The sequence below is a fragment of the Daucus carota genome, chromosome 2, assembly GCF_001625215.2.
Source record: "Daucus carota subsp. sativus chromosome 2, DH1 v3.0, whole genome shotgun sequence".
NCBI classification, from domain to species: Eukaryota; Viridiplantae; Streptophyta; class Magnoliopsida; order Apiales; family Apiaceae; genus Daucus; species Daucus carota.
Genome location: NC_030382.2, coordinates 38,038,957 through 38,094,675, shown reverse-complemented (window position 1 = coordinate 38,094,675; position 55,719 = coordinate 38,038,957). Strand labels below are relative to the sequence as shown.

The following is a 55,719-nucleotide window of genomic DNA, read 5'->3' as shown; positions in this document are numbered from 1 at the left end:
TGAAAGTTTTTCATATTTTCCTCCGTTTCGTTTTGTCAAGTACAAAACGTCGTGTCCTCCGCAATGCTCTCGATGCCTTTTTGCAGCAGAGGGCTTAGAACATGCAGAACAAATGTTCTCGATATCAAGGGTTTTGATGATTCACTAATATGTCAATGTTTAGTCTAACATAGTGACATCAACAGTTTTTTTTGCTGCTGCTCTGAATGGACATATTAATCGAGATAACCATGGTTACATATCTCAGCCCCAAGCAATTAGGAACCCGGCAGGTGAGAATCTTTATAATGTATGTTCATTCTTCGTCGTGTTTGATTTGCATCTCATACGCAGTGAAGATGCTCTCTCGGCTCATGATTACGCATTTTTTATATTTGGTATCATGGTAGACACACGAACTCTCTTATTCATCATAAACTGAAGTGTATGGTTTAATTTTTCAGCGAATCTCCCTGAAAATAATCAAGTCATAAATCAAACAGATTACAGTCTCAGGTTAATGGCATTCAATTTTATCAGACATCGGTGAATTGTCAATCTTTGTTTTATGATGGAAGATTTTTTTGTCATTTGTAGTACCTGAGACGTGATATGCTATTTTTGTGTTTTTTTGCTGTGCGAAGATGTTGTTTTCCTGTTTTAAGCTCTCAATTGAGCCTAACATTCTAAGCTGTTGAACCTTATTTTTTGCATTTGTAACTCCGTTGAGCTGCATTAAGATACAAGGCACCTTTACCACTTAAACCATGGAAGGAAGAGGCTGACGACATTCCTGTGCTGCAACTTGAAGTGATAAGTCTGCAATCGTTTTAAGCCTTATTTTGAGCGTTTCTTTAAGATTTTCTATGATTTTAAATATGTAAGTTGATATGCAGGTTCTAAGATGGATGATAACCCGGGTTCAAGTGAGTCGGGTTAGTTCTACATGGTTTTCTGAAAAATATCTAACTATGCAGCATCTCCTTTTCTTACCGTGTAAAAGTTTTCCATGGCCTGTAAACGATGTTGGACTATCATGTCAATCTAATGTGGTTTCTAATTGGCTAAACCTACATCATTTATCTTCTGTGTTATTTATTCACTATCAGATCACTTACCTAAAGCTCCTGGTACAGCTCTACATCAGTTTCTTAGCAATAGGACAGAGAGAATTCAAAGACAAAAAACTGATCAACAACCGCAGGATGCTCGGTCACAAGCTTCAATAAATAGCGGTATGGAATACAATGATCTTTTGGTTTATTAAGGACTACATGTGAGAGTGTATTGAAGTCACCTTTTTAGTACTTTTTGAGTGATAATCATAATTATCGAATGAAACCAGAGGTATGCGTGTGTCTTTTGATATAGCTTGACCAATCTCAACACCACCGCAAAAAAACTGTAAAAATTAGAGTTGGTAGATTATTCTTCTCCAGAACCTCTGCAACTAGCTTGGTTATAGCAATAATGATCAATGGTGTTGTGGGAGCACCTTTCCTGCAGACAGAATAAAGTGAATATCCTTAGTAGCTATTCATTTTTTGTTATGATAAGAAATTAGTTTGTTTAGGATTTTAGGATGGATTCTCAGAATTATTTATAAATTTTGAAGTTTAGGAATATTCTGTTTGATACAGGGCACCTTTCAATTACAAACCGAGCTATAACCATTTTCCACACAAGTAATCATAATGATACCCTCATTTATTTGTGTTTTTTTTTTTTTTTAGTATTGTAGTTGTAAAATTTTCAACTTCTGATATATGTAACTTAAAAGACAACATGGTTTATTAATCTGGTACACGGGATTGGATTGAAATTGTTCTAATTTTGTATACTATTGTGCTTGAACGTTTTGCTATCATTAATTTCTTCTGGCAGCATAGGGTAGATGTGAATGCTGCAGATCATACTGGACAAACAGTATTACACTGGAGTGCGGTGCGGGGAGCTGTTCAGGTTGCAGAGATCTTGCTCCAAGAGGGTGCCTGTGTTGGTGCTGCTTACATGTATGGATATCAGGTTGATATCTCATTGTATTAACATTATTTATTCTCAGAAGATATTTTCTATTACCGAGTCGAGTTTTATCCAAAGATTATAAACATTGACTTGCAATTACAAGTGTATATTTTTGTTAAAAGAAATTTATTAATAGAAAAGCAGCACTGGTATACATGACTATAAATAAATATTTATAGCTTTTATAATTTACCGTACATATGACTCATGCATCTGTGCTCTCATGATTGAAATTTGTATTCCAGCTCATGTGCTTGGCAGATTTGGAGCTTGATTCTATAAATCTGTAAGATTTAGCAGCGAGAATTAACAAGGTTGTTATGCTGGAGTTTCTATCTCATGGAAGTATATGTGTACTCAGTCTCTTATCTAGACATTGGTTCAGGCTCGATCCTTGCAACACTGTAAGTTCAGGCTTGATCCTGGTCAACATTTTTATGTTTGCAAAGTATATATTGTATTGTTCTCAAAATGAATGTTCTAAACTTTCAAAGTTTCTCATCGGGTCATTGACTGTGTTAAATGGTGCAAAGAGGTCACCAGAACTCCCTGGAGTGGATGCCTTTGTTCTTGACATTCATGACGTTGGGAGTTATTAAGCACCCTGACATCTCCTCAGTTCTTGGTGTTGTTTATATTTTTAGTCGTTATTTTTATTTCAAAGGATATTCCACTGGCGATCCTAAGAAGCGTCTATCTGTCGGGTAAGTCTAAATAACTTCAACATGTATAATAAGAGGATATATGCTTTGATTTGGTTCTTGATAACTTTATATTTAAATATATGTTTTGAAATATGTATACCTGAAATAATTATTTACCTAACATGCTAAACTATACAGCTTCACTAATGATAGTGTTAGGAATCTATGAGCCTTCGACGTGTATTATATCCATCTACTTTATATATCCCGTTGCCTCTATTTGTATAAAAAGTCCATGCTAAGTTTAATATGATCACTACTTTCTGAGGAACAACATTTTTTTGTGGTCAATTTTTGTGTTATCATAAGTTCACCTTGAGTGAAAAGATTTTAACTAATTATGTAGATTTTGTTCAGATTGCAGCGTGAACCTCATTTTACAGGATTTAATTAGCAGAACTTACATAGTGAAGCCACAATTTTTGCAGCCAGACATTTGACACTTTTTTGGGGGCGGACTGATGGTTGCTGGAAATAGGAAACGGTAATGGGAACGAACTCTTTTCAGTGGACAGTTGTTATGAATTGTTTTGAATCAAATACTGCATCACATTGTACAAAATTAAGCTCTACATTAGCCTTTATGTATTTCTATATTCACTACTTATATGGGTTGAGAAGGCACAGAGACTTGCAACTCATGTTTATCAGCTTATTGCACTCTGCAAGTTTCTGCAAGTTTTTTGGTTTGCAGAATTTCTCTGGGACACGATCTTTTTGATAGAAAATATCAAATGAAATGAATAAAAAATTGAAAAAAGATTACATCTAGACAAATACCAATCTTATCATATGTCAATTTACCAGGTGTACAAACGTTATTTTAAGCAACAGTTATAAAATTTTGTGAGTGCTTAATATTGACCCTAAACTTCCTCTGTTTGTCTTATTTTCTAAAGGTCCACGGGAGTGGACATTTTTTATTGAAAAATATTCGATCAAATAAAATAATGCTATGTATCTCAAATTTTTTTATCAAACAATATGTGGCATTCAAGTGGAAAATTCTGATGAGGTGATTGATGTATATACAAGAAGTCTCGGTATTATTGGAGTAAATATTAACAATCAGATTTTGACACCTCATTTGAGACAATATTTTAAGGCAACTAGCATTTTCCATAATACTAATAAATATCACCCTTATTTGTAAATAATTTTATCTTATTATTCAAAAATTTATGACAGCTTTTTTCAACTAAAAGTAGGAATAATATGAAAATCAATACTTATGTTAATGACCAAAACTTAACAATATTCTCTCCGTCCCTTTTTAGTTGTCACTTTTCAGTTTGTGCCGGTCAAATTGACCAAAATTTGACTGACATTTATTATTATTTTACCAAGTGAAGAAATAAAAAAAATCATCGGAAATAACTTTTGATCTATTTTAAGATGTAATTTTTAGTTTTTTAAAATGGTAAAAGAGTGGTTTATAATCTTTGGTAAAAAATTAGTCAATTCGACCAATAAAAATAGAAATGTGACAACTAAAAAGGGACGGAGAGAGTAATTATTACTTTACTTTTTCGAAGATCTTTTTTTATTATTTTATTTTCTTTTTCATACATTCTATTGCATTATGATCCTTTGAAAAATATGAGAATAATGAAGCTAATATATTTCTCTCTTTTTATTTCCGAATTATTCTGATATACTTCTTTTTCTAATAGTAATCAAATTTATGTTATTTTTCAGGGTCTCCGCACGCGAAGCGCGGGCATAATTCCCTAGTCTGAAGGAATTTGTGGAAACTGAGAAAACATTTGGCAATCTGGATTATTATTTGCTGAGGGACATGGGGAAGGGGAAGTTATAGACGGTTCGCCCCCAAGATTGGCCAAAACACCGAGGGTTGCCAATCCTAGGGGAGTTCATTTCAGGTCTCAGACTCGGAATATGTTTCTGGCTGCTAAGGATCAAGATGAAGATCCATGTTTTTTCCCCAGTAAGAACAAGAGGAAGCTAGCTCAGTTTTTGGCCGAGACTGTGCAGGTTCCTTGCCATGGTGTTTTGTTGGTTTGCAGTGGTAGCCTTTTGGAGCATTGTGAAATCCTTCTGGTCTTTGTAAGAATTTCCGAGACTTATAAAACTATAAAAGGCATTAAAATGTCGTAGTTAAAAATTAAAAAAAAAACTCTTGATGAAAATTTAAGTCGTTATTAATGAGTTGAAACACCATTTTTTCCATGGATGGAGGTATAAACCAAACAGATCCGAATATTGGAGTGGAACAAGTATAAACGAAAATGCTAATGGATATTACATACAACGTGGTGCACTTTAGTTCTGCTTTATTAAGAACCGTTCTCACTAAGAAGTAAGAATCCCAATTAATTAAGCGGTTTTACTAGTGTGTGCCATGACACATACTAGTAGGGGTGTTAACGAAACGAATTCGAAACGAATACTATAGTTTTTGTATTTGTATTCGGTTTAAATATACATATTCGGATTTGTATTCGTTTATTATCCGAATAGTTATTTGTATTCGTATTCGTATTCGGTTAAGTTCACGAACTATTCATATTCGTTTAAGGCACTCATTTAAAAGAAAATGAAAAAAATAACTAAACTGCTGACACGTGACAAAAGTTATAAACTCCCATACTTCACCAATTCAAGCAAACTATAAAAAGTACTAATAATACAGACTACAGTCATCCAACTCAAATAATATAAAAAAATTCAAATTACTGATTGAACAAACCTGGATAAACCAGAAGGTGTGACATTTTGTTTCTGATTTGTCGGTCTGTGGCTATAACTAGAAGAGCTCCCTTTACCTGTACATAATCTTATTAAATAAAAATATAATATTTTTCTATATAATATAAAATAATATATATATATATATATATAATTTAATTTCCGAATAATTAAGCGAATAGCGAATACGAATATTTATCTATTCGAATTTGTATTCGTTAACAAACCGAATATTTTTTAAGATTTGAATTCGTATTTGTATTTGCTAACAAACGAATACGAATAATGTTAAACGAATTCGAATACCGAATATTTCATTAAATATTCGTTTCGTTAACAGCCCTACATACTAGGCACTAAAATCCATAATTTTGGACTAAAATCCATAATTTTGGAGAGTTTTGATTGGCTTACCTTCTCTAATAATGATGGACTCTCTGCATTTACAACAAACACACCAATCAAAACCTTCCAATTTCAATGTTACACACTAGACAAACCCTTAATTAAGTTCCATTCGGCGGAAGCTGGGAATAGAGATAATTATATACAAAAAATACGAGACTTTATTGAATTACATGTAGCAAGACCTTAAAAGTACGTGAAACTGTGAAAGTTCCAACAATAATGTAACTACTCCCTCCATCCCAAATAAGATGAGCTAGTTGATTTTGGGCACGTAACTTAAGGCGCATTGACCGACTAACTCTGAATTTTATTTTTAAAAAATTTCTTTTGTATACGAAAATTTCATATTTGTATTTTTATTTGTAAAAATAATATTTTAAAAATAAGTAATGTACCTATACGGTCAATGGACTTTAAAGTGTGTGCCCGAAGTCAATGAACTCATCTAATTTGGGATGGAGGGACTTTAAAATGCGTGGCCGAAATCACCGAACTCATCTAATTGAGATGGAGGGAGTATAAAGTTTCCACTGACCTACAAAATTTGCGACTCTTGCATGATTAAAGACACTCTCGCATGATTAAAGACATACTCAGCTTCTTGAGCCTCAGCTGAATAATACGACTCGGTAAATTTTAACCATAAATGGCCAGAAATATAGTTAAGCTTGATGTAAATACCCAGATCATGTTCGTACACATGATAATTAAATTGTGTTAGAAATATTTTTATTTTATAGTAGTATTTGAGTATTCGGGTAATACATAATATACGGGTAAAAATTTCTCAACAGGGTATTTTGTAAACTATGAAAAACTTTCTTCCAAACTTAGTTAGGAAAATATCTTACAACATGTAATGGACGCGTACATTCATATGAAAGTTTAAGTTAACGGGCTAGGTAAAATTAAAATAAGATTTCTTATTTAAAATTAAAAAAATAAGTAAAAATTAGAAGTGAGTTAAGACTTATAAGAGTATCTCCAACAAGCTTATAATATTTAGAAAGTTTTTACATCATCTCCAAAAAGTTAGAAGTAACTTATAATATTTGAATAATTATGTAAAAAATTTACTCCCTCTGTTCCTAAATGTTAGTCGCTTTGACTCTGTGCACATAATTTGAGGTGTACACAAAACATACTTCTACAGATTATTTTTATTTTTTAATTTTTTTTTCAGAATAAAAGTTTAACATCTATATTTTTATTTAGAAAAAGAAACTTTGAAAAATAATATGTAAAAATACGTTTATATTGCATCTCAAAATGCGTGCAAAAAATCAAAGCGGCTAAACAAAATGGAAAGAGTATATTATAAAAATAATATTTTATATCCTGTTTTATGGAACGACAATTTTTTGAAATTCCAATTAACACTGCATGCAATTTTAAGAACATCAATGTCATTATCCCAAACCCGACCTTTAAATAAAATATTTAAGATGTTTCGAGGAACACTGCATGCAATTTTACTAAGAACATTAATATCATCCGAGCCCAACATTTAAGGCCATGACATGCGGTATTGATGTATCGGAGTTAATAAATACTATAAGTAGTGAGAAAATGAAAGAAAAATGGACTAAGAAGAGTGATTTATTAATTTTTAATACATAAAGTAGATAGCAGAATAAAAATAATGTAACGGGGAAGAAAAGTGGGGAAACAGCGCAAGTTTTGAAATATAAAAAATTGGCAAAGTATTTTAGCAAAAAAAAAAAGAAAGAAAGAATTGGCAAAGAAAATGATAAGAAAAGGACAAAATTTTGTACAAAATAACATGAGTGAGTTTTAATTCGATTGAGTCTCTTATTTACGCAACAACTCCGATTAAAACTTACCACATCAATTATCAGGTCAAAACTACTATTCCCTCCGTCCGGGTAAGTAGTATACGTATGGGGAGCGGCACGGAGGTTAAAAAAAGTGTAATTTAATGATGAAAAGTAAGAAAAGTGGGTGAATTGGTGAGACCGATTAATATTTGTGATGGGTAAAATGAGTGTAGTGTGAGTAAAATGATGGGACCTACTAATATTTAAGGTATAAAGTGGATGGAGTGGAAGATTATAGTGGGTGTAGTTAAGTTTTTATATTATAAAAATTTACTATTTTTGATATGTATACAATTGATAGGACGTCTCAAAAAGAAAACGGTATACAATTCGATGGACAGAGAGAGTATCAAATAATCTAAACACATGTATATCTCAGAAGAAAAATAAATTGATGTAACATATCAGCATAGAGACAAAACGATTTAAGACCGAAGGTCCCACTTAAGTCTCACCTTTGTCACTACAACCTTTCTTTCATGGTACCACCTTGACTCCTTTCAATTTCATACCATAACTACTTAACACAATCCAACATTCCAACTCCTACCACCCCATCTCCCACCCCATCAATATCATCACACACTTATACTATAACTTAACCTATGCATGTGGATACACACAATCTCCCACACACAATCATGTCCATCGCCCACAGAAAGCTGCTACAGAGAGATGAGAACGAAACTCTCACGAACTCGACAACTGGGAGAGACGAGAGTGAGTCTGTGGCATCGCCGTTCAACTCTTCTATGACGCTCACTGTTGTTGTTCTTTTGACGGCTCTTTTCTTCTTGGGCTTCTTCTCTGTGTACATCCGGCGGTTCTCCGACGAGCCTCCGCCCCTCCCTCGCCGCCGTTTCCGCCGTGCTCCGACCATAACTGCTTCATCTCCGGGTTCATCGCGTTTAAGCCACTCGAAAAGCGGGGCGGTGTCCTCAGCCGTCCGATCGTTGCCCATCGTGTCGTACTGTGGACCCGCGTCGCAGCAGATTGACTGTGCGATTTGTCTCGGCGAGTTTGAGGAGGGAGAGAAGGTGAAAATGATCCCGTGTTGCAAGCATGTGTTCCATCCGGGGTGTATTGACACGTGGCTGTCGGGGAACGTGACGTGTCCGCTTTGTAGGTCGACGAAGATGGACGTCATCGAAGAGGTGGAGAGGAGATGGACGGTGGATGAGAGGGACACGTGGAGGATGGAGGGGGTGGTGAATTTTAGGAGGACACGTAGCTTGTCCAGCTTAAGCACATGTGTCGCGTTGCAGAGGAGTAACAGCTTTTAGTTGCGATACATGTACATACTAACGGAGATACTTATATCAGAGGGAAGATGCAAGAGGATGTTGATATATACAGATGTGTGTTTGTGTTGATATATGTTTTGTATGGGAATGAAGGTTTGGTTTATAAGGTTATTCCCTTCCCGTGTCCCTCTTATTATTAGTTAAATTAAAATATTTAAATATTCACTCAATATAATCGGGTTGTATTTTAATTACATTTAAAATATGAACGATCAAATTATGAGTCACCAGTGCATTAGCACGAGTTATATGCTACTATATATGAATAAATGATCACACGGATACTAAAATTTAAAGTCAAATCAAATGAAGGTCGATAGAAATATTAGAATATGTTATTCGCTCGGAAGCTATAATAAAAACGAACAACCAACGACTTGTAGAATATATATAACTTCTAGAGAGGTGGGAAAAAAAAAGCAAAAATAATTTCATTATAAAACTTAAAAAATCTTGAAGTGCTTAAAATACAATGATCCACTGTAGAAGGAGGTTGAATACAGTGATGACAATCAATTCAAAAATCAAAACACAATTGAATCAAATAAATTTTTACATTGACTGATAAAAATTATACACATTGGACAACAACTACTCTCTGAAAGGATAAACAAATATCCTTAAAAGTTGCTATCTTGCACGAATAATAACTATGTAAATTAACACATATAGTGTAAGTCTAATATGTGCTTATATACCGCACATCTACCCTATCAATTATAGATATAATTTACATCGATTAAGCATTACAGTGCAGATGCTATAACTGATAGCTACTAATTATCAGAGTCCTGTAACCGACATATCTCTGCAGAATATATTTCTTTGATTAGAATCAATCAGCTGCCCAAAATCAGTTTTGACAAACTCTGAAAAATATTTTCTAACAATAAATTCTGATATAGTTTGTGTCTGTCATATACTGATTCCACAACAAACTCTAATCTTCATCTTCTGATGTTAAATGCTGATATCATCACATATATCCAACACAATATAATTTATAATTGTATGGTATATCTTATTTGATTGAAGTTACATGTGTTGATAAGAACTTAAGTGAAGATGTGAACTATGAGAATATTAAAATTAAAATTTCAAAAAAACAATTATATATATCTAATACTTAAATTATGTTATTAAAAACTAATATTATTCTATATTTGAAACTATTCAAAACTTACATTTTCTCTATATTTATAACTTTGTGTTATTAGGCTTTAGTTTTCACAGATGTTTATAAAATTCACAAAATTGTGTTTAATCTCCTTTTATACCCTTATTCATTATTATTCAATTATTAAACAGTGTGTTATAATTAAGTAATGTATTATGTATATACTTTTTTAATTTTAACAAAAGAATTATATTGTATTAGTTTTAATAGTGGATCTCGTTATATTTGAACGTGTTAATTTATTTTTGAATTAAACTAAAAAATATGTTGTTGATAGATTTACGTTATAACATGTGTACGATGATGCTGGAGTTTCGTGAAAGCGTAGGGAGGTACGTGTCTGAAGAATTGGTCTGTCGTCGAGTTACTGTGAGAGTAAATGATTGTGTTTGTGTATGGAATGAGGTTCACGACTATAAGATATAATAGGTTCCCAATGGCAGAAAACGAGAGGTTTCCGTCGTTACAGGTTTGAGTGGTTAATCTTTATGAAGGTTGGACTGAATTTGCAGGGTTCCTAGCTATATGGATGGAGTATGTGTCACTCAACCACCTAAATGGAATAAAACCAATATCTTTGGCATATCTCATAAGTATGCTTGTGTATATGCTCTATATAGCCTTTGAATATGCATCAAATCTGAATGTGATTTTTGGTTCAAGATGCCGTCAATTCATGCTTATAATCACATGTCAGGTTTTCCATATGTGTGTATGCTAATAGTTTAAGAGATGACAGGAGAAGTAGGTCTTTATAAAAACTTCGCTCGTCAATATGTCCTCACACTCAATCAGTACATGTTATGTTCGCTCATCAGTTTGTTAATACATCATTCAAATTGTTCTTATGTGTGATAATGATAATGTTTGATATAAATCATCAATATACATAATTGTCAATTTTCGTGTACCTGAATGACCATAGAGGGAACTATAAGGGAGGTTACCTTTTATCATGCATCTACACATACTCTATGCTCAAAGCGGTATTTCACTCAATTAGCTCGTTATTGGGCTTGTTCCTAAAGAACAAGAGGTGGAGTCACAAATAACAACAACTCCCGGTAGCGCTATCGTGCCTTTAACTTATTCTCGTTGATCTAAACTTATTTTTTTAGCCTATGATTATTGAAAGAGTTCATTATGTATTAAGAATACCTACTAAGATCGATCCCAAACATGATTACCTGACCTCTGGATCAAGTGATCACATTCATAAGTTATATCAGACTTCTCACAGGCTCTTAAGAACCTGAACATGTTTTTTAAGAACCTGGCCTCTTCTTAGAGACCTGGATCTAGAGACTTAGACTGTACATTCCTAATATTCCTTACATAAAGTCTATTAATACATTCAAATACCTATAAGCTGGTATCTAAGCTCAACTATATAGTTTCAAGGTGATAAACTTCATCTACATGTTATAAAACTAATATCAGATAGATTCACGAAGATCTTAAAACGATTCGAGACCTTGATATAACTTAACCCATTTATTTGAGCAAGTATATGGTTATATTATTATGAAGTAACCTTGATCAAAGCCTATATTACTTATATATTCTCAAGTTTAAGCATAGTGGGCCTATATCCCACTCTATGAAGATTTTAGGCACAACGATATGTGTGTGTACATAGGCTCTTACTCAAATGAAAATTTGTAAACTTAACAAATGGTGTAACTAACTCATGTCATTTATAATTTTGAATTTAAAACAAGGATTTTTGACTTTATGAAATGAAATTACAAAACACTTCATCTTCTAGTTGTTAAATTACAACAAAAATTATATGAGTTTTGTATAATTAGAATAAAAGCTAGTCAATTAAGTAAATAAATTTAATTATTTATTGTATCAATTTTATATCGGATGCATATATTTAGCACGATATGGTGGGCATATTTGTAAATTCAAATAAATGTGTGAGAATATTGCTCGAAAAGGAAAAAAGAAAGTAAATAGAGGTGAATGAAACGTGGCTCGTGGGTAATGTAACGTGGCACTTTCTCATGACAAGAAGAAATACACGCGGTTTGGTTTCGGTGGACAGTTTCTGCATGTAGATGAAAACAACTAGTATATAATTCAATCTTCTTGGCGATAAGTTCAACAAACACAGAGTTAGAAATAAGTGGTATATTGTTCATTCGTCTTTGCAATAAGTTGAAGAAGCCCAGAGTAAAAAGGTTGATGAATCTACAAATTCGAGTACAAATTATCTCAACATCCGTTTGTGCTTAATTACAAGTTTTGTTCTCGTTCAAAAGGTATCTTTTTTTCATCCAGATCTCTCACATACACACACTTGTACATATACGATCGAAAATAATATACAAAATTTGAAGTAAATTCCATATTTAAAATCTTGTAAAATATTACGATGACAAATTTGTAGATGCTTGTAAATATAAAATAAGATTTGTAGATTTTATTAAGTTGTGTTTTAATTAGATCACTTGTGTATGAGATTTAGTTTAAATTACCAATTGAATTAAGTCATAGATATAGATAGGGCCGAGCGATATTGAATCAGAAAATAAAAAAGAACTGTGTAAATTTTGTTCGGTTCGATCTAAGTCTTTTTGAATACTTGGTCATTCATTCGGGACCAAATAGATCTAATAAATAAATTTGTTTCGGTTCTTAAAATAATATTTCCGTTCAGACCTAATAGTTGGATTGATATAATATATAAGTTATTTATATTTATTATTATATATATAATATGTATTTAATATATATCTTATAAGCTGAAATATAATATATAATTCGTAAATTTGATTATATTTATGTTGGTGAAATTGTGATGATTAATTGATGATCTTATTTTTAATAAATAATGAATTTTTGTTTTATTGATAATATTAGTTATATTATAAAAAAACCCAACTCTTTTGGACTAGACTGAACAATATCATTTCAGTTTGTTTCATAATAAAAATTTGATTTAATTAAAAAAGGAAGAAGGATATTTCAATTTTAGAGTTGTTTAGTTCGGACTGATTTAGACTAAACCAATCAAGTGCTAATCCGAAATTAGGCCAACTATCAATTTGGTCGTAACTAAAAGCCGGTTTCAAAGTTTATAAGTTAAAAGTACTTATTTATACCTTGTGTAAAAATTTAAGAAGAATAGGAATGCTAGTTTTTGTTTCATAATTTCTGCAAGAATTATTTTAAGTCTTAACTTAAAATAAGTCTTAACTTACTTCTCATTTTTATTTCAATTCTTTATTTTAAGCAAGAATTACTTATTTTAAATTCAGCCAACGGCCCCAATGTATTCTAAATCCGCTATGTTATGTAACTTTTTTTTTATATTTTATAATATTTTGACATTTTGATAAATATATATTTAATTTTATTTAAATTTGTTTATGAATAATATTTCTAATTTTAACCAAGCTAAATAAAATCTAATAATATTTTTGTTACAATTCTAAAATTTTATCAAAACATTATTTATTTTTGATATTATTATATGAATTAAATAATTAATATAATTTTACATATTAAAATAACTGTATAAAATAATTTAGTACCAGACCCCCCAGATTTGTAAAGAATTTCTTTTTTTCCTCACTGCATATACTCTTATTTACTAGACCGCGCGAAGTTTCTAGTGTATACTCAGCTGAAAAGGTTATCTCTTTGTTTTTGTTAAAGAAAAATATATTTATTTGAAATTATAATGGTGGGTATATTTACGATACACGGAAGTGGGAAGTCAAGGAGGGTAATAGTGTAAATTCACGAAAACCCTTTTGTATTCTTTTCCATCATCACCTCTCTTTCTCTCTCTTATCTGTCCCCTATTCTCTCTCTCTCTCTCTGCATTTTCATTAATCCATCTCTCTCTCTCTCTGTGCGCTAGGGTTTTTTGAATACCAGAAACTCCACAGATCTGAATCAAATCTCAATTAGCAATGGATACCAACGGCTCAGATTCACCCAATCCCAAGGAGATTCGTCACGGCATGAAGCGTGAGTTCGCGATGATGATGAAGAACCAATCCCAATTCCTCTCCATCGGCCGCACGCGCTCTTCCAAATCCCCAATTCCTCCCGCCCCCGGCCTCGTCGGCGACAAGCGCGCGAGAGTCTCGGCGAATTTGTCGGAGGAGGAGAAGGTAGTGGCGGCAGCGGCGGTTAGGGGTGAGGTTCTGAGCGAGGAGGAGGAGCCGAAGAGTGGCATTGTTGATATGGTGAGTGATGATGACAAGAGGAGTGTGTTGGAGGAGGATTTCAAGGTCCCGAATGATGTTGAAGGGGATTCCGGTGAAGTGGTTTCGGATAATACGCATTCGTTGAGGCGTGTCACGAGGTCGTTGTCGAGACCGGGTGTCGAAAGTGTGGGGGAGGGAGTTGGGGAGAGTGGCGCTGTCAAAGAAGGATTGGGAGATAAGATAGGTGAGAAGAATGTGGTTGATAAGCAGAATGTAGGAGTCGAAAAGCGTCCGAAGAAGCTTAAGGAGTTGCTGGAGACTGGTTTGCTTGAAGGAGTGGGAGTGCGGTATTTACGGGGTTCTAAGGTGAAATTCTCGTGTTAATGTGGTCATGATTTTTGCTGAAATGTGCTGAATTGTTTGATGTTGACTTGGTGTTGTAAATGTGTCAGGTCAGGAAGGATAATGGGCTTAATGGAATTATAAAAGGCGATGGCATATTGTGCTTTTGTGATGTGTGCGGAGGAGCTGCTGTAAGTTTTATCGATAATGCTTTGATTGCTTTGAATGTTGATTGTTTGGATGAGTGATGATGTGTTTTTATGTAATGTGCTGTTTTTGAATGTAGGTTGTGAGTCCTAATCATTTTGAGCTACATGCTGGTAGTGCGAATAAGCGCCCCCCTGAATATCTATATTTAGAGAACGGGAGGACACTTCGTGATGTTCTGAATGCATGTAAAAATGCGCCACCGGAAGCTGTGACAGCAACCATCAAACATGCTATTGGTTCATCTGCGGAAAAACCCATACCTCTTAATTGTCGGAATTGCAGGGGTAGTTTATATAACACTGATTATTTTACGTGTTTCTATACCCTTTTCTGAAAACAAATTGTTCTAATACTGTTTTGCTGCTTTGTAGCGTCACTACCAAATTCTGGTGATTTTAGAAGGAAAGGGTTGTGTGTCTCCTGCATTGTCACAGAAGAACTTCAACCTAGATCGCCCGAGCAAAGTGATATGGGTGATAGGTGTGAATTCCTGTAATATCTAAGTTACTAAACTGTGTTGTTAAACTTATATGAATGTCATATGATCAGATGCAGATTTTAGTGGTCTCATAGTTTATCATTTGTTCGCAGTAACGTGTTTTTAGGTTTTTTTTCCTGTCAATATAAGCATTGGCTAACAAAAAAGTAATTCTATGAAGCTTAACTAATTCATCTAGGTGAGGACATGTGAAATATACAAGAGTTGCCTTTATAAATGACCTTACTGGAACTAACCAGGCCCCACACTCTGATCCCACAATAGAATACGAATGCCTTGTAAACAGAAATGATCTCTTAAACTTCTAATATACTTGTGGGTTTGCCAGGTAAGATATTAATGAGTAGGAGTATACTTTGCCATTATGTTGAACGTTGCTGATGTCATATAAAACTTAAAACTACATGTTTCATCAACAAATTGATTGCATCAGACATAAGCTGAAACAGCTATTATGTTTAGAGCTCTACTTATAAAACAAATATCGTTCCAGAATTCATGTGTCATCATATATGTAGTACTTGTATTTTATTGAAAATATATATAGGGTAACTGGTTAATAATCAAGCTTGCTGTCAGTCTTGACAAAAAACATATTGGATGCTGTGGGAAGACTGAATGAGAATTATATAGATATATATTTAGCAAGTTACAGAGTCCTGCTGACTTATATTACAATTTCTTTCCCGTGGTCTGCTGGTCAAAAGTGCTTAGGTTGCTCAGTACATAGGTATTCGTTCAAAGTATTACATAGCATTTGATTTTGTGCAAAATATCAGTGTCAGTGTCTTCGTGACATTATCCGAAAGTAAATTATTTTAATTAGATATTGAAGTAAGAAGGGCAATTATTGTATCACGTGGTTGATGTATTTAATATGAGTGTGAGATTGGTGATGTCATGCATTTTAGTATCATGTATTACATGCTGGTTTTCTTTGACTCGTATTTTGGACTTTTACGACTATCTTTTAGAAAATTCTGGAAGTTAAGCTGGATGGAAACTAGGGGTGGCAATCGTTTCGTTTCGTATACTTTCGTTTCGTGTATTTTCGTGTTTCGTGTATTCGAAGGTGAAACCCGTATCCGCCCGTTATTAATTTCGTGTACCTAATTTGAAACCCGTATCCGTTTCGAATCGTTTCGTGTATATTTCGTGTACTTTTCGTGTATATTATATATAAAAATATTAATATATTTTTTAATCAAAAAATAGATTTAATATATATTTTCCTTTATAAATTTATTAAATGTGAATGATATATATTATACTTGTATACAATTTTTTATAAATTTGTTAATGTATCTACAATATATATCCACACATACATATAAATATATACTTTATACTGAATTATATATTTAATATATCATTACATATATATAATAAATATAATCTACAAATATTTCGTGTACTTTCGTGTATTTCGTGTACCCCAAATGAAAACCCATATCCGACACGAAATCTATCGTGTAATTTCGTGTTCGTGTACTTTCGTGTTTCGTGTATTGAAAATCAAAACCCGTATCCATTTTTTTCGTGTCGTTTCGTTTCGTGTTAGCGTGTTACGTGTCAAATTGCCAGGTCTAATGGAAACGTTTCTCTCCTACTCTCTCTATTTAAGTTTTTTTTCCAAGTACTTGCTAATCAATTATCCTTTTGTTCTTTATCTTATGGTCTTTGTAAGTTATCTAGAGCTGATATATGCACAGTAGACACTTGCAGCCACTTAAATGCTCTGTGATATGGTTAGATGTTTTTTGGGAGGGTTGTATATGATTAGTTGTATAACAATAAATAATGAATTGCAATAAATGAACATGAAGTGTGCAGGCTGTAATTTTCTGTAGAGACCTGAACAACATAATTTGGCACTAGTACTTTCACTGGATTAAGTATATGAGTTTTTTATTTATTTATGAATTTTCAGGTCACCTCAATCTCCTTACGGTGATGGATCATCTGATCGGAACAGAAACGAAAGTTTGTCAAGGAGCAAGGGCAAGGGAAGATTGACCCGAAAGTTTGTACTCGCCCTCAGTTTTTTTTTTCTTTCCAGTATTAGTCAACTGCTGTATGGTCTTTCAACATTTTATATACTAAAGTTAACTAAGTGATTATTTGATCGGTTGTATCTATTTACAGAGATTTAATGATGCATAAAAAGGGATTTGAGGAACTGGCTGAGGGAGCTGAAGTAGCTTATTTTGCCAGTGGGAAGGTAATTGCTGGTTGTGTTGAGCAGAATTGCACTATGCTTTTTTTTTTTTTTGGCATTTAATTGCTTTGGTTAATTGCTGTCAGATGATAGAATCATCTAGCATTCTGTTTAGAATCTTCAAAAAGTATTTCTTTCACTTTTTAAATGCCTAAAACTCTTTACATTTTGAACAGAAAGTGTTGGACGGTTATAAATGCGGGTCTCAAATTTATTGTTTCCACTGTCACGATAAGGTTATTCTTTCACTTCTAGGTTTAATGGTTTGGTGATACTTTTTTATTATTTTTTGATATGTTGATGTTATATGCATTATGCACAGGTCAGCCCATCAGTGTTTGAAGCACATGCTGGTTATCCCCGACGCCGTAAACCGTATGTTCTCTTTAAATAAACTCAGAGATTTTAGAATAAGTTATTTTATTGCGACTGATGTGTCATGGCAATTCTTAGCAAAACACAATTTATTTCATAACGAACATTTTGTCATGCTTGACCAGTGCCAGTTGATCATACAGTGGAAGTAAGAAAGATAATCAATGTCTTAGTATTAGATTCCAGTGACCTACAAGTCTTGTTTTTCTACATTATTGTTCTTGCTGTTTGGATTTATTCCCAATAATTTATCCCTGGTTATATGGCAGATATCTACATATCTATACTTCCAATGGGGTTTCTCTTCATGAATGGGCAGTAAAAACATCACTAAAAAGAGAGATTTCTGCGGCTGAAAATGATGATCTCTGTTCAATCTGCGCAGATGGTGGGGATCTGTTGTGTTGTGATACTTGCCCTAGAGCTTTTCATCCTGGTAAGATTCTAGTGGTCTAATTGTTTTGCTTAGAACTTTTCTTTCTTAAGAGCATATTGTTGCAATTTCTGTTTAAAATATTTCCATTATTAGTCATGGCAGTAACTTCTAAAATATACCTACAGGAACCTGTACTTACGGTAATTCTTTTCTGGCATAAGTGATAATTATATGTTTCTCACTTCGATCATACTTTATTATTCCTCTTGATTGTTCCATATGTCATTTATGTATATAATTTCTTTTTCCAAATGCAGAATGTTTATCCATGCAAGTTATCCCGGAAGGTAAGTTTCACTGTAGATACTGCAAAAATACTTTTGAAAAAGAAAAATTTGTGGAGCACAATGCCAATGCTGTTGCTGCTGGACGTGTTTCTGGAGTGGATCCAATTGAAGAGATAACCAGGCGGTGCATTCGAATTGTTGAAACTATGGCAACTACTATTGATGGATGTGTGCTCTGCAGGTACCCTCCTTTTACCTTTAAGAAATATAAGTTTTTGGTTGTAAAAATTTATTGCCAATTTGTAAAAAGTATTGATTGCACTGTAAAAAGCTATAAAAGAGCTTATAAAACATATGAAACCATAAAAAGTGCCATTATGCTTTTTAAATTTGCTATATCCTTACTATCTCTATGTATATTATTATTATATAATAATCAAAGTTTTAAATAAACCCTCGAAACTTACTTTCTTTTCTGACAAAATAAACCAAGCCTTATTATGTATCACATCTCTTTATTGTATACAACAAAAGCTTTGTCTATATCATACATCTTTCGACGTGTATTTTATACATGTTGATGTCATTTTGTTGGTGTCTGTTCTGCTCCTTCGACCAAGTTCTGTGCATACTGTGCAGACCAAATATATCAGTTCAACTTTACACTCAAAGCACACGTTCAAAATGGAAAGATATTCATTTGACTATGTGCATTCTTTCTTATTAAGTAATGTATCTCGCTTGCTTTATATGCTAATTTATTATTTCTTGCAGAGGCCATGATTTTAGCAGCGGTGGATTTGGTGAGGGAACAGTGATCATTTGTGATCAGGTCTGCAACACTTTTGGCATTTTTGCTATTTCTGTTACTTTCAAGTTTTAAATGATTACACAAAATGATGTAATATGCTTTTTGTAGTGCGAAAAAGAATATCATGTCGGATGTTTAAAGGACCACAACATTGTTGACTTGAAGGTATTGAGACGTGTTCTGTCTACTTCCTGTTTTCAATTTCAAGCTTATGTTATTGGAGCTTTTGAGTTGCTGGGTAAATTATCACCTTTCTGCAGGAGTTGCCAACGGGTAAATGGTTTTGCTGCTCAGAGTGCAGCAACATTTACTCTGCTTTGGAAAGCAGGGTAGCTGTAGGTGACACAGAATTGTCTGATTCTCTGATGGACATGATTAAGAAAAAGCATGAGGAGAAAGGTTCACAGAGCTTTGGAGATCTTAATATTAGATGGAGGCTTTTGTGTGGGAGAACTGCTGCCGATGAAACTAGGGTTTTGCTCTCAAATGCCGTGGCTATCTTTCATGTAACTATTTATGTTTTTCTCTCTTATTTTCAAGATATTTTTGTCCTGATGATCATCGATGAGCCAATTTTCATATAATTGCCAATTCTGATAGTCTTTGGTTTGTAGGAACAATTTAAGCCCATTGCCAATTCAGGCACAAGGGAATTCGATTTTATCGCAAATATGGTTAATGGGTAAGCAAGCACTTTAGTAATTTTATATCTAAAACATCTGTGTTATGCTTGATCTGTTCTGTAAATTGGGTATAAATTTCTCTTCCACCATGGTGATTCTGTGCAGAAAGTGCTCTCCGGACCATGATTTTGGAAGGATGTATTGCGCAATATTGACGGTCAAGTGAGAATGATTTGTAACAAATATTTTATACTGTTTTTATTATAAATTAGTAATCTGATTTAACTCCATATGCGCAGTTCATCTGTTGTTTCTGCTGGGTTATTTCGAATATTTAACCAGGAAGTAGCTGAATTGCCTCTAGTTGCTACTGGTTCCAACTTCCAAGGACTGGTAAGCCTTTAAGAGGGTTCTTACCAACCTAATGTATCTATGTGGTTGCTCATTACAGAAATATATAACCTACTGCTTAGAATTACTTGAGATTTCCTCAAGCAAGTGTGATGTTTTTATCTGGGGATATAGCCTTTCTGACTGAAAATATGTTTTAGGGTTATTTCCAGTCGCTTTTTTCTTGCATCGAAAGCCTTCTTCAATCAGTGAATGTGAAGGACTTGGTTCTCCCATCTGCCGATGAATCAAAATCTATATGGACCAAGAAGTTTGGTTTTGGAACGATTGATAAGAAGCAGGTTTGTCAATTTTCACAAAGATTTCTTCAGGTCCTTTAGGGGTGTGTGCTTGTGTACATCTGTTATATAATGAGAGTACATAATTTTCTTTTCAGCTGAATGCATATAGGAAATTGCATCGTATGATGGTATTCCAAGGAACATCAATGCTGCACAAGCCAGTCTGCCAGATTTCGCATTGAGTTGTTTCAAGGATATGTTGATAGTTTATTTACAGAGATATATGATCCGAGATGCAATTTTTTGGATGAAGATATACAGGGCTACAGGTGTACCTTTCGTTATGTTAGATTCTCCAGCTTGCTAGATGTTAATATCTTTTGGTAGCAACAAGAGAAAGATGTGAAGTTTTTAAATAGATGCTCTTCGCTGGATAGCACATATAGATTAGAACATATAGATGGGTCTTTGCAACTGATAAGGTAAATGAAGTGAAAGCATCAAATTTTGTTCAGATGGCTGGGTTGTCATAATATCAATTGAATTTCTCGTGAACTCTGAATTTATAATTGCAATTGGCCTGGAATCTAATACTTTTGTATGTCTACTTTTGACACAAAATTTGATTGCCAGTTTTGCACAAGTAATGTTCCGATACGCAAAATTTGATTGCTAGTGGTGCTCAAGTCATGTTTTGATTTTGATTGGATTTTACAATTCTTAGATCCAGCCATCCTGGCACAATCTAGTTTGAAAAATGGAAAAGTGAACTCCGAATCATAATAACATAATTTAAGTAAAAACTTAGATGCAAACATTTTATAAAACCACCATTTGGTTTATAGCCAGATCACCATCTGGAAACATAATACAATTCCACCTCTCTCTAGATAACACAAACCATAACAACTTTGTCAACTTAGCAACAGCATGGAGACAGCATGCTCCGCCAACTCTCCCCGTACTGCAGCCTGAACCTCCCTCAACGTAAGCGGAGCTAGCCAAATTGAAAGCCTCACCTGGAAATTCCTTGAAAATGTCATTGAAGTCGAATAACAAAGTGATTGAAATATACACATATACAAGGATAGAGAGACCGGAACTATTTATTTAATTACACTGGTATTTCGCGCAGGTGACTGTGCTGCTGCAGATAGTTTTCTCTTGCCACATTCAAGTGTTTAATGGCAACACTGATGTCGATGCGTTCTCTTGGCATTTCTTTCGAACATAATATCCCCACTTCAAATATTGAAGTCAAGCATACCTCCTCTATGCTTGCCCTGCTGTGTGTTTGACGTGCATGCAAACCGCGGTCTTCTTGATCTAGTACGATCGTCGGGTCAACAATGTCTATTACATTTTGCGGAAGTGCCTTCTTCACATAATTGTGAAGATTATCACAGTTGTCCATTGTTATGCTACTACTTGTTGGCCGTTTCCCTGTAAACATTTCTAGCAAAAGAATTCCATAGCTATACACATCCCCCTTTATGGATATCTCCCCTCCCACTCCGTACTCTGCACAATTAGAGAGTCAAAAAAATTGGAAAAATATGATATTCTGCAATATATTATAGGGTTCTTAATTTGAACATATTCGTTGGTTAAGATCTTCAAGTAGAATATATTAACCGTGCAAGTTATCATTTAGGACAGTGCTAAACATTGACAAACAGTATTATGCAATTACCTGGCGGGACATATCCAACTGTTCCACATGCACTATTTGAACTCATTAGTCCATTCACATCATCTCTAGCAGGAAAGGAGAATCTCGCCAAACCAAAATCACCAACATGAGCAACAAATTCCTCATCAAGAAGAATATTACTCGGCTTTATGTCGCAGTGAATGATACTTGAGTGACTGTGGTGGTGCAAGTAATCCACCCCCTGTGCAACATCAATGGATATATTTAGTCTCTGGAGTAGAGTCAAGTTTCTACCATTCCCTTGGCCGGAAGGACTTGGGTGTAACCAGTTGTCTAAGTTTCCATTTGTCATGAACTCAAAGACCAGTGCCTTGAAGTCATTGCCATTAAAATCAGTGCTGGAGCATGCTGTGATGATCTTGATGAGATTCCGGTGACGAATGTTTCTCAGTGTTTCACACTCTGCCAAAAAACTCTTCGCTGCACCACGTACTTCAATGTTGAGTACCTTCACAGCAACACTGTGTTCTAAAGATTCAACAACTCCTTTGTAAACCGAACCATATCTTCCTGCACCTAGCAAATTGTCTTGGGAAAAATTATTTGTGGCTTGCAGAAGATCTTGGTATGAAAGCCTGAGGTATAGGCTTTCTTGCAATACCGGGACATGAACATTCATTTGTTTGGATCTTCGTTGTCGATATAGAATGAAGGCAAGACATGTTAACAAGACAACAACAGGGAGAAGAACTATAAGGAATAATGTCCTCAGGGGATATCTACTTTTCTTGCTCTTTGATACTGTTTCAGGACAAGAAGGCAATTGTAATGCTCGAATACCTCCACAAAGCTGTAAATTTCCAATGACCGAAAAGGCACTGACGTTCGAAAACACACCTTCTTTCGGCACTTCACCTTCAAGCTTGTTGTGTGATAAATTGAGGAATTGGAATAAATGAAACCCATCAAAAAAGTCTGGAATACGTCCGGAGATACTATTGTTTGAAAGATCTAGAAGAACAAGGCTTTTTAAAGCTTTGAAAGAATATGGAATCCTACCTTCGAAAAGGTTTCCTTCCATAGAAAGCTCCTCCAGCATCACACAATCACCCAAAGTTGCTGGTATATGCGTGGTCAATCTGTTGTTCGACACATCTAGATTAACTAACTGTTTCATGGTTCCTATGCTGGAAGGTAGTGGTCCTGTGAACAGATTGTTGTTCAAATAAAGGAAAACACACCGGGAAGAAATTCCTGCAATTTGCTCAGGTATTACACCTTCGAGTTCATTGTTAGCAAGGTACAGTTGCTCTAAAGTTGAGATATTAAACAATTCAGTAGGTATGCTTCCTTGAAACTTATTGGTATCTAAATAAAGAACACTCAATTGAGTGATGTTGGAAATGGAAATAGGAATACCTCCAGAGATATTATTTTCACCCAAAAATAGTTTGCCTAACTTCGACAACTCTCCAATTGATTTTGGAATGGTCCCTGTCAAGAAGTTGGTATACATACTAAACATTCTCAAGTTCACAAGGTTTCCAATCCCATACGGTATCATTCCGTGTATGTGGTTTTCGCTTAAAACTAGTATCTCTATACTGGTAGAGAGATTTACAATTGCATTTGGGAATTCTCCACTTAAACCAGATCGGAGGAAGGACAATAGTTTGAGATGGGTACAATTGACCAAAGAGTTGAAGAAACTCAAACCATTGAGTGATTGATTATCTCCAAGTGGATTGTCACCTAGATTTAATATTTCAAGATGAGACAGGCTTCCAAAATTCATTGGTAAAGGGCCAGTTATATGGTTATGTGAAATGGCAAGATCAACAAGATTTGACGCATTAACTATTGACAGTGGAAAAGGCCCCCAAAATCTATTACCTCCAACGTAGAATCGTTGCAGGTTGGGAAGGGTCGAGCCCAAATCTGCTGGAAGCGTTCCTCGTAGCCCGCCATTTTGGTTTAGACCAACCTCCTCAAGGGATGAAATGTTATAAATTGGTGAGGGAACCATACCCGATAAATTGTTTGTTGCCAATTCAAGCACCTCTAAGTTTGCAAGATGAGCAATTTCTAATGGTATGCCCCCCTCTAGATTGTTACTGCGGAGATCAAGAGTACGGAGAGATGAGAAATTTCCTATTGAAGGTGGAATTGACCCGGTAAAATGATTGTTTCCAAGATCAAGGTGATTAAGCTTAGGCAAAGATGCTAGCTCGGTTGGTACATTTCCTTGCAGAGCGTTGTGAAACCCATTAATGAATTCCAGATTTACACAATGACTCATATTCACGGGAAATTCACCTTGAAAAGAATTGTTTCCAAAAGAAAGGCTTTGTAGTCGAAATAGTCTACCAATTTCACTTGGGATTGAGCCATGAAAGTCGTTTTGATAGATGTAAAGTACTCTGAGAAAGGAGAGGTTTCCGATATGAGGAGACAATGTACCCCCCAGTTGATGATTGGGAAGGACTAATGCGGTTACCCTCTGTCGTCTACGGCTGCATGTAATGCCCTCCCACCGGCAGAAGTGGACGGAGTTATTCCATGATTTCAGCACACCCAATGTGTCAGCTGCAGTTTTAAAAGAAAGCAAAGATTGTTGATCAGTAACATTGCTTGAGAATGAATCTGCAAATATTGTTGAGGTTCCTAGTACAAATATCAAGGGACTGATGAATCGAAGAAAGGAAATAACCATAGCGGTAAAAGTATCTTAAAAGAGAAACAAAAATATATGGTGAACATAAATTAAATTGCGATCTTTATTATTAACCTTCAGAATGCCTTCGGTATCCATCAAAACAACTTCAGAGAGTTTGGCCCTCAACTGATTCACAAGTCAAGCAAAGTTTTGGAGATGGGGTCCAAGGTATCAAAAATTTATTGACTGGGGTTGTATATTCCAGCAACTAAATAAAGTACTTAGCATTTTATTCAAAGAATGACATAATTTCTTCACAGTCTGGACCCATGGAAGTACCATATACGCTGTAGTTACAAAAGAATTTTCTAACGATGACTTTACTGAGGTGCCGACAGCTGACCCGTGAGGTACCTCAGTTTACTCATTAGTCATTGGTGTTGGTAGAATAATCGGCTGATGGAGATGGAATTTTTATTACACCAAAATTCTGCAAAAATAATTTAAAGTAATTCTTTTTAGGCATAATATTATCATTTTTTTTAAATATATCTCGCTTCAATTTTTGGACGGTTTGGTAAAAGATTATTAGCGAAATTATTACCAAATACAGCAAAACATGAAGGATGACAACAATAATATATATTAGTATCCTTCCTACTTACTTTGGAACAAAATTGATAATTAGATACATGTATTTTGAAAAGAACTTACTGTAATTTAAAGTAGGCACAAAATGCGGTCTGTCAAATGAATGAGTCGATCGCAATCGTATGTTATGCTGACTCAATGAATAACAGTAATGCAGAATAAACGTATGACAGAATAATAAGCAAGAACACCAAGAATTTTCACTTGGTTCGGCCCCTATCAGTTCTATAGCCTACATCCAAGTCCCCGTACCAACTAGTAGGGGTGTAAATGAGTCGAGTCGAGCCGAGCCAAACTTTAGAGTGCTCGTGTGTCGTTTATTAAAAAATTATCGAACTCTAACTCGAGTTTGGATCGAGCCAAATATATTGTTTGAGGATCGACTCATTAAGGAATAATTCTGTTCACAAACGGCTCGCGAACCGCTCACGAACATGTCTCACGAGCTTTTACTTAAGAACCGCTCATTAACTTACGCTCATGAACATATCACACGAATTTTTTCTCACCAACCGCTCATTATTCTGTTCACGAACTAACTTATGTTCATAGGGGCCGTTTGGCTGAGTTTAAAAGAAGTAACTTATATCTTAAAGTAAAGAAGGTAGATTATAAGTGAAAAGTTGGTTCGGACTTATAAGTTATTAAAAGTGTTTGGATACCGTAACTTATAATTTATTTAGTGTTTGAATAACTTGACTTATAAGCTAGTATAGTTTGGGAATTTTGTAATATAATATTGTTCCATTTAAAAACTAAATCATAATACGATATCTTATATTATTAATAGATGAAATATTTTACAAATTTAGAATATAAAAACTCATTTAAAATAAAAAGAAATAAAATCATATCAGAACAAAAGAAAGGAAGCTACAGAAAATTACAGACATAACTGAATGGTCAATTTACTTCTAAATGATTGGCATGGGGCATTAATGTATCCCTTAATGTATCTCAGTATTATCAATCTAGTGCTTATTTGCATTCCTATAATGTTGTTATCTAATGGTTCACAAGGAAAAAAGCTACGTTTGCTAACTTCTTTTGTGGGCTTCTCACAGCACAATATAAGCGTTTCCACCATTTTGCCAAACGGCAATGAAATAATAGAAGCCCAACTTTTATTTCAAATAAGCTGAGAAGTTTAGTTCCCAAACACCCAAATAAATTTATTTACGAGCTTGTTTGTTATTTAATTTAATTAAAAAAATAAATTAAAATTCTAACAATATTTTAATTTATGCTTTAAGGAATCATAAATTTATAATAAACCATGTTCATGAGCTAGTACACGAACTACGCTCACGAGCCAAATTCACGAACCATGTTCACGAACTCATAATTCGAACTTATTGCGAACTATCGAGTCGAACTCTGTTGTGCTCAAGTTCAGCTCGTTTATAAAACGAATCTTAAGATTGTGCTCAAGATCGACTCGTTTATAAATCGAACCGAGCTCGAATCAAGCTTTTTTCGAACCGAACACCGAGCGGTTATCGAGCGCATCAACTCATTTACAGCCCTACCAACTAGTACATAGATTATATTATAACAATAATATAAAGCTTACAATTTTGCCGACTACAAATTACAAAGCCACCGGAAGAACCCTTCCCTTAACACCACTGTCACCTAGCACCTGCTAACTAGCCCACTGGCTACTTTGATTCTAATTTGTAATCCTATCTAATTGCCACAACCCGGCACAAGTGATTAAGATAAGAAGAATACAACTCAAATAATATATCTTCTAATTCTGAAGCAACGTGATTGTGTGAAAGCTCTGAGTTTGCAAGTAGAACATATAATTCTGAAGCAACGTGATTGTGTGAAAGCTCTGAGTTTGCAAGTAGAACGAAGATATTGAAAGCTCTTGTGTCTTGAGTTGAAGAACAAGCTATGGATTTATAACCTGTAAAAATATATAGTTGTTGAATATTCAAAAATATGACTGTTAGAACAACAAACCAACTCAGCTATTTTTGAGAAATATAACAAATAGGATTGAATATAACGTTAGAGAATGAATCTGTTATAAACAAGCTGTTAGAAAATCAAACTGTTAAAATATGAACATTGAGACTTAACAGTTTAAACATAATTGAACTTGATAAACATTTAGAGAGAATAAGATATAACAAAGAAATAAAGTTTGTTGAAACAAATTTTATCTACTCCTTACTCCTGAAGAATAGAATATCACAGTTGAATCAGAATTATACAAATAAACTTATTTGATGTTCAAAGTAATCATCATTAAAATCTAAGGTCCTGCTCCTGAGTTTTTTTAGGAGAGAAAGCAAGTGAATGTAAGTGAAATAAAGTGTGCTTTCACTTTCATCCCACTTTTGGAGTGAAAATATGCTATACAGTTAAGCCTCTTTAAAATAATAACGTTGGGACCAACGAAAAAAATTACTTTATCGAGTTTATTACTTTACTGAGAGTAAAAATACACTATTTATATTATGTTGGGAATAGAGAGAAATATTACTTTAGTGAGGATATTACTTAATCGATTATTACTTAATCGAGGTTCAACTGTATTTGTACTCACTTTCACTTGCTTTCGTCCCTTTAAAGAACTCGGAAGCAAAGTTGGATAAATTTACTTCCTCTTCACTTGCTTTCCTCCCTATTTAAAACTCGGAAGCAGCGTGTAAAGGCTAACACTTTTAAAATTTTGTATATCTTGTACATCTCATACAAATTATGTGTCTATATAATGTGTTTTCAAGAAAAGTAATTCCTCGATTTTTAATTCAATTTATGGTTATCCCAATAATGTAACCATTAGATTCTTGAAGTCAATCACACATTATCTTTGACTTTTATTTTCTCACCTCATTTAAATTTAAAATATTTAAATGTATGAAAAGAATTTACAAATTTTATTTTATTTTATTTGTTCTATAAAACGAAATTCCAACAACAAGTGATGTTGTTATACAACTGTCAAGAATATATTATTATTTTTACGACTGATTACTACCGACGACATTCTTTATCTAATTTGATCATAGATAAATTATTATTTAAAACATTTATTTTGTTTGAATATATACCGTTAAAATTATGTATTAATACTGTGGTATATAATCTGCGGCACCATTGTTTTATCTTTTATGTTTAGTGGCTGCATTTTGAAAGTGAGAATTGAAATGGTAGAAATGCTTGAAAAACAACAGCTCAATGCAATTAACGGTGCGTTACTTTTCTGCTCTGGTCGTTCTGTTTTAGCTGATAAAAATTATGCGCAAAATCAGCCTTGTAATTCCATCAACTGTTTGTGGTTGCAGTATTAATTTAACGGGCATTGAATAGAAACTTTTGCTGCTATCTTTGCCTTTTATGTGCTTATTAGATGAAGTTTATAACATGTTCTTAGAAGAATTATGAGATAATTTTGCCGAACTGCATAAAGCAATTCCGAACTACAGAACAGCCTTGAGTCGGAAGATGCCTATGCGGGTCTTAGAATTTTTTTGTTCATGTTAGTATCTAACAGAAAATATATATCATTCGTTACTCAAAAATTATTATCTCGCATTTTTCTAGCAAAATGATCAATCAAGTTTTCGAAATTAGAATTTGTATTGTTAGACAATCGAGGATGATAAGAGTTTGCAAAGTGCCTACCAATATCATGGTGAGGATAATCTCATCTTAAATTTCTTCTTTTGTTAGACCTTTCTCTATTATAAAATATCAAAATATACTTCCAAAAGTCCCAAACCGTAGGATCATTGATGCTTAGAGGTCTAAATTTTAAATAAAATTTTTATTTTTTTACTTTTTTCTAAATTATTCTATTTTTTTCTAAAACAATTCTATAAAAAAAATTGTCCCCCTAAATATTGATTACCCCATTTTATTCCTTCAGCCAAGCCGCGGGACTATGTTTCCCAATATCCTGAAAAGGGAAGGGGGACTAAGCATTGCAGAGAGGGACTAAAACTTCAGTTTTTTTTTTCAGTAGAGAGCATATTTGAATACTTTAAAGCAGACTCTGCCTCGACCACTATTAATAAGCACAGTTCAGGATTCACAAACGCAAACTCTTTTCTTGGTTAGATTCTAACATGCACCAACTGGGTTGAATTTACCACAATTATAAGGAGTAAGGAGTAAAGAGGTACGTTAACTCCTGTAGGGTCGCACTCAAAAGAGAACCAATCCTTAAAATAGAACCATAGAACCACTGCGGAACCCTAAATTTTAAATAGATTTTTAGGATCTAAATCTAAATATATGTTTTTTTCATATTTTTTCATCGTTGTGGGTGTTCAAAAATAATTTTAAAATATAATACATAGATATTGACATTTTTTTGCATGTAAAGTTCTGCTGCAGAACCCTAACTAATACTTAGGTTCTATTGCACAACACTACTTAATAAGGTAAGATTTCTATGGTTGTTTCACTCAGTGGCGGAACCAGGAGATCAAATCACCCGGGGCTCAAAAAATATTGGGGGCTCAAATATTTAACAACATTTGATTGAAGGAAAAATATCAGTTAATACAAAGATTTTTGAAACTTACCCGGGGCTCAAAAAAATTCATTATATCATTTTTAGAGAACATTCGGGGCTGGAACAATGTGACTGAAATATACACATATAAATATACAGGGATATAAAGCCTGGAACAATTTATTTATACGGGTATTTTACGCAAGTGATATGCTGCAGATAATTTTCTCTTGCCACATTTAACCGTTTAATAGCAGTACTCATGTCAATGCGTTCTCGGGGTATTTCTTTTGAACATAATATCCCCACTTCAAATATTGAAGTCAAGCATACTTCCTCTGCGGTTACCCTGTTGTATGATTGACTTGCAGTTAAACCACGGTCTTCTTGATCTAGTACGATTTTTGGATCAACAATGTCTATAACCCTTTGCGGATGTGCCTTCTTCACGTAGTTGTGAAGATTATCACAGTTGTCCATTATTATGCTACTACATGTAGGGCGTTTTCCGGTGAATATTTCCAGCAAAAGGATTCCATAGCTATACACATCTCCCTTTATGGATAACTTCCCACCTGCTCCATATTCTGCATAATTCAAAAAAAATAAGAAATTGAAAAGATATTACGTTCTACCATATAATATAGCTCTCTTAACTCAAGCATATCTGTTGATTATAAGATCTTTAAGTATAATATAGTAACCGTGCAAGTTATAATTTAGGGCAATACTAAACATTGACAAACTATGTAATTACCTGGCGGGACATATCCAACTGTTCCACAGACACTATTGGAACTATTGGAACTCATTAGTTCTTTAACATCATCTCTTGCAGGAAAAGAGAATCTCGCCAAACCAAAATCACCAACACGAGCAACAAATTCCTCATCAAGAAGAATATTACTTGGCTTTATGTCGCAATGAATGATACTTGAGTGGCTGTGGTGATGCAAGTAATCCAACCCCTGTGCAACATCGATGGATATATTTAGTCTCTGGAGTAGGGTCAAGTTTCTACCATTTCCTTGGCCAGAAGGACTTAGGTGTAACCAGTTGTCTAAATTCCCATTTGTCATGAACTCAAAGACCAGTGCCTTGAAGTCATTGCCATTAAAATCAGTGCTGGAGCATGCTGTGATGATCTTGATGAGATTTCGGTGACGAATGTTTCTCAGTGTTTCACACTCTGCCAAAAAACTCTTTGTGGCGCCACGTACTTCAATGTTCAGTACCTTCACAGCAACAGTATGTTCTAAAGATTCAAAAACTCCTTTGTAAACCGAACCATATCTTCCTACACCAAGCAAATTATTTGGGGAGAAATTATTTGTGGCTTGCAGAAGATCTTGGTATGAAAGCCTGAGGTATAGGCTTTCTTGTAATACCGGGACATGAACATTCATTTGTTTGGATCTTCGTTGTCGATATCGAATGAAGGCAAGACATGTTAACAAGACAACAACAGGGAGAAGAACTATAAGGAATAATGTCCTCAGGGGATATCTCCTTTTCTTGCTCTTTGATACTATTTCAGGACAAGCAGGCAATTGTAATGCCCGAATACCTCCACAAAGCCGTGAATTTCCAATGACCGAAAAGGCACTGACATTTGAAAACACACCTTCTTTTGGCACTTCACCTTCAAGCTTGTTGTGTGATAAATTGACGAATTGAATTAAATGAAACCCTTCAAAAAAGTCTGGAATACGTCCAGAGATACTATTGTTTGAAAGGTCCAGAAGAGCAAGGCTTCTTAAAGGTTTGAAAGAATATGGAATCCCACCTTCAAAAAGGTTTCCTCCCATATATAGCTCTTCCAGCATCACACAATCACCCAAAGTAGCTGGTATATCCCTAATCAATCTGTTGTTGGACACATCTAGATAAACCAACTGTTTCATGGTTCCTATGCTGGACGGTAGTGGTCCTGTGAACAGATTGTCGTTCAAGTCAAGGTGATTACACCGGGAAGAAATTCCAACAATTTGCTCAGGTATTACACCTTCAAGGTCATTCTTAGCAAGGTACAGTTGCTCTAAAGTTGAAATATTAAACAATTCAGTAGGTATGCTTCCTCGAAACAAATTATTCTCTAAATGGAGAATACTCAATTGACTGACGTTGGAAAAGGAAATCGGAATCACTCCTGAAATATTATTTTCACCCAAAAATAGTCTGCCTAACTTGGACAACTCTCCAATTGATTCTGGAATGGTCCCTGATAAGGAGTTGTATTCCAATGAAAGTGTTATCATGTTCACAAGGTTTCCGATTCCAGAGGGTATCATTCCGTACATGTGGTTTTCTTCTAAAACCAGTATCTCTGTACTTCTGGAGAGATTTACAATGGAACTTGGGATTTCACCTCTTAAACCATTTTGGAATAACATCAATGCATAAAGATTGGTACAATTGACCAAAGAGTTGATGAAACTCAGTGGTTGATTATCTCCAAGTGGATTGCCGCCAAGATTTATTATTTTAAGATGAGACAGGCTTCCGAAATTCATTGGTAAAGGGCCAGTTATATGGTTATATGACATGTCAAAGATAAAAAGATTTGACGCATTAGTTATTGACAGTGGAAACGATCCCCAAAATCTATTAAGTCCAATGTAGAATTCTTGGAGGTTGGGAAGGGTGGAGCCCAGGTCTGCGGGAAGCTTTCCTCCAAAATTATTATCATCTAGATCAAACCTGCGGAGGGATGAAATGTTATAGATTGGTAGGGGAACCATACCCGATAAATTGTTTGATCCCAATAAAAGATCCTCCAAGTTTGCAAGATGAGCAACTTCCAAAGGTATGAACCCCTCTAAATTGTTTTTGCGTAGGTCAAGATAACGGAGAGATGATATATTCTCTATTGAAGGTGGAATTGAGCCAGTAAACTGATTATCTGGAAGAAAAAGGCGATTAAGCTTAAGCTTAGACCAAGATGCTAGCACTGCAGGTAAATTTCCTTTTAGATGGTTCTTTGTCGCACTTATGGATTCCAAATCTACACAATGACTCATATTCGCAGGAAATTCACCTTGAAAAGAATTGTCTGTAATAAAAAGATTTTGTAGGCGAAAAAGTTTACCAATTTCATTTGGAATTGTGCCATGAAAGTCGTTGTGAGAGAGGTTAAGAACTCTGAGAAAGGAGAAGTTACCGATATGAGGAGACAATGTACCCCCCAGTTGATAATTGGGAAGGACTAATGCCGTTACCCTCTGTCGTCTCCGGCTGCATGCAATGCCTTCCCAGTGGCAGAAGTGGATGGAGTCATTCCATGATTTCAGCACACCCACTGGATCAGCTGCAGTTTTAAAAGAAAGCAAAGATTGGTGATCAGTAACATTGTTTGAGAATGAATATGCAAATATTGCTGAGGTTTCTAGTACCAAAATCAAGGGACCGATGAATCGAAGAAAAACATTAATCATGGTGGTAAAAGTATATGGTAGGGGGATGAAATATTTGGTGTGATTATACATAATAACACGATCTTTATATATAGAATTAACCAGCAAACGACTTCAGAGAGTTTGGCCCTGAGCTAAATTTACCAGGGAAGCAAAGTTGGGGAGATGGGGATAAGGGGTGTCAAAATTTGAATGGTCCTAATTTAGTGCTTGCTCTTAAACCAAAGGACACCAAAGTGTAAAAATCAGAGAGGTCCGTTTCATTTTATTAAAAGAATCACATAATTTCTCAACAATCTGGACCCATTGAGGAACCATACGTCCTGTAGTTCCAGGTCTTAACATGTATCATGATTATATCAAGACAGGGATCTTGGGCGTTTAATTTGTCTTCTGTGAGTCTGTAGTTTTTTGTAGTGTAAAAATAAAAACAAACCATTTTGAAATAACCACTTGATTCATAAACTTGTAACCAAATTACAATCTACAAACATAACACCAATTCATCTCTTTACATAACACAAACCATAACAACCTAACCGCTAGTAAACTTAGTAACCGCCTTAGTCCCCTCAGAAACCGCATGCTTCGCCAATTCCCCGGGCAACACCAATCTCACAGCGGTCTGAATTTCCCTCGATGTGATCGTCGGCTTCTTATTGTACCTGGCCAATTTGGAGGCCTCACCAGCCAATTTCTCAAAAATGTCATTGATAAAGCTGTTCATGATCCCCATTGCCTTGCTCGATATCCCGATATCAGGATGAACTTGCTTCAGCACCTTGAAGATGTAGATCTTGTAGGTCTCCACGCTCTTCTTGCTCCGCTTCTTCTTCTTGTCGGCTCCGCTGGCAGCCGCGTCTTTCGGGAGCTTCTTTCCGGCTTTCGGCTTCTTCTCTGCCGGGGTTTTGGCGGCCTCAGCGGGCTTCTTCTCTGCTGGCTTCTTCTCTCCCTTGGGTGCCATCTCAAAATGTGTTTGATTATTTGTTTTTGTGTTGAGAAATGATGAGTGGAGATGAGGGATTGTGTGTTTTTTTTATATAGAGTGTGGGGGTGATTCCGATTGGTGGGAATGTGTGGGTGCGGATTGTGGTAATGGGCCGTTGGATGGGGAGGGATCGGACGGTGGAGATGGGAGTTTGGTGAATGGAGAGTGGATTGTGATTGGTTGGTTTGTGGTGCCGTGGATCGAGGGGTTGATTAGTTGAGATGGACGGTCTTTGATGTGTTTATGAACCGCGGGCATGGATATACTTATTATTTTCGTCGAAATTTCAAAAGTTCGCAGCAAATTATTTTGAATTTTAAATTGAGCGCCACTGAGTCATAATGGATCAATCAGAGTCATACGGGCCGGTAGTTTCATCTTTTTAATAAACTAGTTGAGGAACCGCGCGGCGGCCTATAAAAATTATATTAATAATTTAATATTAATATTTGTAGAGTACAATAATTTGGTGGCTGTCTATAAAAAGGATATTACTGATTTAATATTTGTAGGATAAAATAAATTTTATATTATAAAAATCTTGATGTAATACCAATGCTAATATATAAAATTGCAAAATTGGACTATAATTTATGGTGAAAAAGTGAAAAAAAAAATCTTCACGTAATTAACAATTTTAAACACGACGAATCGTAATTTTATTTGTGTTTTTTTTTTGAAAAGTAATCATGTTCTTACATTCTCACCTTCCTCCAATTTCTTTAAATTGATTGTGCACAAAAACATCTAACTTAAATCCGTGAGATAACGGTCAATAACTACACTTGCGTCTAACAACCTTTATTTTAATACGGTATAAACAGCCTTCACTTAAAAAAGTTGCTTGAACGGAGCAAACAAATAATGCATGAATAATATTTTCCTGTATACAAAGTAAATCGTATAAAAATTAACAACAACAAACATGTCCGATTAACAAAACAAATATTATAAAAGAATAACCAACAAACATACATCACTAATAGTTAATTTATTGATATCATCCATCAATATCATGTCAACACTCCCGTGTTTGAATTTGTCGACTCCCACATAGCCGTCTATAACTACATTTCTTTGCAACAACCTTTATTTTTTTTAATACTATATAAACAGCCTTCACTTATCGTTGCAAAAAAACAGCACCACCGAGTTAAAAATCAAGAGAACTATTACCGGAGAGAATCTGTAGGGGTATTTATAGGTGCAGAGAGACTTGTGTGCTACTCTTTCCCATAATTAAATAATCTGAAACAAAATCAGATCAAAACTTTCAAGTTACTATATTTCATAAATAATCTAAAATAAAATCAGATTCTGAAACTACTATATTCCATAAATAAGCCTTCACTTATCGTTGCAGAAAAACGGCACCACCGAGTTAAAAATCAAGAGAACTATCACCAGAGAGAGTTAGGGTTATGGTGTTAAGAGAGAGGTAGGTCGATTGTGGTATTAAGAGAGAGGAGGTTGTGTTTAAATGATCTAAAACCCTACGATCTATAGGGGTATTTATAGGTGCAGAGAGACTTATGTGCTACTCTTTCCCATAATTAAATAATCAGAAACAAAATCATATTAAAACTTTCAAGCTACTATATTCTTATAAATAATCTGAAATAAAATCAGATTCTGAAGCTACTATATTCCATAAATAATCTGAAACAAAATCAGATTCTGAAATTTGCTTATAATATACTCGAAACTAAAAAAGATAGTTCTAATATTTGATATTTTTCATCCAAAAATTTCAAAAAATTAGAAAAATAGAACGGAGCGATGTCAGAGGCGCCACCTACACGCCCCATGCTTCTCCTTTATATAAGTATATTGATTTTTTTATTTTCCTAGTCTAAAAGTAAGATCATATTTTATATTAATAAAATTTTATATCTAGATTATATTTATCATTAATCACAAATGTATGTCCACTAGTATACTAATTTTGACACTATTTGACGTTATATTTCCGATCACTCAATTATTATTGAGAGAGTTTAGAGTATCTCCAATCTTATAAAATTCTAGATAAAAGAAACTAACAAACACTATAAATAAAAATAAAGATTATATAGACAAGATATTGGGATATTGTTTGTGTTTGTAATCTTAAGTCAACTTTGTGAGAGTATCTCCATGATATTTACTAAATGAATATTTATCATATTCCGTAAATTTTGTGAAATTTGTAAGATATTTTACTTTAATCTCAAGTCTTCTATGAATCAAAAATATGTAGTATCTAGTATAGAAAATTAATTTTGAATTAAAAATCTCAAAGTAGAGAAGAATTGAAGAGATCACTATATATTACCTTTGCTGGATTGCTGCTCTGGTTCTATATCTGCTCAATTGAGCGTATTAGGTTTTCTACCTTTTTGGATATATTAAAGACTTAAAGTGATTTAAAATATTAAAAAACATTATATTTTATTGGGCTTTTATCTATTTTTTATTTTATTACATGGGCCTAAAGTTAAAGGACTGTATATATAGGAGGCCCCTGTATGGATGGAGGCCCTAGGCAAATAGATGGGAAGACTCCCCCTGAAGACACCTCTGCTCAAAGCTGATCTCAAGTTTCTCTGCACAAAACTCAAACTTAATGTTGAAAGTGCATTAAAAGAAATGTCAAAATTAAAGATCCTTAACAACATCTTAAAAATATGAATAGAGATCTTTTTAACTCCATTCTCAAAGCAAAATTTGCTCCTACTGTTGTCAAGGAACTTTCATCTGTTGTTGGTACTTCTCTTCAATTGCTCCTAAGTACTCCAATTCTTCCACCTCCTATTAACAAAATCAAAATGATGATGCTGATAGATAATCTTTTTGGTAATTAAGGAGGAGAGGATTTCAGAAATGGCACTAGTTTAGTGAAAATGTTGATTTAGTAATATTAGATTTAATTTTAATTATTTGTTTATGTGTTTAAAGACCGAGTTTTTACGTTGTTTTGGTGATTTTGTGCTAATTCTCAGCAAGTACTTGAATATTTTTAATTGTTGATTTTGTAATATTGTGTTAATATCAAGACATGATTATTTAAGTTGATTTTTATGTTAAGTTATTTCTAGAAAATTTTGGATATATATAGTGTTAGTTTTTAATCTCTTACTAAATAGTACTATCCAACATGATTGTAGGTCCCACAGGAGTTAAACTCGTGAACTTAGTGTGTAATCATAAAAGGAGGAGATTGTAAATTCCAAATCTTAAATCTTGATAATCGCAATTTATAGTAAGTCACTGTATCATTTTAACTTGACATTATTATTTATGTTGATAATAACCCGCTACTTTACGTGGACTAACTCAGTGGTATTAGTATAACAACAAGATGTTATGCAAAACAACTTCTTGTTATAGAGTCTTAATAAAAATTGAAGTCTATCAAGAATTCAACAAGTTATTTATTAAGTTAGGATTGTTAATTGTGAATTTTCTTATAAGTATATGTTTATAGTATACGTTCAAGCTCATTGAATAAAATATAAAAATGTTTTTTCTAAAATATAAGAAGTAGTTGAGATTTATTCAAAGTCTTTCAATAACTACCTCAATTACACGCATCTTGCATCTTATAAATAGGGGGTCTTTTATAAATGTTTTTTATCTGTTTGAACTCTTATATCTGTGCATTTAAATTGAGTTTAAAGCTCTCTAAACATTTATTTCTTTTAAACTCAAAATAATCGTTGTAGATATATATACGACTGAAAATATTTCAAAAAGAACAGCTCACAGATTTGAAAAATATATATTTTCTCTAAACCGAGCTTGATTGTTTAGTATCTACTGTCTACATATCTTTTTTATAGAATATAATTTGAGTTATAACCATTCGTCTCTTTATATTTAAAAGACCGTATCTGTGAGTTATTGAAAATAAGTAAGGGTTCTAAAGATAGAATAAAGGAGTAGGGTGGATTAATGACATTGGTTCTACATTACAAAGAGTTCAAAAAATAAAAAGATTTAAGAAGTGAAGCTCAAGAAATTCAAAGATTCAACAAACGAATTGCAAAGAGAAATCAATATCGAACTAAATACAGTCGACTTAAATAAAGGGATCACAAACAAGTTACTTTCAATAACTGGATTAAACAAATATATTATAATTATTAAATTTTCAGTAATAATTCATTCACTCACCGAGTTAGGAAAAGGAAAAAAACATAGACGTTTGAAAATATGTATCATATACAATATTATAATTTCATCCATGCCTCTGTTTATCCAAAACTCCCGCGATTTTCGTCAATCTTCCCCTCTCTAACGAATTGCATGTATTAAAAATGAATAAGTTGAAGTACACATTTTTAAAATGGCTATTAAGATGTTATTTGATCATGAATTTAAACAATGATATTCTTATAAGATTACATAAAAATTAATATTTTTATCAATTTTTTCAAATCTATCAATGCACGAAAAAGCCGACTATACAAACATCAGCTCCCGAAAGTGTTTTTATCATAAATCGGTGATTCCCAAGATCGACCTGTTTTTCTACCTCTACTTTTTTTATCTTGTTGCGCAAAATATCTGTACTTAATTGCACACTCTATTCTCTTTTCTCCTTTCTCCTCCCTTCCACACAAACTACACACATATCACTCCCCCACTCAGAAATGAACAAACTCTTACATTTATCTTCTTAAAAAGAATCAAACATATCCCATGTCATTCACTTTCCGTTAATGAAAAGCAACCAGCAGAACAAACCTCACAATTTTAACAAGCAGATTATGATTAAAAAATAAATGAAAATTATTGAATGTATGAGTATCATTCACAATCTCATCCAGCAAGTATAAACTTGTATATGATCAATGATCTAGCAATTCCTACATATGAACCTGATTTTTTGTCTAGTACTGACAATCAATCAGTGTCGGTGCCTGACAGGGATACGAGAAAATAAACCTCGAATCCATGTGTTGGTCTTCTGGCGCCGGAAGGTTAAGATCTAATTCCAGAACATTTCTTACCTTTCCATCAATGCTCATCATCTTAGTAGCGGAGTCCGCTGTAGTTGTAGTATTATTACTTCTATGTCTCCTCATATGACCTCCCAAAGCCTGTCCCGATCCGAACTCCGATCCACATACCAAACACTCATGAACCTTAGCCTTCACATCACCAACCGAAACCACCCCTGACACCGCATTTTCCACATCCTCAAAATCACTAGTCATCCCGACATGCTTGTCACCTGTCTTAGGTTTCTTGTGACTCGCCCGGTGTCCACCAAGAGCTTGAAACGACGAAAAACATTTCTTACACGTCTTACATTCGTAAAAACAAAATTCCGCCTTCTCCACCCTACTATTCGGCTTCTCCAAACTCCCACTCCGCGCCAACATGATCAAACACTTGGCCAGATCCTCATCTTCACGTAAACTCTCCAAGCTCGAGCTCGAGCTCGATTGCCTCGATCTCTTCGTACGCTTCCCACGAATAATATGATCACCATCAATAGGCCGCATGCTGAATTCACAATTCACAAAGAAATGTGAAGAGAATTAGTGAGCATATATAGTGAAAAAGAGTGAAAGAAGCAGAGTGATCCAACAGTTGCGAATTGAGTGTGTTTGCTGTCACCAATTCTCTACTTGCGTTTCCTACATAGTAATGTCAGCCTTTAACAACTTCGCTTCTACCTTTCACGCGCTTTACGATAATGTTCGTCGCGTGTTCTTTATTTAAGTATTTAATTTTTATTATTCTAACGCTACTCAACCTAATTTATGCACACTTTCGCACGCATCTGTGCGAGGTAACTGATCAGGGATGTGGATATTAAATTGAGTGAAACTGGTGAATAATCATTAAATTGCTCCCTAGTTAAGATGTTAAACTTCAAGTTTACAGCTACAAATACTATTTCAGAAGTCTTTCATAAGTCGAGTTCAAGTTCGGTAGTCTTTAAATTAAATAATACTATCGAAGGGAATATGTATTCAAAGCCTGATAAAATAAAGTTTATGAAGTGATTTTCATTTTTCCCATTAGAATTGTACAGAGTTTCCAACAATTTGTCGTAAAAGCAATCAATTTGCAAAACTTGCAGCATTCCCGACCCTTTTTAACTTTTAGCAAAAAGTAATTAAGAAATTATATGAAAATTATGTAAAAAAAATTCAATTTTATAAAACAAATTTTAGCCAAGCTCATGAATCATGATATTGTTTATATTTGACTAATCACCTGTAGCAAGATTATACATTAGATTACACACTCTCTCTGTTCCATCAGGTTATTTACTCCACTGTTTGCACGTATTTTGACGCTCTTAGTTTCATAACATTTTTTTAATTTATTCTTTTGAATAAAAGTTTAAATGTAATCAGAGAAACAAAAAATTAAAAAAAATATTATGAAACTATATTTTATAAAAGTTTCAAAATACGTGCCAAAAAATAACGTAAGAAACCTGTTGAACAAGGTAGTACTGTATCAATATTTATAAAAATTCAAAATAAAAATATTATATCATTCTTTAAATATAATCAATTAATATATTCAATATCGTAAAAACAAAACATCATGATACTGATTCAATAAATTTTATAGCACTTCAATTTAGCCACCACTCTTACAGACCACTACGGACACTGTTATATTACTATGAGTGAAAACGATATCGGCTCAAGCTTTTGATTAGAATAAATCGTGTATTTAAGTGATGGCTACAAGTAGGAAAGAATATATACTTAACTTTCTAATTTGTCCACTCATAACACCCAAATTGATTATTGTCTTATTTTTTATTCGGAGCCTTCTTCCACTAGTTCTTCTCTTTAATAACAAAACTTATAAAAGGATGTGCCCCTCTTTAATCCTACTCATCTGGACTTCTTTTACCTATAAACCGGGGGGAAAAAACACGCTCCGCGAGTGAAGAATGTATTCCTATTAATAGTTTTGAAAAAATATATATTTAATGCTACAAAATAAAGATACTTCAGACTAAATTGAAGGAGCTGCATTAACACAAAAGCATGACAGCTAAGTGTGTTTCTTTCGACTCGAAATATTTGGGGGAGGGAAGAATACATTTCCACATCCTAACAATGTAGATTTTTTCTTGTTGCTGGCAGAAGTCTCCGGCAAACATTTCAAGGCTAATATTGGAGCTACAAAATACATAAAGAAATAAATAGTATTTTTTTCCTGTTATACGTAAAATATATATCCTAATACACAATTGCAGAAGCAATACATCTATATATCATAATACTTTGTGTAGCAGATACAATAAGCCCGTCCATGGAAATTACAAATTTAGTACATAGTTAAAACTAAATACTCTGCACTAAATTTCGAGCAAATTATAATCCTTTCTTCAATCCTTGTTCTGAGTGAACACCTTGTCCAATATTTTGAATTTACGGCACATATTCTGGAACAGTACGTTAGAAGTTGGTTTAGTATGCGAAAAAAATGTTAAGCTCCTATTAAATATATAAACACTTGATGGTAGAAAGTATCAAAATATCTATATAAAGTAGCATCTCGTCGATCTTTATATCTATATAAAGTAGCATCTCCGTATCTCGTCGATCTTTATATCTATATAAAGTAGCATCCCCACATCTCGTCGATCTTTATCATGGGAGGGTGTGATATTATTGGCCAGGAAGAGACCGCAAAAAAGCGTCCGTTTCGATTTTTCAATATATCCATGCAGCTTCTAGAATGAGAAGATGGCTCGACAGTCTTTCGGCACTAGCTCCTCTTAATATGGCTAGAACCTACAATGTCTTACCTGTAAAAGAATTGATTAGCCATCCACACACACATATATGGGATCAGTGCTTCAAATGAAGAAGATTTAATGGAAAGTATTTTGTAAACATCAGAGCAGGTATACGCATCTCTGGTAACAGTCAAACACTTGATTTGTTCGAAGGTATATTTGTGAAGAGTTATGGCTTGCAGGCCGGCTCAACGGCCAACTAAGCGGTCGCTTAGGGCCCCAACCCCAAATTGGCCTCAAAATTTTATTAAATCATATATATTTAGATAATAATAATTAAATTTTTGTTTGTAAATATGAAAAAAAAATATCTAAAACAAATATAAGTTATTTTACTTTAAAAAAATAATATATATAACATAAAATATTAATAAAATATAAATAAGATTAACTTAAAAAATGAGAATTAAATGAATCAAATGATTTTAATTTTTTTTAGTCATATGTGTATTAAGTACTTACTAAATGTAATAAAATTTATTATCTAAATATATAATATTTATTTTTCATAAGTTTTACATTATTATAAATTATATTATTTCTACTTTTTTTTGTTATAGTACTTTTTTAATGTTTAATTAATTTAAATGTTACAATAATGTACAAATAAACCTAATAATAAATAAAAAGAACAACATATGAAATGGTATATAAATTTTGTGTAAAATATAAGATAATTAATTATCATTTTATCATAAATAAATTTGTGTATGATTATTTTATAATAATCTAAAATATATACTATTTAAATAAAAAATGTTTTTTATATATAGAGAAGGCCTCATGTTCAAGTCTGCTCATTTAGGGCCTCATGTTCAAGTCTGCTTAGGGCCTCAAATTTAGTTGAGCCGGCCCTGATGGCTTGAAACAAAACCAAGATATCTAAAGTTAACATTTTTATTTCGGGTTTAATTATCAAACTCATCACTCAAGTCAACAAATGGTATCAATTTCATCACTGATCTCTACGGGGTCTGAAGTGACTCATTAAACTCACTTAATGGTATCAAACTCATCACTGCCGTTAAAAAAAGTGACAGATTGGCTGTAGGGTTTGACATGTGGCAGGCCACATAATTTGAAGTTTATATGAAAATAAAGTATGCAATCTTTTTATTAAATTAATTTTAGGATGTAATTATCTAAATAAATGCATGGGATTAAATTTTAAGATATAATTAACTAAACATCCAAGATTAACTTTTATGTTTTTTATTAGATTATAATTATTTTTGAATAATAATGAAATGTATTCTCTTTTAATAAATTTTATTTATGTGAATATTATTGTTGGCAAAAAAATTATTTTTAAATTTTTACAATCCCGATTACTTCGAACTGGTAAAATATTACAGTAGTCCACCTGAGATAAAAATTAGACTTGAGCTACTGTTGACGTATGTTTTTACTCTTGTTGTTTACTTTCTTTCTTTCTATTTTCTACTTTTTTTTCTTCTTTTTTTATTTTCTTTCATTTGTTTTTCTTTAGTCTTTTTTATTAATGTGTCACGTCAACAGCCTGTCATTCCGTCTATACTTTCGTTACCTTTTTTAACGGCAGTGATGATTTTGATACCATTAAGCGAGTTTAATGAGCAACTTGAGACCCGGTGGAGATCAGTTATGAAGTTGATACTATTTGTAGACTTCAGTGATGAGTTTGATAATTAACCCTTTTTATTTACTTTCATATGCTAAATACAAAATACACATCCTTGAACTTAAAAATAAGTAAAATTATAGCAAAAATAAATATATAAATAAAGTTCCATCGCTCTTTCAGACAGAAGGCAGAGATTACTATATGATGAAATATTATAAACACACGTGTATCAGATGATCTACTCATGAGTCTGCGGTCATTCCATCTTGACTTGTTACAGCTCTAAGTGCAAGCGTGCAACAACATGAGAATGTGTCCTTTGATCTCCTTGAACCCCACCTGATCTTATTGGCAAAAACACAACAAAAGCTTGCCATTTGGAATCATACAAGCCAGCATCTTTAATTGACTGTATGAAAATTGCACCCACATACAATATACATTGATCTAATTACGTATGTATCCGATTATTACTTACCAGATATAGGAAAGCTGCAGATGCCATATATTTCAAGAAATGACAAACCATAATATAAGAATTATGATGTAGTTGGTTTGTTAGCTATATGTTATTCCACTGACAATATAATAATGCCCTTGTACTTCCAGTAAAACTGAGAAACTGAAGCATTGCATTTTTAATCAGAATTTTTAAGTACCTGGCGCAGGATGTCCAAGGCATTTCCTTCAGTTACATCACCCAATACTCTCACAGCAAAGCCAGGTCTGTTCAGACAAATACAACTTATTAGGAAATTAGAACTCAAAGATTTCAATAACCTTTAAATCAACCAAACAATTGTATACATATAACAGATCCTGTTATAAGTTGTATTTTTATATGTTGGTATGTGTGTGTCGATCAGTACTCATTGTAAGTATGTGTTCCAAGAGTTTAAAGATAGTTGCATGTGTTTGTGTAGATATAGAGCTGCTTAAGTAAGTCGCTCCGTGTTTTCCGTATCTGAAATGTATTGGCAGGAGTCACATTTGATCTGCAGCTCTGGGTAAGACGGACGCTAAGCGTCAAAGTAAGAAGAAATTACTGATTCGCGAATGTGCTTTCATTCTTTACTTCCTCTCAGTCGTAGATGAAATAGATCTAAATATGTAAAGTGTAGCATGCTAGCTGCTTTTCAATCTAATTTATATGAAGTATTGTTCAATCCAACAAAATATGTATAACACTGATGCTAGTCGCTCGGTCCCTAAATGTAGGTCTTGTAAATTTAATCATCTGCATGTAGAGCTATATGAAACTATAAACTATATATTCTAGCTAGATTTTAGTATTTAAATACTCATTTGAATTTCTTGTTCTTTTGAGGAACATGTACAAAGCAGCTGATGCCAGAGGGGCTGATGCCAAGTTTAAAAAGTGTAGCAGTCTTGTTAGTATCACAGTTATTCACAGGACAACAATCAAGTCAAGGGTAATAAGAAATAACATAAAATGACCACACAGATTTCTAATATATAATTATTCAGGTCACAGACTGCATATCATCCATTTATAAGCTCAGGAGGTCTATTACGAATCATATAGAAATCTGTCACAGTAATCTCACCATATCTGAAAGTTCCTTTGAGGATTCGGACGAGCAGCACCAGGAGAAACATTCCATCTACAGAAGATAGGAGCAACACAAGTAGGATGGGAAAAAATTCAAGAGATAATTCAAAATTAAAATAACAGAAGTGAAAGACAAAATGCAGATATAATATATATGTAAGAGTAACAGGACCTTAACAGAATCAACAGTATGTTTCTAGGCCAATTTTGGCACACATAAAAGTAACTTAAAAAACATGAAGAACCTAAAGGTTACTTTATGCTTGGACACATTGTCTATCAAAATAAACCATCACCGACCTGTCAGCTTCGGCCAAGATGATAATCTTGTCCCACCCAGGAGGTAGAGTGACCTTCTTTTGCGCGAACATCTTTATCTTGTTTCTCACAACATCAATTCCCCCGGAAAAATCCATTATTGCTTGATATGTTAGACTTGCAATGCTAAAATCCAATTTCAAACGCAATGATCTTAATAGACAAGCAAAACAAGCAAAGATATATCGCATACCTGTCATCTGATGCATTGAGTTCCAACACTCCCTCCTTGCAGTTTGGTCCCAAGAGCTCATGTGCAAAAGCCAATATACTGGCAGCTTCACCAGTTCCAGGAAACCCCTATAAATTACAATCAACAAAAATAATGATGAAGGCATCTTTGTATCTAAAAATCCAAATATATATTTTTAAAAAAATGTCATTCATCTAGGAAGCACGGATACTTTATATCGGTAATCAAGTGCATTCCCGAGGGTGCAGGGATTAGTACCCAGATACAAATCACTTCAAATGTCAAATCTCATTATAATACCCGTACTTCTTTTAGCTCGCTACTCTACCCTACTTTAATTTTAATTGCTCCGAATTAATTCAATTGAAGCCACGGTCATTTTTTTTGAATCATATATTAACTCAAAACAGGCAGCCTCCTATAAATCCACAGTTCCACAGTCATTTAACCCTTTATTTGCTTGTCAAATTAAACACTCTTAGAAAACCGAAAACTACAGCAATTATATACAATTCACAACTAAATATCACCCAACACAACTAAAGAACGAATACATTAGTGTCCACAAAAAAAATTAAAAAAGAAAAAGAAAAAGAAAAAAAGATTAGGGGTAAAATAGTTACTACATACAGCTAAGATGGGATCAGGCATGTTGCCATCACGAGCGATGACTTGAAGCCTGGAAACAGCGCCTTCGTTGCCGACAATATCGCAGACTTTGGAAGGCCTGAAATTCTCCACCCATGGCATTTATCCAAAGCTCTGGATACATGTACACACACAATCAATCAATGAAAAATCAATAATAAATAGCAAAAATCAGATATTAAACTCCAGAAACCTTAAAAATGAATAGACAAAAGCAACAATCAACAACTTCCGAGTAATCACAACTCAATATCTTTCAAAACATACAAAACAGATCATCCTGTCCTCTAAAAAGCTCAATTACATTTAAAAAAAAATTATCCATCACAAAGCTTTACAGACTGATGGATTGATTTGATTTATAAGACGCGATCGATGAAAAGGATAGCGAGAAAAACCTTTGAGAGAGATTGAGCCGAGTTGGGAGAATGGTTTTTTTATGCTGTGGGGTTTATCAAGGCGTTTGATATACGGGACACTAAAAAGACATGAATCCAGTAACCCTTCGTGAGCCAGTTTTAAAAAAATTGTAATTTCAAAAAAAACTTGTAATCATTAAATAGCAAAAATCCAGAAAATCACAGAATTTGAAAGAAGGCTGGAGGGGCCTGCCACGTCAGCGTGGCAGGAACCTCCTTTATATAAATATAAAGATTATCTTAATTACAGTCGTCACAATTGTTGATAATATAACTTCCAAATATATATTAACAAAACATATTAGAGCATCTTCAATGACGTTGGCTAAATTGGACCTATAAGACATTATGTAAAATTTGTTGACCATGTAAGACATTGTGCTTCAATGGTATTGGCTATTGGTTCGCTATAATTTAAAAATAGTATGTTATTAATATTTAGATTGTTATAAATTGAATATATCAGTTTAATATGGTAATAAATAATTTTTAATCAGCAAGGAGTAGGAAAATAAACTGCGAGAGATGGCGTGGAATTCACTACAGATCTGTAGTGGTTCGACAAATATAGCCATCCACAGGGGGATGACTATAATTATAGACAAGGGCTTGCTATGGTTGGAGTGTTGTTTTTTATGAGCATTGACTATATTTTTTAATTTTGGTAAGCCAACTAGACTTTTACCTAAGAGTTTCTCTTGGTTGGAGATGCTCTTAGAAAGCAATTTAAAATTAAAATAATTTCCTGATTTTAGACAAAAATATTAAATAAGTTGACAATCACTTTATTGATCGCAAAAGCAGCTTCGCCCGCCCGCTTCCCTTTACCTTTGCTCACTCGCAGGGGCTGGGGGTGGGATAAGAACACTTCTTGGTGTCACACTCACTTGTCAACGAATTTAATTAAATGCAATAGGATACACGGTAATTGTTCTGTGCATCCTCCGAGCAAAATCAAACAATCAATCACTTCAATCCCGCCTTCGCTTGTTAGCAGCTCTTCGATCAACCCGTCTCATGGTTCGGGGAAAAGAGCCGAGTCGATCGGGCTCGACGACCGGGAGAAGGAAAATGCTATCTATTAGACTAAATGGAGATTGTGTCAATGAGTAATCTATTATATTAAATAGTGGATTATTAGGTTTTAATATATGTGACGACCCTCGGAAAAGTGATCGTAGATGAGGTCTTCCGTCAAAAAAAAAAAGACATAGATGAGGTCTTATATGAAAAGCGTCTCCAATAAAATGAAGTTCTCTGGTACAATAAAACTATTATTTAGGTTGAGAATAATTCAATCAAATCAAAATATAATACAATTTATCGTGAAAATATATAAATTCTCTCTCGTAATTGGGTCAGATTTGATCAAATATATAATATCTTGTCACATCAAAGTACTTATTATGCCTTTCCCTCCTAGATTATTACAGTATATTACACTATATGTTGATTTTATGACAATTCTAACAGTTTAATATGCTTAGATTAGGCAGTTAGGGTTCTTGATAGTGCTTAAAGTTCAATGGGCTTGGACTCAGACTCTACATAAATAAAATAAAAATATATAATTTTGAGTTGTGTATCGTACATAAATATAAAGTAACAAACTTCAACTAGATTTAAACATTTTTATAATATTATTTAACTAATTTTAAGTAAGAATTTTATATGCCGGAAGACGCTGGCTCGTCAACAAAAATCACTCGACTAAGAGCCGGCAAAATCTGTTTCCAAACTTCTACCGAGTTATCTTCCTACAGACAATAAAGCACTATGCCTTTTTTGCATATAGCACGACAGCTTCTAGTGTGAAGTCAGTTAGTAAAATTTACCAGAATTTCTTCTTTTTCTTCTATCTGGTTCACATGCCCTCTTTTGGCAGGGACACACCGTGGCCTGTTCAACATGCTCTCATCTAATTACTTGAGAAAAGCTTTCTTAACCAGCCTCTTGGCAACAACTTTACTGGAAGCACGGATGAGTTTGCATATGACACCTCTTACTTGACCTGGATCGCAAAAGAAGCGATATGTTTATCGTGCAATGCAATACACTACTTATTATCGTGTTTGCACCATTCACCAAATTGCTTCAGTCCTCTCACAAAATGCAGGAAGGTCTCCGGCAAAACAAGGGTATCCCAAAAAAGCCATATGTATGACAAGCCGGGTCAAATTCCAAGTCTTTTTCAAAAATCAGGTCAAGTCCCACACGTCGGATCTAAATTAAGCCGAAGTAGACCGTCAACTTTGGTAATCCACAAATTTATAAGAAACATGGGGGTATATCCTATAAAAAAAGCCTTTAAATACAGATAAACCCTTTCAAATAACAAAGCAGCAGGACAGTGCATTAATAAAACCCAACCAGACGTACCCAATAGGGTTTGGGAAGGGTAAAATGTATGCAGATGCCCCTATTCTAAAAGTGTAGCGAGGCTATTTTCATGAAGACCCACGGCTTAGTGCAAGACAAAGTATTGAGTGACATGTATGCAAATAGTACCTTGGCCCATGAATTTCTTTACTTGAGACTCACCTTTGTCATGAAATCCCTCCGTGATTGAGTAATCTGAGCCTTCTCTTCAAATCAGAGTGCCACAACCTGTTTCTGAAATATGCAGTAGAGAAAATCTGGTCTCAGTTTTGCAAATTGTGTCCTTAAAAGCAACCATGCCTGCCCACCGGTGATTCAGGAAAGATGGCAGTGACTTCTCATGAGCGGATTATTCTTCTAGGAATTGTGACCACCGCAAATTCTTAGACACAAGCGAACTAGAAACTAAGAGAATTGTATGTATTGTAACAATTATTTTTTGTGTTTTCTATATGTGTTTTCAATGTCAGTACAGTGCATTAATAATGTTTTAAATTCAGTTGATAACATAAATTCATCTAACTTTTGATAAAGCGCACATATTCAAAGTATACATCAACCAGAATGCCTTGAAAAAAAAAAGACAAACATTAACCTTAGAAACGCAGTTCTTGGGATCACAATCAAACGATGATTCCTAAAAAAAATTATTAGAATTTTGTTCAGATGACGAGACTGTATGCATGTGAAGTTCATGATAGACTTGTAAAATGAGTTGTTGCCATACGACCACTATTGCAGAGCACAAACATTGTTGTTCATGGAAACAGACCTCATATCAGTTAGCAATCCAGTCAATATCCAAAATACTTGTACTCTAAGTGCATTAATACGAGAAAATTTAAGGGGCCTGTCAGTTTTACCTGATAAGTGACTTCTAATATGCAGACTACAAAGTTCACATATCCATTGTCTTATAATGCATCTTTACATGTCCATTGTCATATAAAGCATCGTTACATTATTTTGTTGATCAGAATTTAACGATTTTGATTTCACTATTAGCAGTGTAACGATTTTAATGATGCAGTTTCACCATTAGACATAAGTCTAATAAGAGATATATATAATAGTGATGCAGTCTCTCTTATAAGAGGAACTCCAATTATCAAAACCCTAGGTTAAAAAGTGAGTTGGCATACCACAAATGAAAAATATAGATAATCTGTTGATAATATCACACTCCAACCATACTCTCCCCTTGTCTATAATTATAGTCAAGCTGCTATGAATGACTATAATTGTCAAACCTCTACAGAACTTTAATAAAATTGTGGGAAGATTACACATCATTTATTACCATATTGAAGTGATATATTCTATTTATAACAATCTAGAATATTAATAACATAATTTTTTTTTAAATTATAGCCAAAACCATCGAAGCACAATGTCTTACAAGTTCAACAAATTTTTTGGCATGAATTAATTTAAAATTAGTAGTTTATTGATTATTATGGACTTACTTTTTTGGCATGAATTAAATCTTTACAGATAAATGCCCATTTTTGCAATTCCTATGGATTTAAGCATTTAAGATGGTGATTCCCGCATTCATTTGAGTTTGTTGGGCATGTGGTACAGGTTCTTGGAGATGTAATAAAATCTCTAGTTAAGGCAATATTAGTTGATTCCAGATATAGAAACGATATTGTATTCGAGAGCATAAGGCCGCTTTTGGAATCTTGGTAGCTCCTGAGATGATCAAGTTTCAACCAGTAAGAGAATTGAAACAGTTGTGCCAAAAAGAAAACTACGTACGCGTTAAAAAAAGTCTGTTGTGTCAACTTACAGTGGTACAACAACTGTTACATTTAAGGTTGAAGCCAATGGCATCATACACAAAGAGTCATGCACTGGTCCAACCAATGCAGAAGCCAAGAAACGTGCTTCAAAAGCTGTTTTGAGGTCGTTAAAAGAGAGCATGTCCGGCAAATTTCACCCAATTCCTCTCCTTTCATCTCCCAAGCATAAAAGGCAAAAGGAAGAGAATTGAAAGAGTAATGATAAATTTGTATGCTTTACTACAGTGAGTTTCTCATATGCTGAACTAGGCCTGTAAATGGATCGGATATCCGATCCGACCCGATCCGATATGTGGTTAAATAAATGGATATGGATCCTTATTAAAAAAATCCGATCTGCTAATAATCCGATCCGATAATAATCCGGTCCGATAAAGAATGGATATGGATATAGTCAAATTCGATCTGTTAACGATCCGATCCGATTCATGCTTAACTATATAATATATTTTATATTATATTATATTATAATATAATATATTATTATTAATATATTACATAGAAAATATAAAATTTCTAAAAATACAAGACAAAATCCTAAATCATATTTTCTTATAACCGATCAGCCGCTGCTAATTCTTGTTATGGCTCTCACTCTTGTCATCCGATTAATCTAATAATCACTCTTTTCTGTGTACAGTGAGTATAAACACAGGAGCTAACTCTTCCACTTAAAACCTCCTCAATCACCTAGTTTTGTATTTAAGACATACTTATCGACTTTAATCCTTATTAATAGAGGAGAGCACATCATAATTTGCTTCCTCCAAAAGTATTAAGCAACTTATATATTATTTTTCTACTACTTGATAAATTATGTGTTGAAGTTTTTATCGGAACAACCAACAAAGTTTTTATTAAATACAGCTTTATTAGTTTTTTTTTACCTATTATGTTAAAATTCATGAATTAATATAGCTAGAAAATATCACTTTTTTCTGTATGGAAGTTAAAACATTATTCACGGTGAAAAAATATATTTCATAATTTTTAGTGGATCGGGGCTCCGATCCGATTATCCATGATCCGAATGGACCGGATATGGATTGACTTGTAAAATATCCGACCCCTGATCCGATCCGAATCCGATAAATTTAAATGGATTAGGATATGGATTTAGTTAGATCCGATCCAAATCCGATCCGTTTACAGGCCTATGCTGAACTTTGAGTTTTCCAATCTTTCATTAAAAGGTTTTTTTCATTATTGTTTTAAAACACTTGTTAGTAGTCTTAGGATGAGAATTGTTAAAAATGACAATCTTTAGGGAAGTAAATTGTATAGATTTTTCTCTAAAAATATTTTACACATAATCTATACAATTTACATCCCCTAAGATTGTCATTTTCAACATTTCTCATCCTAACACTAGTAACATGTGTTTTAAAAATAAAATTTATAAAATCCTTTTAATGAAAGATTGAAAAACTCAAAGTTCAGCATATGAGGAACTCATAGTAGTGAAGCATACAAAGTCATCATTACACTTTCACTTCTGTTCCTTTTGCCTTTTATGCTTGGGAGATGAGAGGAGAGGAAGTGGTGAAATTTGCTGGACATGCTCTCTTTTAACGACCTGAAAATAGCTTTTCGAAGCACGTTTCTTGGCTTCTGCCTTATTTGGACCAGTGCATGACTCTTTGTGTATGACACCATTGGCTTCAACCTCAATTGTAGCAGTTGTTGTAGAATTGTCAGTTGACACAACAGGCTCTTTTTAAAACACGTAGTTCTCTTTTTGGCACAACTGTTGTAATTCTCTCACTGGTTGAAACTTGATCGTCTCAAGAGAAACCAAGGTTTTCAAAAGCGGCCTTATGCTCTCGAATTAATACAATATCTTTTCTATATCCGGAATCAACTAATATTTCCCTAGCCATAGATTCTATTACATCTCTAAGAACGTGTACCACATGCACAACAAAATCAAATGAATGAAGGAATGACTATCTTAAATGCTTAAATCCATAGGAAGTGTAGAAGTAGGTATTTATCTATAAAAATTTAATTCATGCCAAAAAGTAAGTCCATTATAATCAATAAATTACTTATTTTCCAATGTATATCATTTTAGTTTTTATGAGATAACATTTCTTTCTTCTTTTTTTTTTTTTCAAAAAACATGTTGTTAGGGTAAGTTCAAATGGAAATTGAATAATTACATCAAGCTTCGAAGACTGACCTTGGGCAGAGAATTTTCTGACTCCCATCCAAATTTTGCTCCATTAATAATGGATCTAAATTCTGAACAGAGGACTCTAATTGCCTGTGAAGTTTTTTAGAAGCATGAAGAATGTGCTTCTGCAATCCGGCCCTAATCACACATAAAGAGTAACAATCATTGTTTGCAGAAGCTGATCTCAGATCAGTTAGCAATCCAGGTGACATTCATGGGTATTTATTGTACAGATGCATGGTTGTGATATAATCCAGTACAGAATTTCCAAGAAACTCAAGATGCTGCAAAAGAGAAATATATAATCATCAGATTCAGATATAAATACGACTTCACTTGCTAAAAAATTGTAAGCAACACTTTTATGTACAGTATAATATTTTTAATGTGAAATATACATTTCATTTCCCAAATAAATATTACTAGTTTAGAGCATCTCCTACGATGTTGGCTATAAATGTTATGGCAATGATGTTGGACTATTATATTACACTATATATTGGTTTTATGGCAACTCTAACATTTAAATGTGTTTGGATCATGTGAACTAGGATTCATAGTGCTCAAAGTTTAATGGACTTAGACTCCACATAAATAAAATAATAAAATATAATTGTGAGTTCTGCATTATACAAAAGTGTAAAGTATCAAACTTCAACTAGATTTGAACTTTTTATAATAACATTTAACTAATTTCAGCTAACAATTTTATATGACAGAAGACACTGACTCGTTAACAAACATAACTCAACTAAGAGCCGGTAAAATTTTGTTTCCAAACTTCTAGTGGGAAGTCAATTAGTAAAATTTATCAGAATATCTTCTTTTTCTTCTATCTGCTTCACATGCCCTCTTTTGGCAGGGACAAGTTGTGGCCTGTTCAACTGTTCAACATGCTCTCATTTAATTACTTGAGAAAAGCTTTCTTAACCGGCCTCTTGGAAACAACTTCACTGGAAGCACTGATGAGTTTGCATATGACACCCTCTTACTTGACCTTGATTGTAAAAGAAGCCATATGTTTATCACGCAACGGAAAACACTACTTCATCGTGCTTGCAGCGTTCACCAAGTTGGTTCAGTCCTCTCACAAGATGGAGGAGGGTCTCCGGCAAAACCAGGATGCCCCAAAAAGGCCATATGCATATGACAACCCGGGTCAAATTCCAATCATTAAAACCCTTAGTTAAAAAGTGAGTTGGTATACCACAAATAAAAAAAAATAGATAATCAGTTGAAAATATCACACTCCAACCATACTCTCCCCTCATCTATAATTATAGCCAAGCTGTTATGACTGACTATAATTGTCAATCCTCTACATGCCTTTAAGAAATTTGTGGGAAGATTAGACATCATTTACTACCATATTGAAGTGATGTAATCTATTTATAACAATCTAAAATATTAATAACATAATATTTTTAAATTATAGCCAAAATCATCGAAGCACAATGTCTTACAGGTTCAACAAATTTTTTGGCATGAATTAATTTAAAATTATTGATTATAATGGAGTTACTTTTTTGGCATAAATTAAAGCTTTACCGATAAAAGCCTATTTTTGCAATTCCTATAGATATAAGCATTTAAGATGGTGATTCCCGCATTCATTTGATTTTGTTGGGCATGTGGTACAGGTTCTTGGAGATGTAACAAAATTTCTAGCCAAGGCAATATTAGTAGATTCCGGATATAGAAAAGATATTGTATTAATCCGAGAGCATAAGGCCGCTTTTGAAAACCTTGGTTTCTCTTGAGACGATCAGGTTTCAACCAGTGAGAGAATTGCAACAAGTTGTGCCAAAAAGAGAATTACGTGTGTTAAAAAGAGCCTATTGTGTCAACTGACAATTCTACAGCAACTGCTACAGTTGAGGTTGAAGCCAATGACTTCATACACAAAGAGTCTGGCACTGGTCCAAATAAGGCAGAAGCCAAAAAAAGTGCTTCAAAAGCTGTTTTGAGGTCGTTAAAAGAGAGCATGTCCGGCAAATTTCGTCCAATTCCTCTCTTTCATCTCCCAAGCATAAAAGGCAAAAGGAAGAGAAGTGAAAGAGTAATGATAACTTTGTATGCTTCACTACTGTGAGTTCCTCATATGCTGAACTTTGAGTTTTCCAAATTTTCATCAAAAGGTTTTTATTATTATTTTTTTAAAACACTTGTTAGTAGTGCTAGGATGAGAATTGTTGAAAATGACAATCTTAGGGAATGTAAATTGTATAGATTAAGAGTAAAATATTTTTAAAGATAGAAAGATCTTTAAAATCAAAGATCTTAGGGGATGAGAATTCTTTAAAAATATTTTACTC

General features: G+C 33.9%; 8 protein-coding genes across 23 annotated transcripts in view; 3 read left to right on the top strand and 5 right to left on the bottom strand.

The window, feature by feature from the left end:
- LOC108208372 (uncharacterized) overlaps positions 1 to 3,463 on the top strand; it is a 3,571-nt gene extending 108 nt beyond the window's left edge. Inside the window, exons 1-7 of one of the 8 annotated variants that reach the window (XR_010288874.1) lie at positions 1 to 796; positions 876 to 914; positions 1,116 to 1,214; positions 1,874 to 2,004; positions 2,250 to 2,408; positions 2,538 to 2,708; positions 3,137 to 3,463. The exon at positions 1 to 796 is cut by the window's left edge and continues 108 nt beyond it. Coding sequence is in view for 1 of the 8 variants with exons in the window: in XM_064087380.1 (XP_063943450.1) it covers positions 884 to 914; positions 1,089 to 1,214; positions 1,874 to 2,004; positions 2,250 to 2,294 (333 nt within the window). In the remaining 7 variants the exon portion in view is untranslated. The other 7 variants (XR_010288872.1, XR_010288873.1, XR_010288876.1 and 4 more) reach the window with 7 other exon arrangements.
- A 4,841-nt stretch (positions 3,464 to 8,304) lies between these two features.
- On the top strand, positions 8,305 to 8,946 carry LOC108208387 (RING-H2 finger protein ATL57). Its single transcript, XM_017378919.2, has one exon. The coding sequence runs from the start codon at positions 8,305 to 8,307 to the stop codon at positions 8,944 to 8,946; it is 642 nt and encodes a 213-aa protein (XP_017234408.2).
- A 4,994-nt stretch (positions 8,947 to 13,940) lies between these two features.
- Positions 13,941 to 21,307, top strand: LOC108209210 (uncharacterized). The gene is made up of 18 exons (XM_017380007.2): positions 13,941 to 14,679; positions 14,766 to 14,846; positions 14,942 to 15,149; positions 15,237 to 15,345; positions 17,295 to 17,387; positions 17,510 to 17,585; positions 17,759 to 17,818; positions 17,905 to 17,957; positions 18,227 to 18,393; positions 18,651 to 18,861; positions 19,395 to 19,452; positions 19,540 to 19,596; positions 19,692 to 19,937; positions 20,046 to 20,113; positions 20,220 to 20,276; positions 20,354 to 20,447; positions 20,606 to 20,746; positions 20,842 to 21,307. Exons 1-18 carry the CDS (start codon positions 14,074 to 14,076, stop codon positions 20,926 to 20,928), a joined length of 2,472 nt encoding a protein of 823 aa, XP_017235496.1. The 5' UTR covers positions 13,941 to 14,073; the 3' UTR covers positions 20,929 to 21,307.
- A 256-nt stretch (positions 21,308 to 21,563) lies between these two features.
- LOC108209211 (probable LRR receptor-like serine/threonine-protein kinase At3g47570) lies at positions 21,564 to 25,120 on the bottom strand. The gene is made up of 3 exons (XM_064087379.1): positions 22,380 to 25,120; positions 21,805 to 22,207; positions 21,564 to 21,705 (listed from the first exon to the last, which is right to left on the bottom strand). The coding sequence occupies exons 1-3, from the start codon at positions 25,051 to 25,053 to the stop codon at positions 21,702 to 21,704; spliced, it is 3,081 nt and encodes a 1,026-aa protein (XP_063943449.1). The 5' UTR covers positions 25,054 to 25,120; the 3' UTR covers positions 21,564 to 21,701.
- Positions 25,121 to 30,102: 4,982 nt separating this feature from the next.
- Positions 30,103 to 33,826, bottom strand: LOC108205819 (probable LRR receptor-like serine/threonine-protein kinase At3g47570). Of its 2 annotated transcripts, XM_017375908.2 has the most exons (3): positions 33,285 to 33,826; positions 30,882 to 33,026; positions 30,103 to 30,711 (listed from the first exon to the last, which is right to left on the bottom strand). In XM_017375908.2, exons 1-3 carry the CDS (start codon positions 33,607 to 33,609, stop codon positions 30,305 to 30,307), a joined length of 2,877 nt encoding a protein of 958 aa, XP_017231397.1. In that variant the 5' UTR covers positions 33,610 to 33,826; the 3' UTR covers positions 30,103 to 30,304. The 2 variants fall into 2 exon arrangements, with proteins under 2 accessions (XP_017231397.1, XP_017231395.1); XM_017375906.2 differs by having other exon boundaries at positions 30,104 to 30,711; positions 30,882 to 33,826.
- Positions 33,827 to 33,975: 149 nt separating this feature from the next.
- LOC108205820 (probable histone H2B.1) lies at positions 33,976 to 34,557 on the bottom strand. Its single transcript, XM_017375911.1, has one exon. The coding sequence runs from the start codon at positions 34,499 to 34,501 to the stop codon at positions 34,073 to 34,075; it is 429 nt and encodes a 142-aa protein (XP_017231400.1). The 5' UTR covers positions 34,502 to 34,557; the 3' UTR covers positions 33,976 to 34,072.
- A 4,842-nt stretch (positions 34,558 to 39,399) lies between these two features.
- Positions 39,400 to 40,017, bottom strand: LOC108208376 (zinc finger protein ZAT5). The gene has a single exon (XM_017378907.2). The coding sequence runs from the start codon at positions 40,015 to 40,017 to the stop codon at positions 39,400 to 39,402; it is 618 nt and encodes a 205-aa protein (XP_017234396.1).
- A 1,630-nt stretch (positions 40,018 to 41,647) lies between these two features.
- Positions 41,648 to 55,719, bottom strand: part of LOC108208768 (replication factor C subunit 2) — a 15,119-nt gene continuing 1,047 nt past the window's right edge. Inside the window, exons 2-10 of one of the 8 annotated variants that reach the window (XM_064087376.1) lie at positions 53,411 to 53,688; positions 49,586 to 49,780; positions 48,880 to 49,267; positions 46,608 to 46,739; positions 45,978 to 46,084; positions 45,767 to 45,910; positions 45,462 to 45,518; positions 44,553 to 44,619; positions 41,648 to 42,299 (exon numbers count right to left, since the gene is read on the bottom strand). In XM_064087376.1, the coding sequence (XP_063943446.1) occupies position 44,619; positions 45,462 to 45,518; positions 45,767 to 45,910; positions 45,978 to 46,084; positions 46,608 to 46,727 (429 nt within the window). In that variant the 5' untranslated portion in view covers positions 46,728 to 46,739; positions 48,880 to 49,267; positions 49,586 to 49,780; positions 53,411 to 53,688 and the 3' untranslated portion in view covers positions 41,648 to 42,299; positions 44,553 to 44,618. Of the gene's footprint in view, positions 42,300 to 43,945; positions 44,303 to 44,552; positions 44,620 to 45,461; positions 45,519 to 45,766; positions 45,911 to 45,977; positions 46,085 to 46,607; positions 46,740 to 48,879; positions 49,268 to 49,585; positions 49,781 to 50,018; positions 50,061 to 53,410; positions 53,689 to 55,719 lie in introns of those variants that run through there. The other 7 variants (XM_064087375.1, XM_064087378.1, XM_064087377.1 and 4 more) reach the window with 7 other exon arrangements.

Coding starts and splice junctions, on each gene's coding strand:
- LOC108208387 (XM_017378919.2), top strand. CDS start 8,305: ATGTCCATCGCCCACAGAAAGCTGCTACAGAGAGATGAGAACGAAACT.
- LOC108209210 (XM_017380007.2), top strand. CDS start 14,074: ATGGATACCAACGGCTCAGATTCACCCAATCCCAAGGAGATTCGTCAC. Junction 19,597..19,691: donor ACAACATTGTTGACTTGAAG/GTATTGAGACGT, acceptor ACCTTTCTGCAG/GAGTTGCCAACGGGTAAATG. Junction 20,277..20,353: donor TGCGCAATATTGACGGTCAA/GTGAGAATGATT, acceptor CCATATGCGCAG/TTCATCTGTTGTTTCTGCTG.
- LOC108209211 (XM_064087379.1), bottom strand. CDS start 25,053: ATGGTTATTTCCTTTCTTCGATTCATCAGTCCCTTGATATTTGTACTA. Junction 22,208..22,379: donor AGTTGGATATGTCCCGCCAG/GTAATTGCATAA, acceptor CTAATTGTGCAG/AGTACGGAGTGGGAGGGGAG.
- LOC108205819 (XM_017375906.2), bottom strand. CDS start 33,609: ATGTATAATCACACCAAATATTTCATCCCCCTACCATATACTTTTACC. Junction 30,712..30,881: donor AGTTGGATATGTCCCGCCAG/GTAATTACATAG, acceptor TGAATTATGCAG/AATATGGAGCAGGTGGGAAG.
- LOC108205820 (XM_017375911.1), bottom strand. CDS start 34,501: ATGGCACCCAAGGGAGAGAAGAAGCCAGCAGAGAAGAAGCCCGCTGAG.
- LOC108208376 (XM_017378907.2), bottom strand. CDS start 40,017: ATGCGGCCTATTGATGGTGATCATATTATTCGTGGGAAGCGTACGAAG.